This window comes from Physeter macrocephalus, chromosome 4 (assembly GCF_002837175.3).
Source record: "Physeter macrocephalus isolate SW-GA chromosome 4, ASM283717v5, whole genome shotgun sequence".
NCBI classification, from domain to species: Eukaryota; Metazoa; Chordata; class Mammalia; order Artiodactyla; family Physeteridae; genus Physeter; species Physeter macrocephalus.
Window position 1 is genome coordinate 87,108,641 of NC_041217.1, and position 71,075 is coordinate 87,179,715.

At 51.6% G+C, this 71,075-nt stretch overlaps 1 protein-coding gene across 1 annotated transcript; it reads right to left on the reverse strand.

Annotated features, from left to right (window-relative positions):
• Window positions 1-7,999: 7,999 nt before the first annotated feature.
• Window positions 8,000-55,073, reverse strand: SLC6A17 (solute carrier family 6 member 17). The gene is made up of 12 exons (XM_007106485.3): window positions 54,995-55,073; window positions 38,442-38,815; window positions 34,876-35,033; window positions 33,102-33,228; window positions 32,167-32,348; window positions 30,358-30,468; window positions 14,423-14,664; window positions 13,927-14,119; window positions 11,704-11,896; window positions 10,961-11,120; window positions 9,163-9,325; window positions 8,000-8,686 (listed from the first exon to the last, which is right to left on the reverse strand). The coding sequence occupies exons 2-12, from the start codon at window positions 38,725-38,727 to the stop codon at window positions 8,318-8,320; spliced, it is 2,184 nt and encodes a 727-aa protein (XP_007106547.1). The 5' UTR covers window positions 38,728-38,815; window positions 54,995-55,073; the 3' UTR covers window positions 8,000-8,317.
• Between the last annotated feature and the right edge of the window lie 16,002 nt (window positions 55,074-71,075).

Below are 71,075 nucleotides of genomic sequence, written 5' to 3' on the forward strand. Positions count from 1 at the left end.
CCCCAGGCAGCCTGCGGAGACTTGCAGGCTCCAAATCAAATGCTGAGAGCCTTCCCAGGAGGGGTCTGGGAAGAACCCAGACACAGAGGACAGCCCACGGGGCCTTGCAGAGGTCAGCTAGAAGGGCTCGGCACAAGCGATGAAGGCAGGGCTGAGTTGCTGTGAAAATCCTAGTGAAGGTGTATTTGGGGCTCTGGGGGAACACCAGAGATGGCCTTTGATGGCCCAGCTCAAGGGAAAAGACCAGAAGGGTACAGGCTACAAGCTCAGGCCTGGCCAGGACTCAGAGCCTCATAAACCATGGACTTGGAGTCAAAGGGCTAGAAGGGACCTGATTGTCAGCTCACAGGCACATTCTCCTTGACAGATTCCAGGCCTGTGGACCAGCAGTGAATGCTGGGAGACTGAGCTTGGCCTGGGCTTGGGCCAAGGGTCAAGAATGATATTGGGCCCCCATGGCCTCTGCATGTAGAACAGTGTTCATGGGATCACAGGATCAGGGCAGCTAAGGGGACTCCCGGAGCCCTCCTGGCTCAAGGCTGCTGAGCTAGAGACCCAGACCAGGTGCAGAGAGTGAGAGCACGCGTGCACACACGGAAGCTCAGGGCCCAGCTGGCAAGACTCCTTGGCACTCTGTGCTTCTCCATCTAGAAAAGTACAGCTTCCTCCCACCTGGGCTAAATTCCAGCAAAACTGGCTTATTCCATTAGAGTGGTTAATTAGTCCTGATGGGCCCAGTCCCCTCCAGTGGTGTCCCAGGGAAAGGAAAGCAGTTGTCTGGAGAGGGAGACCAAACTCTGGCTCCTCTTGGACACTCATGAAACCCAGGGATTCTTCCCTGCTTGGGTCAGCCCTGGGAAGAACAGACAGACCCAGAAGCCAGCCAGCTCTGACCCAGGGAGCCCCAGGGTGGAGCTTTGCTCTGCAGCTGGCACCATGGCTCGCTTGGAGTAATCTTAATAATGGTTGAGTGGTTGTTGAGTAACACACATGGTCTTCTCCCCGTCTCCCAGGGTTTCTTCCCATGTTAAGACCATGTAAGTAAATGCAGCAGTGTGCCTGGCACCGGTGAGTATGACAGTGACAGGACGTGCCAAGTCAGATTATTACTGCTTCTACAAGGCAGTAGAAGTACAAGGCAAGGGACCCCTGCCTGATCCTTCTTTGTATATTCCCAGTTTTTAGCACAATCCTAGGCACTCAGAACACTTGGTTTATACTTGATGCATGGAATTAATGAGGCAGTGGGGTGAGGGTGGGAGAAGGTGGGAGCCCTCCCTGTCAGCATCTTGTTATACTGGACGGTGCACTGGATTGGGAGAAACCCAGTCTTTGACCCCAATTTTGCCCCCACTTTGTTGACACTCAGATCGCTTCCAGCCCTTTGACTCCAACTCTGTGGTTTATGAGGCTCTGAGTTTCCCATCCCTGGGCCAGTTTCTCCAACTATTCTTCGAGGAGGCTGGGCCAGATAATCACTAAGGTTTATATTCTGGTTACTGTCGCTGTGAAACAAATTACCCAAACTTCGTGGTATAGATCCAACAAGTGCTGTATTTTGCTCATGATTTTATGGGTCAGAAGTTAGGAAGGGCTGTTAGACAGTCCTCGCTTAGAGTTCTTCACGCAGCTGCAGGCAGATGTCAGCCGGGGCTGCAGACATCTGAAGCTCAGCTGGACTGAATGTTCACTGTGGTGTGTGCATGTGGCTGGCAGTTAATGCTGGCTGTTGGCTGGGAGCTTGGCTGAAGCTGTCAACGGTACACCTGCAAACACACAGCCTCTCTGGCACAGGCTAGTCTCAGGGTAGTTGTACTTCTTAGGTGGTGTCTGGGTTTCCCCAGAACTCCCAATGGAAGTGGCATGACCAATTGTAATCTAGCCTCAGAAGTCACATAGCATTATTTCCGCCATACTCTGTTGGTCAAAGGAAGTTTTTGCTCACCCAGATTCCAGGGGAGGCGCATGGACTCCATTCTCTTGAAGTGTTAAAGAATTTGGGGCCTTTTTAAAAAAAGTCGCCATATCCCTATGGTCTGTAGAATCCTTCTCCTCTAGCCCAAGGCCCTGTGGCTGGAGCTGGCTGAAGCTGTGTAGCTGTTTATGGCTGTTTGTTGGGGGGAACATGATGGTGTGAGGGATTGGGGAGACACCCACACTTCTGATACTCCCTTTCCTTAAAACAGTGACTTCTCTCGCCTCCTTCCTTGGCTTTGAGTTTTAGGCTTTCAAAATAGCTCTGGGAGAATGACTCACTGCAAGGGTGATGGGGCCCCCAGAATGAAGCAGGCCCCATGGACTTACTCCAGTTGCAAGGAGGAAGGAAGCTAATATTTAAATGAGCACCTATTATATTCCAGTTTGGAAAGAATTCTATACTGGATTCCAGTAGGTTTACCAGAAGGAGTTCATTTTTTCCTCCCAACATCTCTGCAAGGAAGCGTTTTTATTGTCATTCTCCCTATAGAAAGTGGAGGTTCAGAGGGTTCAGGGACTTGCCGCAGGTCATAGGGTTGGTGATAGAGTCATGATTCAAACCTACTTCATGCTACCTGCCCCGGGCAAGCATGAGTCAGAAGAAGTTGTCTCCCATGCCCCCCTCACGCCCTCCTCTTCCTCCCTGTCTGCTTGCTATACCCAGGGCCCAAGCTCAGCCATTCACTTCCGCATCAGAACTTAGCTGTTTGTGCCCCACTCAGGCACCAGTGACTGAAGATCTCTGGCACCCTGGAATAGGCCTGTTTCGTGGGCAGCCACAAATTCTTTGGCCCCCTTCCCATCAACAAGCGGGATCTGTATGTCCTCCCATTAACTCTGGGCAGATGCTGTGACCCACAGAATATGGCAGAAGTGTCACTATGCCATTTTCCAGGCCCAGGCCTTAAGAAATTGACAGCTTCCATCTCCTATCTCTTGAATCGATCTCTCTGGGCACCTTGAGCCATCACATACAAGTCTGGCCACCCAGAGATGAACTGTGCTATGGAATCCAGGTGTAGATGCTCCTCTGGGGACAGTCTGAGCCCAGGCTGCCAGCTGTTCTCACTGAGGTGCCAGCCATTTGAATGAATGTGAGCGAGGCTGCCTTGGACCCTCCAGACCAGCTCATCTGCCGGTTGAATACCACTGAGTGACCTCAGTCACCACTAGAAGAGCCACTCAGACAAGCCATACCTGAATTCCTCACCCCCAAAATCATGAGATATAAGAGAACGGTTGTTTCAAGCCACTAAGCTTTGGAGTAACTTGATACACAGCAACATGCATTATCTCATTCAATCCATTCGTTATACCTATCTTACAGACTAGGAAATTTAAGTTCAGAGGGGTTAAATAACTTGCCCTAGGTCTTTCAGGAAGCAGGAAGCCTAGCTAGCATTGGAACTTGAACTTGGGAAGTCTGACTCTGTAACTCCCTCAAACCCAAGCATTTGTGATACCGCTTTTTAGTGGATCTATGTGTCCCTCCTGGCAGGAGTGTTGGCATTTCAACCCAAAACATTACCTTTAAACAAATAATTGAACTAATTTTCAAGGAGTGATATTTTTAGCACCAAGACATTCCCCTGTTTGAGAGATATATGGGGAGATTTGAAGATGGGGGGTGGGGGAGGAGGGGTTCCCTTCCCCAAACTCAGGACAGTGAGCGCTGCTGATTGACTTATCCTTGTGTATCCATAGCTGGCACAGAGCTTCTTCATGGTGGATACTTAATAAATGTTTGTTCAAGAATAAATTAGCCCACAAAAGAATAAGTGATGGAGTTGGAGAGATGGGTAAGTGGACCAAGACCTGGAGAGAAAGGTTTTCCTGCCATCTGGTGGCTATTCCTGGAACAACACTTTCTTCTCAGTGGCAGGAGAAGGAAATGGAACGTTCCTTGGGGGACTTTGGCTGTGTCAGGTATCAGGTAGCATCATTCTAGACTGGAGTAGAGTGCCGTGTGGTGGGGCCTCCCCCAGGATCCAGACTTCCTGTCTCTTCCAGTGTCTGTGCTCCTTGAGGGTAAGCAAAGAAGTAGTGCTTCCCCTACCCCCAGCTCATTCTGTTCTCCAGAGCTAAGCATTCAGTAGGTGCTCAATAAATACTTGAGACTGAAATTTGTGAAAATAGGCAATGAACAATCTCATATTTCACCTTTGCCTTCTACTGAAGTTTGCAAAACAGATAGCTACCTTGAAGAGAGGGACCGTTCTCTCAGAACATAAGTGGCCTGCTCCTGGCAAACCCTCAAGTCCCCGGCCATCCCCCACCTCAATCCCTCAATCTCAGCCCTCTGGACACTGGCATCTTCCCACCCTCAGCCCCTCCCACCTCCCCCCTTGCAGAACTGACAGGCCTAGATGGCTGTCTTCCTGGCAGCAAGGCAGGGTCGGAATTTTCCCTACGAGGTCCCGTACACGGACACAAAACACCATCCTCACATCAGACGAAGCCTCATTTGCCTCACCTGGAAAAACTTGGACAACAGCATATCTCCCTCAGAGAGCTGTTGCTCTGCGATCACATGAGCTTAGATGTGTGAAGTACTTGGAATCCGTAAGGCTTGCTACCAGTGTATGCGGTTACCTATCCTGGACAATTCCTAGGAAAATAAACACATGCCCCCCCTTCATCCTCCTCAGACTCCTCAGCCAGACAACCAGACAGCCAGGCAGCCCCCAAAGTCCCACAGTGGACCTCACCAACCCATCCCATCCAGGCTTTCAACCCAAAGCTGCCCTCGGGATCCGTGGCCTCTCCCATCCCCTCTCCCTGATCCCAGAGCAGGTCAGAAAGGCAAGAGGGGTTTGGTAAGAACAGACACTTTATTGTACACCGTGGGGGGTGTAGAGAGGAAGGAGGGGCTCCAGGGGTGACAAAGCCTCATCCCCTCCCCTGGGCTGAGTGGTCTTGACCCAGGGCTCTGAGCAGCATGGGGCACGTGGACTAGAATTTTTCTGAACTTGCGCCAGAACTGAAAGTGACACCTGGCATGCGTGCTTAGGATGAGAAGGGACGCTGGGCCCTTCTCCCCCATCCCCAGTCATTAGGCTCCAGTGAAGGGGCAGCAGGCCCCCAGTTTGGGGGCCTGATGGGCGCTCAGGGGGTCGGGTGCGTCCCAACATGTACTCCGGTGGGAGGGGGGAGGTGCAGCTGTGAAGAAGGCAGAGGGCAGCCCCCTCCCCGTACTAGTGCAGGCTTGCTCGGGCCTGGGACCACACAGCTTCTGACCCCCAGCCTCACGGCCTGTAGGCTGAGTCAGGAGGGCCTCTCCTAGCACTAGTCCCCAAAGACTTACTGCTCGAGGGCAAAAGCCAACCTGGCTGGCATCAACCTCTGTGCCCACCCGTCCACCCATCTTGGCCTCAGGCTTCACGTTGCCTCAGTGGAGAGGGCTCCCTGAGCAAGAAGCTGGTGACTGGGGCTGGAGGGCGGGCAGAGGCAGGACCAAGCCCCAGGGACTCTTTCAGGTACACCCCTGCCCTGCCCTGCTCTGCCCCGGAGTCTGCTCTGTCCCCTGTGGGCACTGCATGGACAGCACCAAAGTCAGTGGGGTGGAGACCCTGTGCTGGAACGCAGGGCCTGCCCCTCTCTGGCCACCTCCTGCTCCTCCAGGGAATCTGGGGCTGGATCTCTCTCCATCAGATGCCCTACCTGCTCTTGACCCCATCGGCCCCATCCACTCCCAGCCCCCCTGAGGAGTGAGCTGAGGCACTGTGTGTGTGTGTCAGAAGCACAGGGGAGGGGCGGCTGTTCCCTCTGAACACTGTCAGGGACGTCTCAAGGACAAACGCAGGACAGAGGCGCTGTGAGCTGACGCCCTCTTGGGGTCTCACCATCTTAAGAAACCCAGCGCTTTCCCGGGAGCTGAAGACATTGTGTCTCCAGTGGGCACAGCAAGAAAATAAAATAAATGTGGGGACTTCTCCCACTCCCCTAAGATGCCTCATTCCCTGTTTCTGGCAATCCCAGTGGGGTGAAGGCAATGAGTCACCAGTGAGAGGCATGTGCCTTTCCCAGGACGGGGGTTTCCCACGGAACCCTGCCCTGAGGCCTCGCCTGACAGAGCCGAGAGGAGGAGGAGGTGGCAGGAGGGCAGCGTGGCCTTCAGGAACTTGGTAGACACAGGGATCACAAGTCAGCACCCTATGCACACCCACACCCACATATGTGTGCGCGCACACACACGCACACGCACACGCACGCACCAAGCTCGGGGCCCTACGTCCAATGGCAGAGACGCAGCAGGACAGGGCCCGGCCTACGGCAGCCGGATACAAGCACTACCCAGCCCACGAGGACCAAGCTGACGGCCCCAGCTCAGCCGCCCTGTCACAGGCTCTGTCACAGGCTGGCGTGATGGGGCCTGGTCCAGCCACACGCTACAAAATTAAAAATATATCAAATATACAATGAAAATAGATCTTTACAGCACTGAGGATGAAAATAGTCCACCAGCCACAGTATAATATTGGGTTTGTCATTTAACAGCATTTACACCCACATGTACAGATTGAATATACAATAGAAATGGAATATATAGAAGAGTATATATAGTAGTGTCTCTCCTGGGGCCTTGCTTTTCCTGTTGCTATTTCTGCTTGGGATTAGGCACAGGGCCAGGTAGGGGGTGTTGTCAGGTGAGGGGGCCTAAGGCGTGATGTTGTGTCCCCAAAACTCATGTCTCTGGGGAGATGTGGGTCCCCCCCCTCCCCTCACACGCTCAGGAAGGATGGGTGGGGCTGAGAGGGCTGGAAATGGGAACACGTGTGGGAGGAGGATGAGGAAGGGAGATGGCAAGTGGACCCCAAGGGGGGGCGGGGAAAACCAAGGGACTAAGGGGTGGAGGAGGGACCCCTGGGCCTAGTGTGTCCCTCCCAGTGCTGAGAGCAGCCAGAGGCACAAGATGACTCAGGACCCTTTGTGAAGGAGCCAGGCCTGCCCCTGCCCTGCCCACTGCAGCTCTCAAAGATGGAGGTGTGCTGTCCCAGCCAGTCTTCCTTCCTCCCCCCACTCCTTCCTTCCATTCACCCACCCTTGCATCCTTTCATCAGTCCATTCATCTCTCTGCAGACTTCTGACCTCCAATCAGGTTCCAATCCTCTTAGCCTGCGCTCCGAGGGCAGCCCTCTTCCGGGGGAGGCGAAGGTAAGCGTGGGTGGGGTGCCGCAGGGCTGGGCCCCAGGACAGAGGCCCAGCCCTCCCCCATGGCAGCTTCCAGTGGCCACAGCACGGCCTGTGCCCCCTACACCCCGCCACGGGCCGGGAAGCTTGGGAAAGGTTTCCGAGGTGTCCACACACGACGTGCACACCGGGTGGCTGTGCTTGTACAAGGAGAGGGGCGGCGGCCCAAAGGGGCAGTGAAATTATCTCCTTCCCAGGTGTGAGCCCCTGAACTCCAGGGACTGCCATTCCAGGGCAGAAGCTGCCACTAGTGAGAAAGTCGGGCCCCGGGCGAGAGGTGGGGGGGTGTGCTTCACAGCTGTGCTCCAAACCATCTGACTTGTGCTGTGAGCCATCAGGTGTGCTCTGGAGACCTCTCCTCTCTCGAGGACAGAGGCAGAGGCCACGACTCTGGGCTCCCGGATGGGGGTGTGGGGAGAGGGCAGGCTAAGCCCTAATGGAGGTGGGAAGGGCTCTGGGGCCAGTCACTGCCCTACCAGGCAGGATGTGGGAGCACACCCACCCCCACCCCAGGCAGGGCCAAGAACACTGGAGGGTCCACCTGGAGCCCGGGGCCAAGGAGCCCCCTCATCCCACCACCCCCGCTGCCAAGGCTCATGCTCTAAACCAGAGGGCACTGTCTGCCTCACCAAACAGAACTTGGGGATTTCTGCAGGCTCCATCCCAAAGTCTGAGCCCTGAGTCCTGGCACCTCTGCCCCATCCCCAACCTTAAATTGGGCACCTCTGGAAAGGGACACCCCACCCAAGCCATCCCCGCGCCACCACCACTACCTGGCAGCACAGACCTGAGGGACTCCGAGACCTAAGAACTGCAGGAGAGAGGGAGTGTGGAGTGACCCCTGGAGTGGCCACTTGGAGTCTCCCCTGTGCTGGGAATCGGGACGTCTGTGTGGTTCCAGTTACTCAGCTGTAGTTTGGTAAGAGGATCTCTGAAGGTTAGCTGGGTTGGGGGCCTAGATTGGGGGACAGAGCTTCTCCCAGCCCCCACCCAGATCTAGGAAGCAGAAGTCGGCTGGGACTGGGGTGGAGGATGAGGCAGGGCAGACCCCCTCCCCTTGGGCAGAGGGCCTGGCCTGGAAGGAAAAGCCAGGCTGGGACACGTGGGCTGGCTGGGTGTGGGAGGCGAGGCGGGCAGGGCAGGGCGGTGGTCACAGCTCCGACTCAGGGGTGCTGGCCAGGAGGTAGCCACTCCCATAGCGTCCGTTGGGGTTGCCACTGGTCTCCAGGGGCGATGTGCTGCCGGGCCCCAGGTAGGAGCGGTGAGTGGGCATGGGGGAGGGCGCCTCGCTGGGCACCTTGCTGAGGATGAAGCGGGTCTCGTCGTTCTCCTCCAGGTTGGAGATGTCCTTCATCATGCGGCCCTTCTTGTAGGACACGGAGAGGGTGTTGGAGCCGTCGGAGAGCAGGTGGAAGTGCCGCAGAACGAACACCACAGGGATGGGCAGGACAGCCACGACGATGAGCGTGATCAGGAGAGCCATGGCCCAGTTAGGGAAATACAGGTAGCGCTCGGCAGCCTAGGGGTGGACACGGGTGAGGGCTGCTGCCCGCCCTGCCGCAGCCTCACCCTCTCAGGCTCCAGGACAACTTGCCCGCCACACCCATCCTGGCCAGGCACTGGCAGAGATGGGGTTCATCAGGGGCTGCTCCTTGGGTTAGCTGGTTCCCTTGGCTAAGGGCCTGAGCCTCCCTGGGTCTCAGTTTCTGCACTTGTAAAAAGTTGGGGTGGTTCCACTCCATGGACTCCACAGGGAGAGAAAACATGGGTTAGAAAGACTGGACAAGTGCGATCACCTTTCTGACCCTCGGTTTCCCCATTTGTGTGACAGCGATAACACCACCTCTCTCTTTGGGTTGTTGTAAAGGTTACAGATCAGCTGTGCAGGGTCTGGCACCGAGTAGTTGCCCTATAAGGGGTTATCTCTACCACCTGTGGCATTAAAGGCCTGGGAAGGTGCCAATGTCTCTGGGGTTTCAGGCCCCCGCCTCTCACCTCCTCCTTGATCCAGGCGCTGTAGCCCGGGGGCGTGACCCCCAGCTGGATGACGCTGGCCGTGGTGAGCACAGCCATGCACAGTGGAGACACGAACTTCCACATGTAGAAATAGAAGCGGTAGGGCTGGAAGCCCAGCATCTCCGTCAGCTCCTGCATGAACCTGCCAAGCACAGCGCAGGGTCCAGAAGTTGGCACCCCCACTATGCTGGCACATGGCCCCCAGCCACCTCCTCCAGGAAGCCTTCACTGACCAGTCCCTCCCTCCCAGGCTCTTACACTCTTCACATTCAATACATTATTCTGTGGCCCCGCTGGCCTCTGAAAAGGCTCTGTTGTCCTCCCCTAACTTCCTCTGACTATGTCACGTCACACCTCACCCAGGGATATGATACAGCCCACAGGACACGCCCTGGGCTGGGCACCCAGCCCACCTGGCACTGGCCTGGCTCTAGACTCCCCCTGCTGGAAGAGAGGTAGAAGTGCACATTCCTAGTGCCCAAAGGCAGAAGGCCGTCCTGACTCGGGATGCCTAACCACTGGGCATGTGGGTGACATTCCGGAAGGCTGGCAGGCTGTGTACATGAATGGCATTAAAAAAAATCATCTTTACCTCGGTTACACCTAGCTGAAATCTTGCATTTCTTTCTGTTATAAGTGCAAGCAACGACAGTAGTATTCACAGTACCCAAGACGCTGTAAGCAACTGATTAAATCACAGATATTTCCCTATCACATTACAATTGAGATACCGACAAACATCATTTAAGCTCATCACTGCTTTGAAATTACCATTGTTATCAGAGCCACAGCTAGATCTTGTAACTTAATGCAGTAAAAATAAAGTACACGTATATTACTGTATCACAGATTTTAAACATTATTTTGCTAATTTTCAATATAACTAGTTTCCTATATAATCTTATATATTTTATCTTGTGCATTAAAAAATAACAGTCTGAGAAGGGGCACCGGGCTTCACCAGACTGCAGAAGAGTGAGAGCCTTTCCAGCAGCGTGTTCTAACCCAGGCTCACAGGTTGCTCTCTGTCTTATCAGCCCATTCCCTCCTGCACTCTCCTAGGAAGTAGATGGCTGTAGCAGGGTCTGTGAGAGTCTGATTCTGAGACCAGGTCTAGACATCGGGGTGGGTCAGGCTGAGTGGGTTAGAGGAGCCCCGGGCATTGCTGAGTCAGTGAAAGGACTTCCTGGGGACACAGATTTGTCCTGAAATGAGGAATGAGGCCAGGCGCTGACAGTGTGTATAGGTTTCCCTGAGGCTCAGGCTAAGAGACCCAATCCTTTCATATTGCTGAATTCTCTTACCCCACCCAACCCCAAACTTAGGGCCCAAACCACACCTTGTTTCACACTCCTTTGTAGCTCACTCTAGAATTATGAGTCAGGCTGCTGAAGTCAATGGGTTCTTTGAGGGCAGGGGCCTCTTGTGTACCCACCAAGTGCTTAATGAGCTTGACAGAATTCTGAAGAGTTGGTACCCAGGAAAGGTGCTATGGTATTTTAAGCCCGTTCAGGATGATGCCAGCACCTGAATCCAGAAGACTTGTGTCCTCAGCCTGGCTCTCTCTCTCACCAGCCCAGTGGCCTTGGACAGTCGTGTCCTCTCTCTGAGACTCAGTTTCCCTAAGTGATCTGTAAGGGCACTTTCTGGCTGACATTCTGACTCTGTGATCTCCTGCCCCACTCATGAGCAGCCCTGGGAACACAGCACTCTCCAGGGAGTCATGATGGGACAGACCCCTCCTCCTGTCCCCAGCTCTCCCCCATGTCCCCCTTACTTCTTGGTTCCATAGATCCAGGCCACAGCGACGTTCTCAAGGATGACAATGACGGTGAGGGGCAGGGTGGCCGAGTAGTCATCAAACATGGTGACAAAGTAGTTTCCGGAGCGCTGGACGAACAACAGCCCCACGAAGAAGGCAAAGACACAGCAGCCCACTACAGAGAGCCGGGAGGCCGGTATGGGGGCAAAGGTGCAGGGTGGGTAGTGCCCCAGGGGTCTTAGGGGCACCCAGGTCCCTCCCATCTCACCCCTCCTCGCAGCAGGCCTGCAGCCCACCCTCTGGTAGGCCCAGCCCTGCATGGAGGTGGGGAGGGGGTCCAGGTGCTGAGGTTCTGAGCTCCTACTCTACTAGGCAGGGAGCACGCTGGGGCTGGGAGTGACAGGGATGGAACAGGGTGCAGGGCCTGCACGGAGGAGGCCACCCGTGCTAAGACACCTCAGCAGGCCCTTGGGGAGAAGGGCAAACGAACCAAGAAAGAGGCCTATCTCCCAGCCCAGGTTTGGCACAGATTCCCAAACAGCCTTCTCCCTTTCGGCTCTTAAGTGCTCTTCTCTGGGTGGCGTAGCCAGGCTCCAGCTGTGTGCCGGGTTGGGTGGGGGGTGGGGGGTGGAGCTTTCTAAGTATGGAGTCATGAATAACCCAGTGGGAACCCAATCTTTCTACAGTCAGAGCCACAACCTGTTCACTGTTCCCCTGGACAGCCCACAAGCCCAGTGGGGGCTGCCGGGAGGAGTTACCTGTGAACATCTCCTTGGGCACCTTGAAGGTGTCGATGATGGGTGTGGTGATGCCCGCCATGGTGCCGATCATACTGCCCAGGCCCAGGTTGATGAGCATCAGGAAGAACATGACGGACCAGAACGGGGAGGCCGGGAAGTGCGTCATGGCCTCGGTGAAGGCGATGAAGGCCAGGCCTGTGCCCTGCACGGACTGAGGGTGGGTGCGGGGGGCGGGGCTGAGCGAGGGTCCACGCCCACCTGGGAGCCCCCTGCTTCCTTATCTCCGCCCTCAGAGCCTTAGGAATATAGCTGTTCCCTCCTTCACAGAGATCCCCGCCCCCCTAAATCCTCTTGCTTTCAGCCAGTGGGTCTCAGATTTGAGTGGGCATCAGAATACCCACCAGGGAGTAAAACATTAATTCAGGACTTCACCTGTGGGGCCTGGAATCTACGAGTTGTCCAAGGACCCCAGGCGATTCAGATGAAAATGCTCACTTTTAGAGACACACCCAGCTCAAGACTCTCCTCCTCTAAGCAATGCAGCCGCCCCCAGCTCTGAACGCCAGACTTTACCCGAAGTGGTCTCAGCCTTGGCTGCCCAATGGACTCACGTTGGAGCCTTTAAAAAACACTGATGCCTGGGTCTCTCCCCAAGGACAATGATTTGTTTGGCCTGGGGGTAAAGCTGTGTATCAGGGTTTTATAAAGCCCCCAGGTGCCTCTGATGGGCAGCCAAGGTAGAGAACCACTGCTTTAATGCCCAGGTCCCTGCTCACAGGGAACTGACCACACACTGTCAGCTGACATCGCTTCTGTGCTATCTTGTAGTGTCTGCGGACTGTGACGGAACACCTCCCCAAACTGTGAGAGTGTAGTTCTTGTCATTTAGATGTTATCAAGATTGTATTATGTAAAAAAAACTGCTACGGGGACTTCCCTGGTGGTCCAGCGGTTAAGACTCTGTGCTCCCAATGCGGGGGGCCCGGGTTCTATCCCTGGTCAGGGAACTAGATCCCGCATGCCGCAACTAAAGATCCCACATGCTGCAACTAAAGATCCCGCACGTGGCAACGAAGCTCCCACACATGGCAATGAAGATCCCGCATGCCACAACTAAGACCCTGAACAGCCAAATAAATAAATAAATATTTTTTTAAAAAGCCTGCTACCATCCTACTTCTATTCAGAGGACCAGGCCACGCCTGTGAGAATGGGGCAGGGTCTCAAGGAAGGGCGCCGTCCTTTATGCTGCCAGTTACCTGGGGAAGAAACCAGGGCAGGGGTGCCCAGACATGGCCCTTTCACTCTTGATCACACGGGAAGAGCTCACAGGCGACACAGTCCCTCAGCATTAGGCTGGTGCCAGTAGAATGCAGCTGACTTTTTCACGAGCGCAGGGAAAGCGTCAGCTTCCCTGGCTCCGCGGAGAAGGGGAGGGTTGGTCGAGGCTGACTGACGAGAGCGGGCTCAGCCCCATGTGAGCCCTGGCACCAGCTGGATCCCAGGACCCCGTGGGTATGTCTCTCTCCTGTTACCCCTCCTAACAGAACAGTCACTTTGAAAGTTTCCAGCTGTGCAAACGGGGATAGAAGCAAGGTGTCCAAACTTGGGCCTGCACGTTAATGAGGGGGCAGCATTGCCCTGCCCTCCCCAGGGGCTAAGGGTCATTAGCCCTTAGTGGGAGTGGGGTAGCTGGGGCAGGGGCAGAAGCATCAAGCTTTGAACCTTGGCTCCCCTACTTCTTAGCTGTGAGACCTCAAGCAGGCTCCCAGCTTACAGGCTGCTCGCCTGTAAACCAGGAGACAACATTAATACTCGGCTCACGGCTCTGTCACGAGGGCCCAGGGGATAGACAGCAAAGGGCAGACGCTAATGTAAACACTTATTTTCTGCGTGCTGCGTCCAAGGCACTGTTCCAAACGCATTACACATGGCAGAGACGGGTGCGCAGGAAACCCATTCAAGACACGTGAAAGCCGTCCCCGTTCCCGGTGATTTCTGGGACTTGTGTGCCTGCCTCGTCTTCTCAGAGAGACTCAGCCGACCTCAGGGCAGGGGTTTTGGCCGACACCCTCCCTCTGTCCTTCTCTGGGCACATAGTAGGTCCTCACTTATCAAGTGAAAAAATGAGTCCCTGGAGGCTTTCTGCACCCAAGCTCCAGCCACCCATGGCCTGTCTCTGGGTCTTGCACTCCCACACCTGCCTTTCTGCCCATCCTGGAAGGACAGCCTGCCCCATACCTTGTCCAGCTCATCCTCCAGAAGGCAGGGATCGAGGCCCAGGGCTGAGAAATGGTCCTCCTTCACGGTCTTGATGACCTTGTACATCTCCGCATAGTCCTTAGTGGTCAGGTGAGAGAAGTTGACGTGAGGAGGGATGAGGGCCCGGCTCAGGACGTCGGTGTTGAGGTACCCCAGGATCTTCTCAGCATTCCTGCAGCACAAAGGGAAGGGTAAAGTCAAAAGGTTTAAAACAAAAAAGTCGAAAAAAAAAAGGTTAAAAAAAAAAAGTTCAGGTAAAACGGCAGGACTGGGCACCATCCTGGGGGCACCTCCTAGACACTCAGGCAGGATGCCATGGGCATCAACGGAGACATCTCTGAAGCTGTCCCTGTGGTCCAGGGCTGGGGACAGAGAGCTCCTCTGATCTCCATCGCCCAGCGCGGGTGGAGGGGGACTCTCCCAGGGGAAGGTGGACAGCGAGAAAAAAGGACAGGAGGAGAAAGGGGCCACCTACTCGACCACACACTTCTCGTTCATGATGTTGGCCTTGAAGCCCAGCACAGCGAACACCACGAGGGTGGCCAGCACCGAGGTGAAGAAGTTGATGAAGGACACCAGGGCGGCGTCGAAGTGGCAGTTGTTGTCCTGTTTGTTGTAGCTGGAGAAGGCGATGACACCCCCAAAGCCCAGCCCCAGGGCAAAGAAGACCTGTGTGGCTGCCTCCCGCCACACCTGAGGGTCCAGCATCTTGTCCAGCTGCGGTGGGGGAGGGGCGACCATAGCAGGGGAAGAAAAGAGACACAGAGATCATGGCTTAGGGAATTCCCTGGCGGTCCAGTGGTTAGGACTCGGCGTTTTCACTGCCGTGGCCCAGGCACAAACCCTGGCCGGGTAACTAAGGATCCTACAAGCAGGCGGCACAGCCAAAAAAAAAAAAAAAAAAAAAAAGATAACGGCTTTATTCTCGTGCAGTGGAATTCCCACCACACCCCCCTTCCTCAGCCTCACGGAGTCCAGAGGCAGCGTGGCACAGTGGTAAAGAGCTACGTGTGGCCTAGGCAATTCCCCTAACCCCACCCTGAGCCTCAGGTCTCCTATGTGTAAAACACAGATAGCAAGAGTATCAGGAATCTAAAAAATACAACAAGCTAGTGAATATAACAAAAAAGAAACAGACTCACAGGTATATGGAGAACAAACTAGAGGTAATCAGTGGGGAGAGGGAAGAGGGAGGGGCAAATGGGGGAGGGGATTACGAGGTACAAACTATTGTTTATCAAATAAGCTACAGGGATATATTGTACATCACAGGGAATATAGCCAAAATTTTATAATAACTATAAATGGAGTAAACCTTTAAAAATTGTGAATCACTGTATTGTACACCTGTAACATATAATATCATACATCAACTATACTTCAATTTAAAAAAAGAGTATCAGCTTCAGATGATTGTTGTGAGGCCAGGTAAGATAAAATAAACGCTACATGCTTACATAGTAAGTTCTCGGTTAATTTTAACTGCTATGTTGCTTACCACGGAGCTATCACACCAAGGAACATCTTCAAGGCCATCAGGAATGATGTGTAGGGCAAACTCTAGGGAGTGACATTCACTTAGACTATAGTGTGAATGGTGCCTCCTGGAGTTGTGCAGTATACAGCCTGCACAACTGTACGAGACAACTAAGAACACAAATGTCTCCCTCCTCCACCTCAAACCATGAAAAAAGATACCAACCTCTCCCTCCTGCCCACCCAAACTCCCTTTTCCAAAAAAGAAAAAAACCCTAAGTTCATTCATATACATACACAGGCCCCAGATCACAGAAGAATCACCCCCAACCCACCTAGCTTGAAGCACAGAACCCAGACACTTCCTGGAAAGGGGAGCCCCTACCTGACCTGTCCATCTGCCCTCAGACCCAGCAGGAGCCAGGACCTCCACAATATCTAGATGGCTTGGGGCAATTTCTAAACGCTTTTCATATCTGTTTTCCTTTTACTGTTCGTTCCTCAATGCAGGGACTAGGGCTTGGGCCCAGCATAGGGTTTTAGAGTCAGAAAGACCCAGGTCTAAGTCCGACTCCCTCTTTAATTGGCTGAGAAAGCTTAGGCAAGTGATAGTGCCTGTTTTATGAGCCTCTGTTTTCTCATCTGAGAAATGGGAATAATAATAGAGTCTCCCTCCAAAAATGATTGTGAGGACCAAATGTACAGTCTCAAGTAATGCCTGGCGCATAGGAATATTTAATCCTGACAAAACGCCTCTGACCTGGTCAGGACAGAGGTGGGTTTTGGGTTTTTTGGGGTTTTTCTGTTTGGTTTTTTTGGTGGGGGAAGGAATTGTTATTCACATTTAGAAAGAGTAAACTAAGACCCAAAGGTGAAATAACTCACTCAAAGTACCGGAGCCAGCCAGCTGGGGCAGAGGAGTTACTAAAACACAGATCCGTCTGACATCGGGCCATGGCGCCCTCCTAGCACCATCTCCTGACTCAGCTGGTCTGCCGCTATACTCCTCAGACCACTTTCCCTTTGGACCTTTGCTGCTGAGGTGGACCCAAGTGACTTCATTCCAAACAGATGAGGGAGGCAAAAGGAGCAAACTAGAGAATCTACTCCCCCTGTGGGCACAAGCCCCAAGTGGTCCTGGCCCGGTTGCCCCTTGCTGCGTGCCTATAAGAGAGTCTGTTCCTTGTGTGCTACAGTAAAGTGATGGGCTTAGGGTCCATCCAGCTCTAATATTTCAGTCCTAACATCTAGGACAGAGGCCCACCATCTCAGCAGCTTCCCAGGCGTGTCTGAGCACCAGAAGTCACTGCCCAGCTGAGAAGGAGTTGGCAAGCTTGGAGGCTGGCAGAGAGATGGGCTAGGGGAGGAGGAGGAGGGAGATGGTAGTCGAGCCCTTGGGCTTTGGACACAAATGGAGGACTGCCTGGTCGCTAGTATGTGCATTCCAGGGGAGATGACAGTTCCTCAGTCCACACAAAATAGGTAAAGCCATCTTTGGCCCAAGAAAGCCCCGAGCCCAGACCTTAAGGAGCCAAGAGCCCCTTGTCATTCATGAGGAGGTGACACCCTCCCACCCCCTCCCCCTCGCGGTACACTCAACAGCTGTAACGTGTGTGGGCTCCCTGAGGATACGACATGCAGCCATTCATCCATCAAACCCTGAGCACCCACTGTGGGCCTGGCCTGGTACTGGGTGGTGGGGAACCACGGGGAGCAAATAGCAGGCAAGGTCCCAGCTCTCGTGGAGCCGACATTCTAGTTGGAGAGAAGGACATTGGTCAAATGACCCCATAAATAGATGCTAAGTTGCAAAAGTGACAAGGGCTGGGAAAGCCAGGTACCTAATGCTGGGAGAACCTGTGATAGGGGGATTTGAGTGAGTCAAGAGGTCAGGGAAGGCTTCCAGAGGAAGGGATCTTTGAGCTGCCCTCGCTAAAGGGAGGGAAGAGCATTCAGGTAGAGGGAACAGTGTGTGCAGAGGCCCTGAGGGGGGACGGAGGAGGACTCCCTCCTCACACGGGGAGCTATGTGTGTAGGGAAGCGGTGAGGACAAGGCAGGCGTGGCACAGGCGAGTCTGGGAGAATCAAAGGAGTCACAGCAAAGGCCCGTAAGGATCCTTGTCTTGATCCTAAAAAAGCACTTAACCAGGGAAAGCACTAAGGGGTGTGTAGGAGGAGGGAAACAATCGGATGGGCATTTCTTAAAGAAACCAGTGGATGCAGCAGATCTGCGAGGAAACACATCCTGGGATTCAGGTGGGAGGTCATGGTGGCGTTGCCTAGGGTCAGGGTGGTGAAGACAGAGAGGGTATAGCAGGAAAAAACAAGTCTACCTTAGTGACGGACTGGAGATGGGGGGCGCCGGAAGGGGAGATGCCAGGGTGACGGCCACAGCTCTGGCCTGCACACCTGAGTGGGTGGATGTGGAAACAGCGGAAGAGGGGCCGGTGTCGATGGGGTTAGAACAGGGAAGATCAAAACATCCCGTCTAGAAATGCTGAGTTTAATGCGTCCTGAAGATATCTACAAGGAGATGTCAAGCCGGTAGTTCGACAAATGAGTTTGGATTTTCGAGGAGAGCGCTGAGCCGGAGGTATAATGTGTACGTAGCAGGTGTACAGGCAGTGATTGCCCTGAGGCTGTGGGTAGAGTGAGAAGAGGCAAGAGCCTGGGGCCAAGTCAACATCTGCAAGTTTAAAGCAGGGAAGAGGGTCTTACAGGGAGGGAGAGGAGCAAGCAGCAGTGGAGGCTGGAGGAAAAGCAGGAGAGGGCTGGGTCACGGAGGCCATGGGAAGAAAGCCCGCTGGGGAGGAGCGGGGACCCCTGCTATGGAGTGGAAGATGCTACAGCCACGAGGTCATGGGTGAGCTTAGTTGGAGCTGAACAGGGAGCAATGGGGCCCGAAGACAGAGAGGGATGAGGAGAGTTGAGAAGCAGAGGGGAAGAAATGGTGGACACTCTGGAGAAGCTAGGCTTGGAATGAAAGACAGGGCAATATAGGGGGGAGGCTACGAAATCTGGAGGGATGCTTTTTGATTTGTTGTCTCGTTTTTGTTTTTAATGCAGTGACTTGACGATACCTAAAGCTGATGGAGGGCAGGAGACCTAGAGGAGGGAAGAGGAGCTGTCTTCCATAGGGGACCCTTGAGCTGCTCACCTGGGAGACGAGAGAAGGACAGGATGGGGCAGCTGTGGGCAGGGCTGTATACATATTCTGTTTCTGTCTCCGCCATCTAAGGGAGTTTTCGTCTTGGTGGCTTCTGTTTTCCCCATAAAGCAGGAGGCAAAATCATCTGTTGGGGGTAAGGTGCACTGGGAGGAGAGGTCAGAAGGTTCAGACAGTGGAAGGGGTTTAAAATGTTCACCATGGAACACAGGAGAGAAAGACGGCTAGAGAAATGGCGCAGGGTCATCCCACACTGTTGAGGGCCCGCTGCTCTTGCAGTGTCATCTTCTTTACAAAAGTGGTACGGACCTGCATCTCCTCATCTAAAAGCCTTGGGACCAGACTGGTTTTGGAAACCAGGCTTTGTTTCCAATCTTATTTTAGAAAGGTAATACGGTGCATATGCCACATAATTACATAACACCCCCCATGGGGTCTGGGGCAGCACCCTGTAATCAGACACATTAGTATTTCTGCAGCAGAATATGAATATTCACGCCAAGTGAATCGATAAAGACTATAAGTAGTCTCACATCTGTTCAGGTCGTTTTGCCGCCAAATGAGTTCTGGGAGAAAGAAAAACATTTTTTCTTGTTTTTCAGGGATATTTGGATTTTGGCATTGTGCATAAAGAAATAGGGGCCTATACATGCTCCTAATAGAAATCTGGAGATTATTTTAAAAGGGAGAACAAAATAATTATAGTTCTACTGGGAAAGGACTTCTGTACCTCCCTTCTCCTGGGTGTGTTTTTGTGTTTTTTAAAATGATCCTCTCAGAAGGTTCCAGAAATGGGTGGATTACTTATGTCTGGAAGGCGTGCTGGTATTCACTGAAGTTCACGGATGTCAGTCATGACAGCCCTACCAATCCACTGGAATCTCAGGCTAGAAACCTGGACCTAGTGGGAGGGCTCTGGGTAGTTTGGAGAGTTCCAACTAGGAGGAAGCACAAGATTTTGTAAAAGAGGGCCGGTTGAAACGGACATAGCTCTGGCAACGTCGTTTGCATGTTGAAACATCTTTAATGGTTCCCCACTGCCTGCTGGAAAATCTTTTTCCATTCTGTGTTCTGAAAATCCTAACCACTCTTCAAAAGCACCGTGGTCTTATACTTCTGGCCTTTGCCCAGGCTGTTCCCTCTGCCTGGAATTCCCTTCCACCTACTCACTTTCTGGTGAACTCCTATTTAGTTCTCAAAACCCAGCACAAATATCACCTGCTCTTTGAAGCTTTTCCTGACTGCCTCTGGCAGAGCTACTCGTGGTCCCTGGACTTTCACAGTTCTTGTCAATACCCGCATTTCAGGTTTATGTGTCTGTCTTCCTTTCCACACTTGGTGCTTGTTAGGGGTGGAGCACATCTCCTGTTCACCTTTGTGTGAGCAGTGCCTGGCACATAGCAGAGAAGGAAACAGTGGGGGGCAAGACAGAGACAGACAAAGGCTGACCTGTGTCCTCGAGGTGAGCTGAGCAGGAAGGACCAGACCAGGGGCTATGAAGTTGTATAAGCCTTTTTGTGCTAAGATGCAGTCTTCTCAGACAGGAAGATCCTTAGGACTTTAAACTTCTACCTTCTAAAGCAAGTCTATTTTAATGCTGGCTTCCTTTCCATCTCCTTTCCTTCTCTTCTCTCCTCTCTCTCTCTCTCTCTTTCTCATTTTGAAGTAATTATTTCCTTTTTGATCTATGTCAGTCATTACCAAAGTTTTTACAAAAAGGTCAGGGCCGTTTATGAGACTCAAAGACATGTCATCATTAGGGTTTTCACCACTTCCTAAGCCTAAAACTAAGATGTGGATAAATTCCTAAGCCCAGGCACCATCAGGGCCAATTTCATAAATGGAGGCGGCCAATTTCATAAATGGAGGCGGCCACTTCAGGGAGGACACCATAATCCCAAACTGTGCCATCAGCATAGCTGATAGCTATAGGGTCAGCATAGCTGACCCTATAGCATGAGGGATTTCTCAGAGGACAGGGTAGGGTTGTCTTACATGCAATGATTTTGGACGGAAACAAAAACTGTTTTTTGTTTGTATGTTAAGATAGTATTTAATTGCTGTTATTTTTAAGAATTGTGGAACATTGATTACAAAATGTATAAAAGTGGAGAGGATAGTGTTATGAACCCCCATGTACCCATCCCCCAGCTTCAACAATTATCAACACATGGCTCATCTTGCTTCCTCTATATCCCCACCCTTCCCCCCCCGCCCACCTCTAGATTATTTTGAAGTAAGTTGGTGGATCCAAATCTGACATTAATAAGCCCGCAGGAAAGCAGCTGAGAGGGCCAAAGCTTGGCCTTTGTGTGAGTGGTCCCTGGGCATCCCCGCTTCCAGCCTGCAGTGTGGAGGGGCACTCTTGCTGGTGGAGAGGACCAGAAGCCCAGTGCACATCTGGGGGTAAGGAGAGTCAGGCACCTTCAGGACTGAATGCCTGTGTTCCTTGAATTTAAAGGGGCTCTTTGAGGATTTCATGGATGATAGCGCCTGATCTCAACAAGGTCCTGATCATAGTGTCAACAGAGGATGAACCCAAGACCAGACCTCAGGAAACCCAATGTCCTTTCTGGACATCAGGATGTGACCGCAAGAAGAGAGGTGGGAAACGGGCTTTCCCCACTGAAAACAAGGCTCAAACCTGCCTCAGGGTGCCCACCCTGAAACAGAGCAATGGCTTCCTGCCATTCCCTTGGCACACGGCTGAGTCACTTCCTCACGCGGGGAGCAAGGTGTTCCACGGCATTTGACTCAGCAGCATGAAGATGCTTTTTGAATCGACAAGCAGCTGCTGAGCTCTAGCCCGTACTGGTGCATGACAGGAGCGTACGCTGCCCTTGCTTCTCAGCACAGAGAGGCCCGCAGACACCAGATGGCACTGGGGCACCTGGTTCCTACTGCCCAAGAGCAGTGTCACCTTCACGACGGAGAAGAAAAATAGCTAATGCTCACCATGCACTCCCTGCACCCCGAGACAGTCCTATATGCTCTCCTGACGATGCGGTGAGGGAGCTGCCGTGGTTCACCCCATCTTGCAGCTGAGGAAACTGAGGCCCCGAGAGGCCAAGGAACTTGTCCTCCCACGACTGAGTGATGAGCTGGGATCTGAGCCAGACTGTCCAGCTCCAGAGCCCACCTCTGGGAACAAGGCTGGGCTGCCCTCACCACCCTGCTCAGAAGCCTTACGCTAGTTGCGGGGGTCACGGAGTTCTTCCACTAACCGCTACACCTGGGCCTTTGCAGGGACCCCACTTCTCCTCTCTGAGGGTGAACGCACACCCCTGACCCTGCAGCCTGTCCTCACCGGGCAGGACCACTCGCTCGTCTAGACCCCAGAGGCCGCAAAGAAGATGCCCGCAGCTCCCACGTGGCTCAGGTTGTGCCAGGCCCCGCCCCCGAAAAGCTGGTGTGGCTTCCATCTTACTGATTATAGGTAACGCGGTTACGTGGTTTAAAACTCAAAAGGCATAAAATGGTCTCCTTTTTCTTACCCCTGTATTCCAGATACTCAGTTCCTCTTCCCTAGATGTAACCACAGTACCAGTCTCTTGCCTACCCTTCCAGTGATATTTTATGTGTATACCAGCAATATAGATATATGCACGCACACACACACACACACACGTCACACACATGCATATCTACGTGTGTGTGTATTCCTCCCTGTTTCTTCCCTACTGTCCACCAGAGATGTCGCCCCCAGCCTTAACACTTCCTCATCCTGCTGAGTTGGGAACCCACAGGGTTCCGGGGCTCCTGGTAAGATGCCCACCCTGCCCCTGCCCACTCATAGCCTCGTCCCCACAGTTGGCTTAAGGGACCACCAGGCCAGGTCCTCGGTCCCAGGGCCCGGTTTAGCTCCGCTGCTGCAAGATGTCCACGACTCCAGGGTCATCCTACATCTGGCCTTCATCCCGGGAGGGCCAGGTCTGTCCCCTGCTCTGACTCAAGCCTCTGCGCCACCGCCCACAACTGCCTGCACCCTACCACTGGGCCCTGTTATCAGCACAATCCCCCATTACTACAACGCATCTCTGGATGTTCTCTTCACCTTCTTGCCGTGACTCAGCAGCTCTCCATCCTGGCTACACATTAGAATCACCTGGGGAGCTCTACTGCCATCTGGACACCACACCCAGCGATCCTGATAAACGAGTCCGATTGCTTTTTCCTGGTCGTTAGGGGAGCCTGATGTGCAGGGAAGGGCTGAGCAAGGGGCCCTGAGGCCGAGGCGGACCCTGCAGCCTCTCCGGGGGAAGGCTGTTTTCTTGCACACTTAGGAGCACTGGGCCTGGGTGGACAGGGTGCTGTCCGCTCTCCGGGCCGCTCCCCACATTCCACAGCACACTGTTACTCCTCCCAACACTACTGAGTGATTTCAATATCTCCATCAAGGTCCCCTCCAACAATCTGCCTCTGGGTCCCTTTTCCTCCTCCCTTCTGAGACAGGAGCAAAGGGGGCAGGGCACAACCTTTAGAAGAATGACAGAGCTGTTGAGGATACAACAAAAACCGGTTAGAACGGATTAGGCCCAAGATGGCGGAAGATTCGACTTCCAGTGGACTTTGAGCCTCATGATACGTTCATGTAATAGATTAGCTACATGACACACCCACAGGCGCCAGGACAGTGCCCAGGCCAAGCATAAAAGGCCAAAAGGTGGGTGATGGCCCAGTTCCTGGAAATCCCCGCCCCTTTCCCAAAATAGTTGGAATAATCCCCCCACACATTAGCCTATGAAATTACCAAGCCCATAAAAACTACCCACCCCACCCCTCAGGGCCTCCTGAGACCCATTGTGTATCTCAGTAAACCTGCTTTCACTTTTCACTTGAATTCTTTCCTGCGTGAAGTCAAGGACCCTCCCTTGGCAGCCCATCCCAGGGACTCACCCGAGACCTGGGCCATGACCTTCCTCTCAGGCCCCATTTTCCTACAACACTTCCAGTACTCTTTGTCTTCCCCCACTCCTGTGCTCATGCCATGGCCTTTGTCATGACTACTAGCTGTGCTCCAATTAAACCTCAGTTTTTAAGGGTCCCATACTCCAAATCACCCCATCTTTCCAGCTCGCCTCTAGTATCTAAACTCTAAAAATTCTTCAGCCCTGCTGGGACCTCCAATTCTTTGGCCTACCTCCATTTCACTGCCTCTCACCCTGTCTGTATCCTAACTTGCCTTCGTCACTGGCTTGGTCAATGTCCATCCTTCTCGTCACTCCTTGCTTACACTCTCATCTCCCCTGCCATCTCTCCATTGTCACCACTTGATAAGCTCCTGACCCTGGTGATGACCTACCCCCCATCTACTCTGGGCCTGCCCCCAAGCAGCAAGCATAGCTGGACACAACACACACCTTGGGCCCAGGACACATGGGACCTTGAACTAATTATTTAACTTCTCTGTGTTTCAGTTTCCCCATGTGGAAAACGGTGATAATAATACTACTTCTAGAATTGTCATGAGTTTAAATGAGTTAATATACATAAGGTGCCTCACACAGTAAGCACTGACTTCTGGAAAGCATGTGATTGTTCTAAGTGTCTCACTGATTGTGAGAACAGCCTGCCTTCAGAGGTGGTAAAATATGAAAAACTGTCCACCGTGGAACTGGAACCACGCTGGCTGCCTTCCCTGCTCCCCCCACCCCTAACCTCCAGCTCCTGCCCCCTCCACTCCCGTGTGCAGGCATCCCCATCTCGTACACAATTACGTCACACTCACCCCTCCTTAGGCCTCCAACCCCTCCCCCACCATCCCTACTCTCAGCGGATGACCTTGCTGCCTACTTCACAGAGAAAAATGACCCAGTGAGAAGAGAGCTCCCACAGTGAGAATATCCTTGCCACCGCTTCTCAGCTGCCAACATCTGTGCCACAGGCTGGCCCATCCCTCCTGCTCCTACGGGGACAGTGTGTGCTCCAAGCTAAGACCAACTCTTCCACCTGGGCACTGGGTCCCATCTCTCCTGCTTATTCAAGGACTTTGCTTCCCTCCTCTCCTATAGCATCAATTTCCCTCTCTTTTTTGGATTTTTTAAAAAAGTGTACAGTTCAATGGTTTTTAGTAATACACAGAGTTGCACAACATTCCCACAATCAATTTTGGAACATCTTTATCACCCCAAAACGAAAGCCCATACCGTTAACTGTTACTCCCCATTTCTCCCCCAACCTCCCCACAAGCGACCACTAATCTGTTTTCTGTCTCTACAGAATCACCTATTCTGGACATTTTATATAAACAGAATCACACAATATATGGTCTTTTGTGACCGGCTTCTTTCCCTCAGCATAATGTCTTCAAGGACGAATTCATCCATATTGTAGCATGTACTTCATTCCTTTGTATGGCCAGCTAATATTCCATCGTATGAACATACTACCTTTTATTTTTCCATTCATCAGTTGATGGACATTTGAGTTGTATCTACTTTTGGCTATTATGAACAATGCTGCTATGAACACTTGCGCACAAATTTTTGAACCTATGTTTTCAGTTCTCTTGGATATGCGCCTAGGAGTGGAGTCGCTGGGTCATACACTAACTTTGTGTAACCTTTTCAGCGACTGTGAGACTGTTCCAAAGCGGCTGCACCATTTTACATTCCCACCAGCAATGTACGATGGATTATTTTTATCATCATATAAAATTCTTAAATAACACCTTTGATCCCATGGTCCTCTCTGGTTACCACCCCATTTCCGGTTCCTCTGCTCCCCTTACAGCAAAACTCCTGAAAATCAGTGGTCTTTATGACTTGCCTCCAGTTCCTCCCCTCCCATTTTCCCTTGAACCCACTGTTACTAGACTTTGTCCCCAGCATGCCACCAAAACAGCTCTTGTTGAGGTGCCAGTGACCCCCGTGCTACCAAGCACATTGGCCATTTCTCAGTCCTCATCACCTGACTTCTCGGCAGCTTTAGACTTGGCTGACCATTCCCTCCTTCTTAGAGCACTTTCTCCACTTGGCCTCTGGGATGGGCCTCTCTATCTCTCTCTCTACCTCTCTCATTTCTCCTCCGCCCTCATTGACGATCTCTCCCCCAACCTCTAAACACTGGGACCCCACAACCACCTACTCAGCATCTCCACTTGGATATCTCTTAGATGTTTTAGACCCGCCATGTTCAAAACAGTACTCTTGGTGTTCCTCACCAAACCTGCTCCCCTCAACCACATCCTCCTGGTTGCTCAGGCAAAAGGCCTTGCAGTCATCCTCATCACCCCCTCTCTCACATCTCACATCCAATCCAGCAGCAAATCCTGTTGACTCTGCTTTCTGAATATAGCCTCAATCTGACCACTTCTCATCACTTCCATTGACATCACCTGGGCTCCAGCCAGTCACCTCCCACCTGGATGAATTCTAGCACCTGGATGGAGGCTTCTCCCTAGTCTACCCTTGCTCCCTCAGATTCTCAATGGCAACCAGAGCGATCCTCGGAAGACGGAAGTCAGATCATGTCAATCCTCTGCTCAGAACTGTCCAATGGCCCCCATTTCACCCCAAGGAAACACCAGAGTCCTTACCTGGCCTACAGGACCCTCCTGGTCTGGCTCCCCATTGGCCCCATGGCCACAGGTCCTATCTTTCTCCCCTCCCACTCCAGCCACAACAGCCTCTTTGAGAATGACAGACACGTACAAACTTAAGGGCTCTTCATTTATCATTCTCTCCGTTTAGGATGGGATGTGCTACTTCCAAATATCCATATGGCCTGCCCCCTCACCTCCATCGAGTCTTCACTCAAATATCACTTTCTCGGGGAGGCCTTCCTTGAGCACACTAGCGAAGCAACACTCTCCCCAGTGCCCCGAATCCTTCTTTCTCTGCTTTATTTTTCTCCTTAGCAGCACCATCCAACAACTCCTTTGTCTTACATTATCTGTCTCCTTTTACTAAAATATAAGCTCCAACAGGGCCAGGAAGCTTATCTGCTTTGTTCACTGCTGGATCCCAGAACCCACAACAGTGCCAGAACATAACAGGAATTCAATGAACCTTTATTGAATGAAGAAATAAATAAACGATGGTCATTCAGGTTGCTTTCACTCTTTTGCTACTAAAACAAATACTTCAATGACCAATATTACGCACAGATCATTTTGTTTGTGGGTGAGTACATCTGTAGGACAAATACCTAGAAGTGGAATTGCTGGGCCAAGGGACGTGAACAGTTGCAATTTTGACAAATATTCCCTGGAGGTTTTGGCGGTTACAAAATCTACCATAATCCATTTTAGATTGAGCAAATCACATGGTTAGTTGTAATGGCACCCCATAGTGACTCAGGTTTTTAACTGGATGGAAAGAATAATCCAGAAAGAAGTAGCCCAAGGAATTCAAGAAGTTTGTTAGCCATTAACATGAGCTACCGTCCCATCAGAAGTGCTAGCGGGTCATCATGGTATCCTGGCCACACTGCACTCATCACACTTAATAACTGCTTGAAGGCATGGACTGAGAGCCCAGGTCCTCTAGCTTGGATTATTTCTGATGTTGGAAGACTTTATAGCAGGGGGCATCTTCCTGGTTATTCAGCATACCCATGGAGGGCCTATGCTTCTTTCAGGTGGATTCTGAGATGCCCTGGCCAAAAATCTGCTTGGACTGTCCCATGGCTGCCAAATGGCCAGACCCCTGGTGATGTCATTTACGTTGTGGTCGATATGAATGGAGCAGTGCACAGGCTGGGCAGCTGTGTGCAGTGACCCTGGCACTCTACAGCACTATACTAGAGCCAGGACTTGAAATGGCTCCCGGGTTCCTCATATCTCACCAATCCCAGGCTGAAACAGTCCCAGCTCTGCAACAGTAGCTTGCCATGTATGGACAGTCAGACATTTGTGTCTGAAAGTGGGTCCACACTTTTTGCAGATGACTTGGAAGGATTTGTAAACAGGAACTTCACCCCAGCCATCACCACTGGGCCTCACCTGCCTAAAACAAATGGTGACACAGGCTGTGAAGGAGATCCCTGATAGAGGGGTTTGGCCCCTGAAGCCCTCAAGCCTCCCCTTCCCTGCTCAATACATCCCTCCAGGGTCAAGGGCAGGAGCTGCCCCATGGCACTGCTCAGTGGACAAGGTCTCAAGATGGGCCCCATAGGCTCTATCCATACCTGAAGGTCACAAGAGCTAGATGGACCAGGGACCAAACCTGCTGGTTCTTGGTGACCTGGCTCCTCTAGGGTCTTCTGGATTTAATCTAAGTTTCACCTCATGAAGACTCGGGGCCTCTGCAAATGCTAAAGTGGAACCACACTGTTTCCTGAACAACCAGGAAAAGCTTTGGGAAAGGAGCACCCCTGTTATTCAAAGTGTACATCAACCTTTTTGCATCCACCTGATTGGCAAAAATTGCAGTGTAATACACGTGGAGCAACTGGGACTCTCATATACAACTGGTGGGAGTGTTAATATCGATAGATGCAACCACTTTGGAGAGCAACTCGGCCAACACCTAGTAAAACTGAAGACACATACCCTTTAAGATGACAATTCCACTCCAAAACATATACGCCCGAGAGAAACGTGTGCACATGAAGACCTGTGTCATAATGTTTATTAGCATTATTAGCAATGGTGAGAACTGGACACAACTTAAATGACCATCAACTAGAGAATGAATAAATAAATTTTAGTTTAGTGCCACAGTGGAATACAATACAGCCATGAAAATGGATGCACTAGAGCTCCATATATCAATAAAGCTAAAATCTCAAAAAAGAGTGTTTAGCAAAAATAAAAACAAGTTGCAGAAGGTTGCATATAATACAAAAAAAGATTAAAAGTATGCACATAATGCTATATCTTGTTTAAGTATACACATATATGTATTACAAAATTTTAAAAATGTATTAGCAGGTTAAACCCCAAATTCAAGATAGTGGTTATTTTAGGGAAGGGAAGGGAATGGGATGAGGGCCGGCTACACAGGCACTTTTATGACACCTGTAATATTTTATTTCTTAAGAATGTTTATTATATTATTATATGTGTGTTTATATGTCTGAGATGTTTCACTTAAAAAAATGTTTTAAAGAGTGTCTGAATCAGAAGGGGAGCAGTATTATGTGTGCTGGGACTGGCAACTGATCTTATGAATCGGTTCCACTGGCTTCTGAGTTAAGTACCAGGCTCTCTTAGCACCACCCAGGGGACCATTTGGAGACCTGTGTGAATCTCCATGTTTATTAACATCTCCAGAGTATATAATTTTCTCATAAAGCTCAATAAAGTATAACAGAAAGACTCAAGTGAACACATTAGACTGATCACGGTTCTAGAAATACAGTTGAATTCATTCATAAAAACCATCGGCTTTCGTCTCACGCTGTTTTCCCCCAAAGAAACCAGGTTTGCATTTTTCTCTTCTTTGTCAGACAGCACATGTTCACAACAACCCTACCCCAGCCAAGTGGCTCGGTAGTCACACTCATGCCTCAGGAGATTCACTAAGTGCTCCATAGAGCGGACCTCTGTGCTTGTTCACGTAGAAACCTCGGATGTTACATCCAAGAACGCTGAGGGCCCATTATGCTCTGTCCAGTGGATATGGAGGGGTCTGTGCCCTGCCCATTGCTACCCACCTCCCCCACCCCCAAACATCAGGAGATGTTTGCGGCTGCAGAGCAGGGGAATTGGGAGGGAACGGGAATTTCAAACCCCACTAGATCTGGATTCTTCTCCCTGTGCCATTTGTATGAACTTTCTGTGTAAGCATTAATGTGTGTGTGTACGGGTGTGTGTGTGTGTGTGTGTGCGCGCACACATGAGTGAGATGGCACTACTGAGGGACAGTGTTGAGGGCCTTAAGCTGGCCTGGCAGGGTTCTGACCCTATGCCTGTGGACTGGAGCCTCACCAGGCCCCTGATGTTGCTTACTGATCAGCTGGCATTTGGAGGTGAACTTCCCAGCCTGCCTGCTGGGGCGACTAATGTACTTTGCTTAGGGTTACATGGAAGGGCATGCCGTTTCTGCATCTGAAATTCTCTTATTCCTCAGTGGACTGGCTCATGCCGGCTGTGCCCAGTGGTCTGGAGGGCAACAGAGAGGCAGGGCCACCTGGTGGGCAGAGACCATGCTTAGGAAACTGGCTGTTTCCATCTTCCTAAGGAGTATAGGTGTCCACCTTTAGGACACCATGCACCATGGTCCTGCTCATCCCTCACTGGGCTACTGGGAAGATCTAATGAGAGACGTCGATAGCTTTGGTAAGGGTAAAATCTCTATCCACGTGGTCTTTTATCTTTAATAAGATAGTAACCTCATTCCCCTGATTGGGATACAAGTTGGGATTCCCAGGGAGCTTTCTTCTCTTAGGCATCTCCTTGGTTCCTGCTGTCACAGATCCATTCAATGAAACCTTGCCCTGCCCCCCACACCCGAGCTAAAACTGACTTCACACCATGGCCCCAAGCGCGCCCAGTGCTTTTCCACACTCTTGCTCCTACAGTTCCTTAGAGTGCAACGTCCTACTGCCGCCCACTGAAATCCTATCTGCTCCCTGAGGCTCGTTTCAGATATCATCTCCTCCCTGAAGCTTCTTCTGATTTCACCCATACTGATGTGGTGTCCCTGCCCTGTCCCTCTCCTTGGAACCACGCGGGCAGGGCCCACGCCCGCTTCCCTGGTGCCTCCCTCCAGCGCCCACCACAGTGCACGCCACACAGCACGTCCTCAGGCAGTGTTAAACTGCGTGAAGCAGACGAGGCCCAGAAGAGCTGTCCATGTTCCTGGGGAGCCCGAGACCCTTACCTTGGGAGTGAACATGTGTAGGATGCCGTCGACGGCCCCCCGCAGCAGCAGCCCCCGGACCAGGAAGCAGGCCAGCACCACGTAGGGAAAGAGGGAGCTGAAATACATCACCTGCAGAGAGGACAGGGACCCACTGTGGGCCAGAGCCCCTACTGCAGCTGGCATCCGCCTCCCTGCTCGCAGCTGGGGTACACGCGCCTCCTCTGATGGCAGCAGAAAACAGAGCCCCGGGACCCCTGGGCACGGGGCCAAACCCACTGCACGTCTGGCATGGAGCCAAGGCAGAAGCAGCCACACAGACAAGCTGGAGTCAGCACGGCTGTGCCTGAGGCTTGTTTTCTCCTTTCAAGGGCTGGTGGGGCTGGGCTCGCAGCCTCCGCGCCCCCAAGGGCCGCCAAGGGGGCGAGGAACCCTTTGCTCTCCCCTCTGCATTTTTTCATATCTCATGCCTGCTTTTCTGTCCCTGACTCCAGTGGACCCCCTAAGGATCTCCCCTGTCCTTAGAGCTCCTTTGACAGAAGGCATCCAGGAGGTTATAGGCACGGCTCCCAAGCAAAAGCATCAGAAGAAGGTCCTGCCTCTTGCGATTATAAATTAAATGCTACTTTCTAGCACATGCATTTCTTGAACATTTCTATATCTCCATGGGCCTGGCACAGAGCGTCCCACAAAGGAGATGCTTACAAAACGTTTGCTGCACTGAAACAAACCAAGAAGGCTGCTCAGGGAGGATGGTGTAAAGGTTAAAAGCACGCATGTCCAGAGCTAGACCACCTGAGTTCTGATCCTGACTACCATTTTCCAACCACATGACCTTGAGCTATTTATTTAACCTCGGGGTGCCTCCATTTCCTCATCTATAAAGTGGGTAAAATAACTCCTAATTCCTAAGATTGTTGTGGCCCAAATGCACTCATACATGTGGCAATGCCTGATCAGTGCCACGAAGTGCCAGCTATGATTTTGGCCTTTGGAGATGGAAGAGGTGGTGGCTGAGACCACGCTACCTTTCCAGGGCTTAGCTTCCCTGCTCATCAAATCCACCAAAGAGCCTGGAGCCTCAGACAGACAGCCAGCCAGGATTCTAGTTCCAGCCCTGGGGCTGACTGGCTGCCTGATCTCAGGTGAGATATTTCCCCCCACCTCTGGAACCTCAGTTTCTTCGTCTGTAAAATGGGTGGATTGGGCTATAGGATCTCTAACATCTTTTCCAGCCCTGGCAGTCCACGAATACTGACACACGACAAAGAAGAAAGTGCCCTTATTTGAAGGGAATCTGACCTACTGGGAGAAGGTGTGGGGGGGGCTTGGCTGGTCTGCACCCTCAGAGGCCCCCAAAGCCCCCTTCACTCACAGCACCCACTCGTTCACAGAGCCCATTAGTTGTAGATACATTGAGCTGTTGGTTTTCACCAAAAATTGCTGAGCAGGCTCTTCTAGGGCTCTTGCTAGGGAAGCTGAAGGGCTAGGGTCTAAGCGAATGTCCTAGCTCAGTACTCCCGGTTTTCCTTCTCTTTGAAGTCTGTGGGAGCAACCCGGAGTTTTGTGAGCATGGAGGCAGCTGGGGTCAAGGCAGTGATTTTCCACAAGCCCATCCCTGGCGGGCTGTCCACAGGGAACAATACTGTGGCTATGATGCTCCCATCACCTCCTCAGAGGCCTGGGTCCTCATCCTGAGCCATCCAGAGGCCAAGCCCACCCAAAGAGCCCTGCAGGGGCGACCCAGAGTTCTCCACCCCTGCCTTCCATACTTTTCTGCGGCACCCCCTCCCCCATGTAGGTGTGGGTGCCCCCCCCCCCACCGCTCACCTTCCCCGAGGACTGGATGCCCTTGACGACGGCCATGCCCACGATGCTCCAGGCCACGAGGAGGCACAGGGTCATCTTCCAGTTGAGGCCCCCACTCTCTGAGATGGAGTTGGAGATGTCCAATGCCTCTCGGTACCAGAAGTAGGTAGTGGCCGAGCTCTTCTCACACTCTGGCTCCACCACTGAAACGGCAGCAAAGGCCACAGGGCCTCGGTGGAGGGGCCCGTGGGACCACCTCCTCCACTTGACCCCCACCCAGGGCAGCTGAGCAGCAGGGAAGAATGCTATTGTTCTGGGTTAGCCAGGATCTGGCAGACCCTGAGGACTCCTGGGCTCCCAAGGGGCCTGGGAGGCTTCAGGATACGCTGATCTGACTGAATTCCCACCCATGTCACCCCCCTGCCCACATCCATCCATAGAGGACAGGAAGGATTAGGCAGAACTGGCCTCAAGTTCCCTGGGAATGGTTCTGAGCAAGGAGCTGGAGACCTGCATTCTCATCCTTGATCCTTGGTTAAATCAGTGGTGTGACCATGGGAAAGTTGTTTCTGGGCCTCAGTTTACCCATCTGTGGGTGGGGATAAGTCAGCCAGCCCTTTAGGGGACTGGCATGCAAATTAAGGTTGTTTCCAGATAGGATGGTATTAGAGTAACATAGGGTAGTTAATAATAACTAAACAAAAGTCACAATCTCCAGAGTTATACCTACACTCACTATTTCATTCAATCCCTGTAAGAACTCTGTGGGACAGGCTGCCAAGAGATCATCAGAAGGGGTAATGAGGATCAGAGAGGGTAGGTGGCTTATCCAAGGTGACACAGCAAGTCAATGAAATCCCAAATCTGTGCCTTAGCCTCTTAGGCTCCTTCAACTCCTTCCTGGGACAGAGCTGGCTGGAATCCCCAGGTGGGTTCCTCAGAAGAACCATACTTGCCTGCCATGGTCCCATTCCTGGCGACAGGGCACTCACTCCAGGGCAGCGGGTACTGGAAAGACTTGAAGAAATAGAAGATGCTCCACCCGATGATCACATTATAGTACAGCCCAACAAAGAGGCAGACCTGCAGACGGGGGTCCATGGGGGTCACAGAGGCTACAGGCAACTCCACCGCCACCCCCCTCCCCACACACAGCCTTGGATGGGATAATGGGACAGTGGCAGCTGAGGGCCTGCTCCTAATCCTCCACTCATCTGCTATTTGGGGAATCCACAGAGGAATGCTTCAGATATTAAAGTTCTCTCCTTTAAGCAGTAAACTCTTAAAATGTTAATCCTCTCCAGTTTGAAATTCTTCTAAGATGCTTGAAGCACTTCCCCATCATTTCCTGATGACTCAGGATTACAATTCCAGAGCTGCCCTCCAGGGCTATGGAGGCATGTACAGCTACTGCCGCTACAGTAAATGGCCCCAGACTGCTGCGCTTTTTGAGGTTTTGTAAATGCTTCTTATTGGCTTCCCATGTCTTTCCTTCGCTCGAGATGCTACTTTCTCTTTGGTACTGTCAGCAGTCTGCCTCTAGAAAGACATCACTTCTCGCTCTTGGAAACATGATAACCAACCTTGGTAGAATTGTATTTAAAATAAGAGCACATGGATTCTGACTGAGGGTTCAAGGGGTTTCTTTGCAAGCAATGCTTTTACATGCAGAGATCTGCTGCATCCACTTTGGATGTCAAGAGATCCCTTCTATCTCCAGGGGCCCGGCTATATGATGCATCAGTGACACTGCTGGGCAGTGTGAGAGCTGAGAGCCCCTTGCTTTATTAATTTCACCTAAGCCCGGGTATGCACAAGCAGACACTCCTACAGCACACCTTATGTGGAATACAGAAGGAGAGACACCCACTACCTTTACTTGGATGCTTTAAGTCCAAGGGGCAGACCACTCACACTCATGCATGTACACCCGGCCAGCCCCAGCAGAGGGTGCTGTATTCAGCCATGTCAACCTGTGTAGAGGTGATCTCTCCCAGTCGCTGAGTGAGGCAGGTTTGGGCTGGCCCTGCTGCCGGGGCTGACAGATCCTCAGTCCCTTCCAGAAGCAGATTCCAGTTTTTATCCCAGGTGTGAGCGTGGGCAGCTGCGGGCTTTGCCCTTAAGGGAGGCTCGGTTTCCTCACCTAGAGAGCTAAGCAGGGCCTCGTCTGCTGCCCCGTGGATCAGCCTGGAGCTCTCATGGAGTTCCCCATCCAGGCCAGTGGGGTCTCCCTGTCTCCCGTTGTTCCAAAGCCTCACCCCTCCTGGGTCAGCCCCAGGCTCCTGAGTCCTTCCCCCTGTCTGCTCATGCGCACAGCAAACTGGCAAGGAGACGCCATACCCCAGGGCTGCCTTTTCTCGTGCCACCCACTTACCCAAATAAAATACTCTTTAACCCAGGAAAAAGGACGGGCCTCCCTCACAGAGAGCTGATGGGCTGGTAGGCAGAGAGGGGAATCTAGGATGGTCCACATGTCCCCGGAGAACTCTGGCGGAGATATCCCAGGCCTTTCCTCCTTCATAATAATCCCAAATATTAGACCATCACAGAGTGGTGCCAACTTTCGGTTTAGGAAATATGTGGCCCTGAGACACCAGCTAGATGCAATTCTCATGATGAGCGTCTCCCTCCCTGCCCTCACCCCCGCCCAGGACTCTGGACTGTAAACCCTGTGCCCAAGAGCAGCCCCTCTGCCTCCTGGCTAGTGCCCGCCACCAGCCCCCGACTCACTATGCAGCTGGAGAAGCCGATGCCGCCCAGGCGGGGGCACACGTAGTGCCACACGCCGATGCTGCCGCGGCGGATCCTCTGGCCCACAGCCAGCTCCAGGAAGAAGAGCGGGATCCCAATGATGATCAGCAGCACCAGGTAGGGCACCAGGTAGGCACCTGGGGAGGAGGGAGGGATGTCGGAGGGTGTCTGAAGCACAGCAGCAGGGTAAGGGAGGGGTGGCAGCCAGGTCCTACAGCATCGGCCACATCTCCAATCATCCTCAAACCGTCACCAGTCCCTGTGTTCCTCCAGGAATGGTCTGGCTCACACGTGCGACCTGCCCCACACTGGCCGCCCAGACCTCCTTCTAGCCCTTGGCTCCCCTGAACCGAAACACTAGAGGAGGATCCGGATGTATGTCAATGCCTCCCACTCACAAGGCTAGACTCAGAGACAGCCACAGCCACCTCCTGACATACTCTGTGGACACCTGTCCCCCCAACATGTGCCCAAACTGCCAACGAGTCCAGGGGGTCGGGCATCTCTGGGGCGCACGACACGGCACTTGGCAACAGTCAGCTGTTATCTACTCTGTACCAGGTGTGTGCATTGGGGATATCAGGGCAACAGAAGGCACAGACGCTATCCCAAGAGAGCTGCGGGACCCTCAGGTTCACACGAGCAATGTCAGTGCATGCACACACATCACACATGGCCAACTGAGCACATGTGTCCTGAGGGAGGGGTGTGAGTCCCATGGAGCTAATCAGGAGAGGTTTCCAGGTGAGCAACCTCCCACACCTCATATAACAGCATCTAATACGTTAAACACACAGGTGCACAGGGTCACATGCACGCATAAATTCCACTTGTTACTAACAACCTGCTGTATCACGATCCTAAAAGGAGGAGGGCCTGAAGGACCCCTGGCTCTGTCTTTTAACCTAGTTCTGTCTCTTGGTCTCCGGCTCAGGGACGCAGAAGAGGAGAGAAGTGATCTGCAGGAAAGGACAGGGACACATCTCCCTGCACATCTTGCCCGACCTGAGGACTTGCGGGTGAAATAAAAAACCCGGGAGGCTGTGTGACATGTCTATACATGTCTCGCTTCTCGCAAACCCCAAGGTTATTCCTGGGCCTTGAAAGACCATCTCGATCTCAGCCTGTTGAGATGCACACTGAGTGGGGGTTAAGATCCAGACCATGGAGCCAGACCTCCTGGGCCTGAATCCTGGCTCTGCCACTTACTAGCTGTGTGACTTTGGGCAAATTGCTTGATCTCTCTGTGCCACTGTTCTGCCATCTATGTAAAGAGGATGAAAATATTAAGTAGAACCATATGAAGTTGCTGATATTTGATCATTTTTGACTTATGAAAATGGCCATTTCATATGCTTCAACTGTATACCTACTGCACAGGGCTGTTGTGAGGATTAAATGAGTGACTTACCCATAGTAAGCACCTGATGACCATTTGCCTCCTTCTCATAAAAATAAAGAGAAAAAAAAAGCAAACTGAGAGGATGCAGAATAAACTGTCAACATCTGGCAGAGGTAAGCAGAGTTCCAGAGTTGCCATCCAAAATTAAGTAATTTTGACTGGATCACCCAGGGCTCAAAACCAGAGTTTTGACTCTCAGACCAACCATCTCCTTCCTGTGATAATTTGCCTCCTTCCAAAAAACATTTAAGATGACTTACTATAAAAACGGTAAAATATTGGAGAGTTAAAGGTGGAGATAAAGAGGGATTCCAGGAGTCAGAAAGGATGGGAAAATGAAGGTAGGAACATGGGATGGGGAGCTCAGAGTCCTGAGACCCAACAACGCTTTTCTTCCGGGGGTTGTTCGTGATGTCTGGTGCCGTGGCAACTGTCTGGTTACACTGGAAACTAACAGACTTTGGCAAGAACACTGCCTGGGGGAGCGGGGGCGCGGGCAGCATGTCTGGTGGCTCCGGAGAAGGACTCCGTGATTCAGCATCAGTGCTCAGGCAGATTGATTATCTCGGCCACAAAGGACAAGGCTGGAGGTTGCCAGCCGGAGTCCCCAAATGCAATGTGTCCTCCAAAGTTGTTTCGGTTACTCTGAGCTCTTAACATCTCACAGCACTTAAGGGAACCACACACTTCCATTTGTATCTTTGCTTTGGGCTGGTCTTATATCAACTCAGCGACCTGGGCCTGGCCATGCCATACAGACTGAAAGCTCTGATTGGCAGTTATTCATTGGGGGAGAAAAAAAAGATCCTTCAAAGCAAAGGGAGCATGGGGGGGAATAGACTGTGCCCTGGTGGCAAGATGGAAGTTTCTGGCCTAAGTCAGGTGGGCATTCTCACTCCCTGCCCTTCACTAGAAACTGCAAAGGAGGGGAAGCCTCCAGCCAGACTCTGCCTTCTGGACCAGGGAGAGTGTCCCAGAGAGGAGGGAGGGTCCCTGAATAGGGTTCCATCACTGGGAGGAGAGTCCCATGGGGCAGCGAGGGAGGCAGCAGGGTTAAAATGCCTGCAAAGCTGCAGCCACACCTTCAGGCTGGAGTGTGGCAGTCCCAGAGCACAGGGACTCAGGGGCATGAAAGCTCTCTTCTGACTCAAATCACTTTCCCAGGACCAGAGGTCTGAGCTTGGAAGCGTCATTGTTTTCAGTCCATTGGGTTTTGCCTTGCTTATTTTTGGTTAGTTTCCCCCTGGTTTCAAAGCAAGTTGCCTTTGGAACTTTCTAGCCTGCATTCAGGTGCTGGGGGATAAGGCCTGGGGGCTTCTACCCTCCCTGGGAGCTAGAAGTAGTGAGTAGAAGGGGTTTGATACCACGGGCAGGATCCTCTGGGGGGACTGAAACTCAGGGGGCAGCGTTGAGGACCCTTCCTACCTGCGAGGCTGCGGGTATAGTGCTTGAGTGCTCAGGCTCTGGGGCCAAGCTGTCCAGGTTTGAATCCTGACTTCATCACTAGCTGTGTGACTTGAGCAAGTGATCTAACCTCTCTGTGCCTGTTTTGCAGTTTCTAAAGCGAGGATGAGAATAGTTCTTCCTCACAGAGGTTTTTTGGGAGGACATGATGGTTGAACCATATGAAATTGGTGCTTCGGCTGTTCCAAGACACTCACATATCAGCAGTTTCATGTATTTCAGCCTAATATCCAGGAAGTGCTGACAACAGTGCCCAGCAGTTGTACGCATTTAGTAACAATGGCCAATAGTTACTATGTCACATACAGTGGTAAGCATTCTACATGTAAAGCTCATTGAATTCTCCCAACTCTCTTGTGAGGCAGGAACTACTATTATTCCCATTTTACAAATGCAGAACAGCAAGGCACAGAGAAATTAAGCAACTTGCACAGGGTCCCAGTGGCTGCACTGGGATTTGAACCCAGGCTGTCTAGGGCCAGAGCCCACATTCTTATCATCATGCCTGCAGCCTCTTGAGAGCTGTTAGCCGTTAGCTATTCCTGGGGAGTCTCACTCTGGGGTTCTGAGCTCCAACCTACGAGGGCTCTGGTTCTGCCTCACAAAGGGGTGTTTCTTTTCTCCCCTCAGCCCAGCCCATTTGCAGGGCACCCCCAGGGCAAGCAGGGCTGCCTCTTACCTCCTCCATTTTTCTGGCACAGGTAGGGGAACCTCCAGATGTTGCCAAGGCCCACAGAGAAGCCGATCTGGGCCAAGATGTACTGCAGCTTGCTGTTCCAGGCCGGCCGGTCCTCCACATCCAGCTCCTCCTCTGCCACCTTCTGCTTGCCACCTGCTTCTCCGGCCACATTCAGGATGCTCTGCTTATAGTCCACAGGCTCCTCAAGGGCCAGCAGGTCAGCCACCGACTCTGTGACATGCTCACTACTGTGCTCGCGCTGGGTCACCTTGCTGTTCTTCGGCATTGGGCCACCTGGGCGATGCAGCCCTGCTCCCCAGCACGCAGAGAAGGTGGGACTCGGCTGCTGTCAGCTCCTTCTCATCCAGGGACCTCTGAAACCAGATGAGCAGGAGAGGATGAGCTGACCACGCCAGAGAGGTGGGGAGCCCAAGTGGACACGACCCAATCAATTCATCAACTCCCCGTCATTCACTCAGAGGCTGGTCAGTGGCCTTGAACATCCAGCTCGCTTTCCTCCCCACTGAGGTGCCCGCTGAGGAGCTCGAGGTCTGCACACTCAGTTTCCCCACTGGCCTCCTTACCTAAGCATCATCAGAAAGGCAAGTCTAATGGGACGGAAGAAGCAACACCATACACCAAACCCAAATAAAGGGTCGTCCACGACACCATTGACCCCTTTCATAACCACAGATCCTAGAATGTTCAAGAACATCTGGAGGGCTCCACGGCCTTCCCCGCCCAGGGCAGCAAAGGGTATAGCCAAGTCCTAGCCCTCTTGTGCTCTATTTAGTCAAACCACCTGGTGGGACCCAGGAAGCCAGCACCTGCATTCAAAATGCAGTTTGGGGGCCAGTATCATGGGAACTTGTCAGAAACACAGACTCTCAGGCCCACCCCAGACCTACTGAATCATTCTCTGTATTTCTACAAAACCTTTGGTGATTCAGAGGGACATTAATGCTTGGGGGAAAAAAGGCTAGAGCTCTTACCATGGAGTCCCTGGACACCAGCATCCCAGGCAGGAGCACCGGCCAGGCTCAGCTAAGGATGCTGGCAGCAGAGCCCTAGAGATGTTTACTCAGTGCCAACAAATCCTGGGTCATCACTCAGCAGTGACATTATCTGAAGGCCACCACAGCCAAAAGCCAGCTCTCCATCCTTCAGTGACAGTTTTACAGCAGATAATGTCTGCACAACGTGGGCGGGGGAGGCAAAACCCTCCCTACTCCTGCAATTCCCCATCGTGTATCATGCTTTCCCTTAAACAAATAAAGCACCAAGGAAATGAGTCCTTTGAAGGATCCCAACATTCTGCTTGTTTTGAAGTACCTCCTCATTAAGGGAAGGTTGGAGGATTTAAAATTAAACCACGTACACCCTGGCCTGCAGTTGCCCTGCATCTTTCTAGGGATGTAAATTATCCAGCTCTGCCCTTACTAAGGGAAGGAGCTGCCTCTGTTCTCCTCGCACGTGCCACCTGAATTCTTGGGCGAGGTCCCTGTGTAGCGGAAGCGTGCAGGGATGCCCCTCCTGCTGGGCTTGACCCAGACCTCCTGGCTGACTCCAGCCACGAGGACCTTCAAGGAGACCTGGCTGGCCAGATCCCGTGACACATGTAATGAAGCTAGGAGGCCTGGCAGATGGGGACAACGGTCCACCCTGGTCTGGGGGTTAGCCAGCCCTCCCCAGGCCAGGCCTTGGACCACAGAAGTAGGTGACACTTCCCTGCCCTCCTCATCTAAGGGGGACAGTGATTCTTTAGGGACTGTCCCCTTCCACCTCAGGCACAGCCAGGGTCTTGGGCTTTGGAGTGACTGGGACAGAGCCAGCCTGCCTGAAAGACCTCAGAATTCCCTACAAGAAATGTAGCTCTCTGCTGGGACTCAACTTTACAGTGGGTCAGCTGAACACTCCATCATGTCCTGGAGGGTGCTCCAAGGTGGGACTCTGTGTCTGTGGCCCCTCCAGCCCTCAGCCTCCCCCCGGGCTGCTACGGTGCCTGTGCTACAGAAGCCAATGGTGTCCCCAGGAGCTGTGCAAGGGGGAGGTCTGTGTTCTTGCCTGGGCTGCCAGGACAAGCCCCTCCCCCTCCCCAGTCAGTAGGTCCCTGTCCCCAGGCTCTCAGATGGAGAACAAAACCTAAGGCACATGCAGCGGTTGCTTGTCCAGCTACCCCATCTCTCCCCAGCTTATGTCAAGAGTTTTATTAAAAACCAGAGCTGAGGGCTTCCCTGGTGGCGCAGTGGTTGAGAGTCCGCCTGCCGATGCAGGGGACACGGGTTCGTGCCCCGGTCCGGGAAGATCCCACATGCCGCGGAGCGGCTGGGCCCGTGAGCCATGGCCGCTGGGCCTGCGCGTCCGGAGCCTGTGCTCCGCGACGGGAGAGGCCACAACAGTGAGAGGCCCGCGTACCGCAAGAAAAAAAAACAAAAAAAAAAACAGAGCTGGGGAGAAGGGTGAGGGTGGGTCCCTCCTGCCACCACAATCACCAGGTACCTTAGCCTGGAGCCTCTCTGCAGGTACTCAGCCTGCAGCAGGATTTGATCAGAACGATCTGCTGTGCGTTAGATATGACGTACTGTTTATCTTGCCACAACTGGAGAAAACCGAGGGGGATTCCTGCAAGTCTGCAGAATTTATCTTGAGGCTGACCAGTTAGAGAACATGCTTCCCCGTAAACAGATTAGTGAGTGGCAGCTCTGGTCACCAGTATGAGAAGCAGGGGGGAGGGGAGGAAGGCATCATTTTAAACTAAGTGGGCTCAAGGACAAAATGAACACCTTCTGGTAAATCCAGAGAAGGATATGCACAGCAGCATCACGGAAACCATAGGCATCAGCTCAATATGAGCTTCTTCCTCCTTCCCAAGCCATCACTGATGTGCACGAACATCCTGCACTGCAAGATGGGGGCCCGGGGTCCTCCTAGGCCACTGGGTTTGCAGGAAGCAAAGTACTGGTGCAAACTTGCAAGCTGAGACACTGGGCTGGGTTTCAATCATGACTAGAACCGTCTGTGCCCAGTGAATATGCTCATGTGACAGCAGAGTCCAACATTTGGAATATTAAAGTTTGAGGGATCCTAGCAAGATTCTCATTTTATATATGAGGAAACTGAGGCCCAGAGAGAGGAAGTGAATTGCCCAAAGCCACTGGGTCAGACTCAGCAAGGGGGGTGGGTCACCGGAAGATGACAGTCATCTCTCATGGTAAAGGGCAGGGGCTTTGAAGTCAGCGAGGCCCGGGTTTGAGAGCCCATTTCATTCATTCATTCATTCACTCACTCATTCATTGACTTGACATACATTAACTGAGTGCCTTCTCTGTAGCAGGCTCTGTTCCAGGTGAGAGGGATACAGCAGCAAACAAAATAAGCCAAGGGTTTCCTCTTGCGGAGGTTATATTTCTAGTGGAAAGGCCAGATACTAGAGAAAGAAATAAACAGATAAAATAGCCAGTGGTGATTTTTGCTATGAAGACAATAACATAGGGTAGAGAGTGGGGTGGCTTGCGAGCTGGAGGGCTGCTATTTTATGGTCTGGAAAGGCGTCTCTGAGGAGGGGACATCTGAGCAGAGGCGTATACATCAGGAGATGTATGTTAAGTGTGTGAGTGAATGAGTGAAGTGCCTGTCTGACTTCAAAGCCCCTGCCCTCCACCCCGGACGCCTCCACCCCATCAACTGTAAAGACGTCAGCTGGTGCCGAGTGAGGAGGCAGCAACCTCACTTGAATTATGCGAGCATCAGGCTCCCTCTCGGGTGAAAATGTTCTATCTGATGACAGTTCCTGCCACCCAGGCAGGGCTGTGTGAGGATTCCATGGGCAGATGCACACAAAGTGCCTAGGGCAGGGCCTGGCACCAGGAAGGACCCAAATGACAGAGGCTGCTACCTGGAAGCCTGATGCTGTTTGCCTTTACTCATTTAAGAATATGTAAGTCCCCCTATTTATATTTTGTTATATAAATGCCCTGTTTCTCCTCAGGAAAAGCCAAAATGAGTTTGCGGCGGCGGGGAGTGGGGTGGAGGGTGGAGAGCATTTTGCAACACCAGAGATGTCTCTTTCGGTTAGCGAGAAGTGACAGCACCCTGAGGCTGGTGGCGCGGCACCCTGCGAAGCCCAGGCCCACTCACCTGCCCCAGGGTCAAAGGGAAACAGGTAAAGGCCATGCGGCGCCAAATCCTGGGCCCAAAGAGCAGTAAGGTTATTACTGATGAAAACATGGCCTCATAGTAAAGTCTAGCAGTATTATTACTCAAACTATAGCTCGTATTTGGAATAGTTTGAAACCATTTAAAAACATGTTTTACACAGTCTATGGGCACAGTATGGGGTGATTCTGCTCCAAAGCCGAACTGCCTGGGTTTGACTCTCAGCTTCGCTCCTTACCAACTGCCGGCCTGGGAAGCCTCTTCACCTTACTGAGCTCGTTTCCTCAGCGTCAGTGAGCAGAGCAGTGCTCACTCTGCAATGTCACGAGGAGGACAGGCTGTACAGGTCTCAGAAGGGGACCGGCCCCCACCAAGCGCTCACAAATGTCACCTCTTCTTATCATCTCGGATTCACAGCGGGGCCCGGGAAGTAAGCTGGACAGCTATGCCCCAGGGTGGGACAGGGCATGGCTCACATCACACAGCTGTCAGCACCTAGGTCTCCTCACTCCTGTGCTCTCTCCGTGCCTTTAAAGGGAAGGTGGCAGCAGCGACTCAGAACCACCCTCCCTCCCTGCACGCACTAGTTCCCTGAAGCCTGGAGGCCGTCTGTGGGGAAAGGTGAACTTTCAGACCAGGGCCCAGGAATCCAACGTGTACCAGCCGGGGACCCCGAAGCACTGCTGGGGACAAGCACCAGGGTCAGAGAAAACCCAGGGGGGGCAGATTCCTCTCTGCCCCTGTCTTTGCGGACCGTGGAGCCAGCCGAGATCCAAGCAGCGGGAGGCTGGCTCGGTGCTGGTCTTGAGCAACCACCAGCCAACCGTGCAAATCGGCACCATCACCCTGACCTCTCTGGACCTCAGCTTCCCTGTGTGTGAAATGAGTTGCTCTGGATGATCTCTGAGGCTCTTTCAGCTCTGCATCTATCCAGGGAGTGCCCCTCCTGCACGTGCGTGTGAGCGAGGTGTGACCAGCCCCAGGCACTAGACACTGCAGGTCCTTGGGCTGGTCTGTCAGGCCATCCTCTGCCAGCTGAGAGCTCACTGGTGCACTGTGGGGATGCTTTGACAGCCAACCCAGTCGTACTCAGATCATCGCCCTGTAGTAGTTGGGGGTGGGTTGTAAAGTTGCTTTCCGAGGCAGTGCATCAGTCCATGGTACTCTCCGAAAGGAATGCCTCAATTACTTAAAGCACAATGCAGAGGGGCTCGAATGCCAAGAAAGCCCTTGGTGCCAGATCTATCACTTAGCAACAGATGCAGCTTATGGCTCAGAATAGCACATGTGAGAGAAGCAGGACCAGTGAGTGAACTGTGAATCTTCTTAAAATGAGAAAAAAATAGTGCCACTAGGAGGCAGACAGGTAAAAATATCTCCGGCCAGAGGGCTGATGGCTCCACAACTTTTCAAGCACAGTGCTCAGCAATTACCCCAAGGGGGTGGCTGCTCACCCTGAAACCAAAGCCAAGCCAGAGGCCCCTCCGCTCGACAGCAGCCAGAGAGGGGGCGGGGGACCCTCTGAGCACCTGCCTCCTGGGGTCGGTAAGTTTGTATCAGACACCTCAAGCGACGAACTCAAGGGAGTCACTTATTTTCCAAGGGAGACCCCCGGGGAGCTGAGCGGACAAGCTGCCATCTTGGGGAAAAAGGAGCCAAGGGGACCACAGACCTTGAGTGCTGGCTTCACTGAGCCCCAGGGGGCATGCCCAGTTTTGCTGCTCTTGGGTCGGGGGGCTCTGGAGAGAGTGCTGCACATTCGTAAATGCAAACCTCCACCACAGGGAAGCCGTGAGAGCCCCCAGCAGAGGAAAGCCGTGGAGAACACCCAGCTCTCCGCACCATATTGCCAAGGTCCAACTCAGGACTAAGCGGTGGTGAGAAGGAAGCAAGGTCGGGCCCCTTTCTCTCAGGGAACTTGACAGCTTCCTGATCTCCAGGTGACAAGCGGTGGTGGCCCACACAGTTGTCCTAATTACCTCAGAGCCTCTGGGCTTCCACTGAGCCCGAAACAGGTCAGATTGTTATCAGGGACCCAAATTATCCTCCAAATTATTTTTAATTGTCTTATTGGAACCTCTGGCAGTCACCTGGGGCAAACTGCTCCTGATGGACGTGGTGGCCACCCGCCTTGAGTTTTCTCGCCCAGGACGCACAGGCAGGGACCCAGCACCATTCCTGGCCTCTCCCTCCTTCACCCTGCATGCCCACGTCGCAGGTTCCTGTCAGTGGGTTCAGATCTGTCCTTTCCCACCCCTCATGCTCTAGCTCAGAACTTCTCTCCACTAGAGGCCGGCGACAGGCTCCTAGCTCACTTCTCCTCCAGGCCTTCGGAGGCGGCTTCTTGGGTACCACGTCCTCTGCACCCACTGCCAACGCACTGCCCTGGCCAAGACATGTGCAGCTCCTCCTCTGGGCCCCCTTCCACCTCCCCAGCCCTGGCTCCCCCTTTCCTCCCCTCTCCACCCACCGCTCCCCATCCTCTGCCTCCTGGACCTTCTAGTCTTTGAAGGCCCAGCTCGAGGCCCACCGTCTCACCTGTCACACCTTCCGCAGTTCTCTAAGTAAGAATGAGTATCCCTTTCTCTCTCCTCAGCATGCTCTTTATAAGACTATTTTACACTTTTACCATTTGGCTTTCTAGTATAGCTAGTTGTTTACAGGCCTGATTCCTTTTCTAACCACAAGGCTCCCTGAGGGCAGGACCCAAGATGTATTCAGCTTTGTGTCCCTCCTGCCTGCCCCGGGCCCGGCAGGGCCTGGCACACCAGACAGAATGTGGTATTTACAGATGCTCCAGGGTCTCTGCCTGCCTACCCTCCAAGAACAACCCGCTTCCTATGTTGAAATCTGAACCACTGCCTTTGCCTTTGAAATAAAGAGGCCGGGGCGAAGAGCTAATAGCTCTGACTAGAGGAGAGGCGGTAAACCTCCCAGAAGTCGCCTGCCCGGCCGGGGGCTCTAATCCGGCACAGCCCTGCAGCACATGGCAGGGGGACCCCAGGCCTTGGAAGACAGCTTTCTGTTCCTTATTCATCTGGAAAATAGGGAACAGCGCTTACCTACCAACTGCATCTGGTTACCACATGGATAGAGACAGAAAGAGAAAGAAAAGCTTACTGAGAAGTCAAATCAATAGGGTGGTTACTTCTGACTCCATTTCACAGATTTGCTGGGTTTGTGCTGTGGTCTCCTGTCCTTATCCAGATTGACAGCATCTTTGCTTCTGCAAGGCCAAACCCTGGTGACTTACTACCACACGTGCTCAACAAATATGATATGAATGAAGTGAGTGCGTGAATCAATGAATTAAAGTATTTTGAACTCCCCAAATTTTCTAGGGTCTGATGTAATTTTCCAGCTTCAAATTTTCCCCATTTTCTGACAGGACATCCTCATCCCAAGAGCATCTGATGCCCCAAGCGGCAGTTTAAAGCTAAGGTAAACTAAGAAGCCTGACCGTCGCTCATTGACTTTTTGCCTTTTATAAAGGAGCCATGATTTGTGCCTCCTTTTCTCCACTTTGCGGACAGGATCCACCCTCACCAGAGAGAAATAAACACTGGACGGGCACAGTCTTGGCATGGAGCGTTTCTGAGGCTGGTGGACCATTCCAAACAACAAACAGGCAAAGGAGCCAGTGGAATCTTCTGCAGCCCGTCTCACCTTCCTGTTGCATTTGCTGAGCGTGTTCTCTGCAGCTGGTATTTTGTTTTCTTAGTCAAGGAGGAAAGAAAGCAGGAAAAGGAGCAGATGGTCCACAGGGGGAGGGACTGGCACTGGAAAATGTGGGCAGGGCCAGTGCCAACAAAATCTTTTGGTTCAGTTCTACCATATCATGTGAGGGGGAAATGCACGCCCAGTGGCGGTACAAGCAAGAGCAGTACCACGGCTGCCCCACAGATGCCTGAGCCTTGTACTAGAATTTAGGTTGCTGAGGGCAGAGTGGGGTGGTAATAATGACAATGACAACAGCAGCACATAGGTGATGATACTTCTTGAGGGTCAACTCCATAGCAGCCACTGTGTAGAGCAGACATCATCTCCTTTAACCCCACCAATAACTGTATGAGGCTGGTGCCACTCTTATCCCCATTTTACAGATGAAGAAGTAGAGGCTCAGAGGGATTAATCACCTATATTTCATTGAACTTAAGATCCTTTGGTGCTGGTACTTTCTTGAACTTACCAGAAAGTGTCCATGGAAGGTTTTCACCCAACTAGGTCACCACTGCACCTGACCAACAGCCGATCTGAGACGTTGTTGATTGCACATCCTGATTTTAAGATGTGACACTGTGCAAGATTACACACCTTGGAATGGATGAAATACGACACACAGTCCAACAATGGAGGCCCGGAGTCTCAACCAACACAGGATGACTCCAGAATCTCTCAACCACCACACTGTCCCAGAAAGATCATGGGTTTTGGAGCCAGGGAAACTTGGGTCTGAGTTCTGCTGCCACTTACAAGCTGTGAGTCTTTGGGGAAGTACACCTCCTCTTTTGGTTGCAGTTTCTGGACCTGAAAAGATGGGGATGAGGCTCTGACTTCGCAGGGTTGTCATGAGGATAAAATGATATAACGCAGGGGCCACACCATAAACCCACACCAGCTGCCCCTCCTCGTGAGAACATGGGGGAAATGGGTCCAACCAGGAACAGAGGTCCATCCACCCACAGTCCCGAAATGGCCAGGAACTGGTGTGGAACAAGCACGCAGGTACCTGAGGACATGTGAGGCTGGTGGGGGATGCAGGTGCTTGGAGCTCCGACTGATTTCCCACGCCCCTCTTGGCTGAAGGAGAACGGAGAAACGCCCAGAAACTCCCACGAACTAGGGATACTGCTGAAGTATGGGACTTTAAAAATTCCTCTCTATATTTTCCCTCCCTCTCTCTCTCCCTCCTGTCCTTTACTTCCTTCAACAGATATTTACTGAACACTAACTATGCACCACGTCCTGTCCTAGTACAGCAGAGAACAGAGCAAATAATGTCCCTGCCCTGGGGGACGTACATTCCAGTGCAGAGGACAAATAAAAACCAGACAAATGTGTAATTAATGTTGTATGTATAGGCATAGACTGTATCCATAGTGATAACAAATAAATATATAATACAGCAGGGATGGAGTGAAGTAGGGATGCTACAATATGTAGGGGAGTTAGGAGAGCAACTCTGATAAAGACCTGATAGTGTGAGAGAATAAGCCATGTGGATATCCTGGGAAAGCATTCAGGGCAGGGCGAACAGAAGGTGCAAAGGCCCGAGGCAGGAGCAGCACTTGGTGAGTTCAAGGACTAGAAGGAAGGGCCCTGCGTCTAGTGCATCCTGAGCCAGGGAAGAGTGCGAGGTGCTGAGACAGGAGGATAACTGGCATCCTGAGCAGGTAGGACCCGTGGGCCATAGAAAGGAGTTTGGGTTTCCTCTCAAGGATAACAGAAAGCTGTTGGCAGTTTTCGAGCAGGGGAGTGATGTCACCTGACTGTTTTTAAATAGATCAGTATAGTACAAATTAAAAAGCACACGGAGTTTGAGATTAGCAGGTGCAAACTATTATATATAGAACGAATAAACAACAAGGTCCTACTGTATAGCACAGAAACTATATTCAATATCCTGTGATAAACCAAAATAGAAAAGAATATGAAAAAGAATGCATATATATATGTATAATCGAAGCACTTTGCTGTACAGCAGAAATTAACACAATGTTGTAAATCAGCTATACGTCAATAAAATAAATTTAAAAAAAAAAGAAAAAAGGGGTACGGTAGGTTAGAGATGGTGGTGACCTGGGTTGGCTGTTGGATAAGGTTTAGGTTTTAAAGAGAGAGGGAAACAGAGGACCCCAGGGTGCTGAAGTGCACACAGGCCCCAAACAGAAGATCCATGAGACTGTCCTGATTTGGAAAAAAAAATTTTTTTAAATCAGTTGTGAAAATAAAAAGTCCAGGAGCAACGAGTGAAGGCCTCACTCCCTTTTTTCTTATTCATGAGAGGCCCATGGTGGTGACAGATGGGTCCTCACAGCTACTGCCCAAATCCTCTGACCTGGATTTTCTTAAAGCCACTATTTTCTCTTGTCTCAGAGAGAGACAGAAGGAATCAAGGGTGTCCAATTACCTGAGTTACCCACCAGACTGTGAAGAGCACTTGAAGGAATAGTGATCAGAAACCCTTAATTACAGTCCCAACATGAAGTCTCTTTCCTGAGAACCAGAAACGTTTGTGTCTCTTTCCTCACCAGGCTTCAGTGCGGCTTTGTGGAGGGGTGGGCAGAAAAGCACTCCCAGCAGCACACCTGAGATCACAGCGGAGGGAGCACACATGTTTGAAGACCTACTGTGCTTACATATGTTATTTACCCACCCCCAGAAAAACTTGGGATAAAATGGAATTCTCATTTTACAGATGAAGAAGCCTAAGCTAAGGGACGCTAACTACCACGTGCAAGATTACCCAGCCAAAGGGGCTTCCCTGGTGGCGCAGTGGTTGAGAATCCGCCTGTCGATGCAGGGGACACGGGTTCGTGCCCCGGTCCGGGAGGATCCCACATGCCGCGGAGCGGCTGGGCCCGTGAGTCATGGCCACTGGGCCTGCGCGTCCGGAGCCTGTGCTCCGCAACGGGAGAGGCCACAACAGTGAGAGGCCCGTGTACCACAAAAAAAAAAAAAAAAAAAAAAAAAGATTACCCAGCCATGAAGCAGAGGAGAGGGAATCCAAACTGTGGTCTACCTCACTCGATAGCCCATACTCTTTCCAATACAGTAGTGCTTTACATCCTTCCACATGTGATGACACACAGAGAAGAGAATACGGCTATGGCACACTGGGGTAAATGGAGGAGGCTTCACCACCCTAGGCCACTCAAGGCTATTCCAAGGAATGAAGGCGTCATTATTTCTGGGCATCATGCCACCCCTCTGGGGCCCTGGTTAGGAAGTTCTCCAATGCACCATGCCACACTGCAAAGTGACATATGTGAATCTCATTCAGCAAGTCAATAATGGAACAAGTCCATCTACCATCATTCCTCCCTGAGGTCAGGAGGTTCCTCACTTGGCTGGGCCCTTTCCCAAAGCTAAAGGCATAATACAATTTGGGGACTGGTCAAGGAGATTCCTTCCAGCGGTTCTAAAGGAGTCCCTGAATTACTAGCAGGCAGGTTGTCTCAGAGGTGTGCCAGGACCGTGGACAGCACCCACCAGGCCATTCTGGGAGCCAGTGCCAGGTTGCCCAGCACAGGAGCACGCTTGCTCTCCGCCCTGTAGACCCCCAGGGAGAAGAGGTCCACATCCTCCCTGAATACTCACCTGGCAGCACCTGCTGGAGCCATTCCACCAGGTGACTGTTCACATCTCCTGAAGGGTAGCTTTCTCAAACAGCACTCCTGACCTGGAGTTGCATTTAAAACCACAGAGCCCAGAAGTCTTATAATTAAAGAGAAAATGCAACCAGCAGGCATTTGGGTGGGGACCAACAGATTCTATTTGCAAGTGAAATAATAGGTGGCAAAGCAGTGGTGCAAAGAATCCAATGGAAGTTCTAATTAAACCAGTAATTAAATTAGAAATGATGGAACACCTCGAGAGGCAACTTGTTATCTTCAAATGAACTGTAAGCGGGCCCCAGAAGACAGAGTGGCAGCTCAGTGGGTCAAATGCAGCTGATGAGATAACCCCAGGGCCTGGGAGCTGGGGTGTTAAATTCCTCTGGCCCTGCTCGACCCACCCTCACTCCACAGGAGGCCTCAGAGCAAAAGTGCTTTCGGTCTCAACTCCCAAGTTGGGGACTCAGGCTGCCCAGGCCTCACCTGACCCAAAATTATTCTCTAACTATATATACCTGGTTTTAAATGTGAGAATAATTTGGTACAGTAATCCATCTTGCATCTGAGTTTATGTTCTCACATGTGAGTTTTCTGTACACAGTGAATATCTAATTATATTTTTCTTAAATAACTGGATTTATCCAGAGATGAACCATGTTTTAATTTTTAAAATTACTCACGGGGGATGGGAGATGGGGGGAGAGAATTACCCAAAGGCTGTATCTCCTCAAAATGGCTGCCTGTGGAGCAAGGGTTCCTGGGAAGACCTCTTTGTCGGCTGGGGGTGGAGGAGATGCTTACATTGTAACTATCCACCCTCACTTTCAGAAACTTCCCCACGGTGATCAAAGGTGGTTTGATGATGCCAGGCAAGCCAGGACATTATGGGCCTACTCCTCCAGGTGATTTCTCAGAGAGAGAGAAGAGATGGAGAGCCAGGAGGATGCCAAGTTTCCCAGAACAGCCAAGGATGCAAGTGGTGGAGCCCCAAGGATAAAGAGAGTGGGCTCCACAGGACAGGAGCAGGAAACAAGCAACATCCCTCTGGGCAGCCCATGCCGCAGCTGCTGTAAATAACCTTGGAGTGTTAGCAGTTTTGCTCTGGGGTCTGGGACCTCACCAGAAACTGCTGCAGGTCCCTAGCACACCCTGTCCAGCAGAGAAACCTGACACATCAGAGCTCCCACCAGAGACTGGCTGTCCTTGATTCTGCAGACACAGAAATCCTCAGGGCAACCTCCAATCTGCTCTGACTCTTCCCTCACTGCTCCCAGAACCAACCCCAGACTTGGAAAAACTTTAAGGGAATGAGGTCAGGGTGGTAGAGGTCAGGAAGAGAAAGATGGACAGGACAGTGAAGCACCAAGATGGAGCCTGGGATGTTCTTCTGGATTCCAATCGACCTGGAACCACATACTGTATTCCCCAAAACTTAGAAACTGAGATATGTTCATTCTCTACCAATTTCCCATTAGTAGAGGCTCATACCCCCTTCTCAGGGCACCAGCTTAAAGAACCAAACTCACAGGTTTAGACAAGCTCATTTGGGTAAAGGCCTAGGTTGTCAGCAATATTTATTAAGAACTTATTACAGAGACACATCACATAGACATCAAGAGCATCAAGTCTGGAATCTGACAGACCTGAGTTCAAATTCTCAGGTTGCCATTCACTACTGTGTGACCTTGAGGAAATTATTTAACCTCTCTGAACCTCAAGTCCCACATCTGTAAACTGCTGAGAGCAATAATATGCCTCCTGGGACTGTAACCAAGGTTAAACGAGATAGTGTATGAATAAAGCACTTAGCACAAGCCTCAATAAAAACCTGGATATTATTACTGTGTGCCAAGCACCAAGTGAGCTGCTGGAACCCAGCACCTGCCCCTCCTAAAAGCAGGCCAAGTAGGCATTTCCCCACAGATCACCATCCCACCTGCATTCAGGGCAGTGCACTAACACAGATCTACCTGTGGTACTGTGCTTCTGACCTCTGGAAGCCTGGGATATCAGTCAGGAGAGGGCTGCTATAAAAGGACTTTGTACGGGCTAACAGAGTTTTTCCATGCTGGTGCTCCAGATATTTTGTTGTGAGGAATTCTTGCAGCCCGGCCTGAGAGCAAGCAATAACTCAGACCTGGTTTTCAGAAAAAAAAAACAAACAAAAAACAAAAACGAAATCCATCTTCCTTTTACACTGTTCTGCTGCTTATCTTAGCAGCTTTGAAGGGATTAATGATGAATTGTCCTGCTGCAGCAAACCTGGACAGGAAGGAGCACAGGGAAGGGATGCTGCACAGGCAGAAGGAACTTGCTTCTTAGGAATCCTCCCATCTCTGTATTTATCATGCTTGGAATTTGCTCCCAGATCCAACTGGGAGGGCAGTGATGCCAGGGTTCATGTATCACCCCCCCCACACACACACACGCACATTTCCAGAAGCAGACTGGAGTCCCCTGGGTCAGCATGGCTGCTTTCTTGCTGCCCTGGGGATCCTCATATTTCCTTTGCTCTTAAGGTGCACACATCTTAGCTCAGCACCAGGTCTAGACATGTTACAGGAGGGAGCCAGTGGGCTCCAGGGAGCCCAGGATCTTTCAGGAAAGGCAGGAGATATACTCCTTTCCTCTCCAGGAAGGCCAGCCTAGCCTCTCCTGGACTGTTCTTCTGCAGCTCCCAACTCCATTATGGACAGGACAGGTGGGGAGGGGGATGGTAAGACCTGATCAAAGAGCAGGGACCCCTGAAGTTTAGCGAGTGCTGCAACTTGGGTGTAGGCCACAGCCATGAGCAATCCTCAGGAGTCAAAGTCTGTGCCAGAGTCTCACCCTGAAGCAACTGCAGGCAACCAAGGGCACCGAGCAGACCCAGCACGGCCCCTCTCACCCCCCACCTTCCACTCCACCCACCACAGCACTGCTCTTATTCAGGCTTCCCCATTCAGGGTCTCCCAGGGGAGACCTGAGGGTTGGAAATAGGTCAGTTTGAAGCTGAGTTATGCGTCCTTCTTAACCACATGGAAAGCCCTGCCACTTTCATTTGTCTCCACTCCCCCTCTCACACCAAGCAACAAGGACAGGAAGAGAAAGAATCACTTCTGATTAAGGCCCATAAGGAAAGGGCTGGGGAACTAACATTTAATGAGCATCTGCTACATGTCTAGCACTGGTCTCAAAAATAAGCCTGCAGAAAAGGTACCACTGGCATCCCTGCTTCACAGCTGAGGAAACCAAGGCTTGGGAGGTAAAGGGACTTGCCCAAGGTCACTCCATGCTGGCACATGGCAGAGCACTGGGCCAAGTTCTCACTGAAATCACAGGGCACCACCCCGCCAAGCCTCTCCTCCAACACCCCCCCAACCCGGCCCTGCTCACTTTCCCCTTGGGGTCAGAGCTCCAGGACCCTTGCCCAGCAGCCAGGCAGCCTGAGCTCTGCTTGGCTCATTCTGGAGACTTGCTCACCTTTGGTCAGTGACTCCAAAACACTGAGAGCTTGGGTCATTGCCACTCACAAGTCCTGGTAAACTCCATTCAACTCACAAACAGCTAACACATGACTCTGTGCGTGACTCAGGCCAAACACACTCACTCCAATCAGAGCTGGTGGGCACAATTTGGCTTCTACACTGAGTCACCCTCCAGGCTGAGATGCAGGGATTTGCTGAAATTCACCACCTACTTAGCCACAGCTGCTCTATTAGACAAAAAGCCAGCAGAGGAGCTGAGCTTCTCATGGTCCCATGGATGGGCCATGGCCAAGGACAAGCAGGTGTGACCTCAAAGCTCTTCCTGCCCGGGTGATGGGTCCACCTCACCAGACCATGGGATAATGCAAGCACAGCATGAGACGGAAGAAGCCCTCTGTTAACCTCCACACACTCTGGCCTTGTTCTTCAGACATCAGTCGGTAGGTCCAGCACAGCATAACTAAAGTCTTGGTTGAATTTTGGGGTGAGCCATTACAGGATTTTCTTAGTTCCTGCAAGTTCCTGTTAACAGGCAGGGGCAGTGCCCTCAGAAGTATCTTCCTTCTCTACACCTCTGACTTCTCTCCCCAACCCAACCTCACCTGCCTCATACTCACAGAGGAATTGCCCCAAAGGTAGCTCTGGTTAGAAATTTCCTAATCCAAAGGGTCCGTTAAATTTTTTCTCAAAGAACGAAAGAGGGGTGGGAACAATTTCTTTTTTAACTCCGCGTCACAGCGACTGGGTCCTGTAAGGTGAGTGGCCTCGGGATTTCTTAACACTTGCAGCCCTGACAGGGCTGTTTGAGCTTTGAAAGGATAGAGCAGGAGACCGCGCCCCTGCGGGAGCGGCCCTCCCCAGAGCGCTGTGCGCCAGACACACTAGCATCGCTAGAGAGCACGGTGCGCACAGGTATAAACGTGGCAGAGGCCTATCTCCCGAGGCGGTGCCCCCTCCAGACCTGCACCCCGCGCACGCCCCCCATCTCCGCCATTCGGTTCCCAGATGCGCTTTCCTCGAGGGAGGATGGGCTCCCCGCTAGCTCCGAATTCAGCGAGGACTAACCCCAAGACTGGGAATTAAATATTCATCTCGCGCGTGAGCGCTCTGCTTCTCTTGGCAATGTTACTGTCAAGGTCACGGGCCTGAAGCCGAGCGGCTGGGGCTGGGGTCTCCTGCCGCGCAGGAGCCTCCCCGAGGGAACTGCGCCCTGGGCGCGCAGCTCCAGGCGGCGATTCTGGCCGGGCCTCCTCCCCGGTCCTCCGCGGGCGCTTGCCTCTGCAGCTCTGCCCGATTACCTCCGGAGTTCTTGGGCCCTCTTAGCCCCGGAAGCTGGAGTCCGGTGTCCAACCGTGAGCGCAGCGCAGGGCACCCCCGGAGCGCCCGAGAAGCGCGGGCCCCGGGGCTCCGTCGCCAGGCAACTGCGGCTGGAGCGGCGGGAGGAGCCCGGGGCCCTCGCAAGGCTGGGTCGATACCCCGGCAGCGCCGCCTCGCACCTCGGTCCTTAGGCCTCCCTGGCTGGGGCGGGGCCGGAATAGCTGAAGTTGCGGTGGCTGGTTCCATAAAGCCAGACGGGGCGCGGCCGGCGACTCACCTGTCCCGCGTGGCCGTCGCGCGGTCTCGGCCGCTGCACTCCGACCGAGCAGCTGCGGTCCCCGACGGGTCGCGGGCGCACAGCCCCTCCCACGGGCAGTCCGAGTGTGGCGGCGACGGGCCCCGGCCAGGGCTGGGAGGGGACCCGGGGCCGCGCGCCGGCGCACGAGATTCTGCTCGCTCCTCTCTCCCTCTCCTCGCCGCTTGTCCCTGCCCGTCTCCCGCTCGCGGCGCGCTCGGGCCTCGGGGGAGCGGTCCGGGAACCCAGGTCCCGCGGCGGAGGTAGCGCGTGAGGATACAGGCACCGGGGCCGAGGGCCACCCTCCCTGCGCCCTGGCCGCGCCGGCTCTGCGGAGCGGAACGGAGCGGGGCGGAGCGCAGCGCTCACTGTTCCCTCGCTTTGCGAAAGGCCACCCTGGCGGCGGGGCGCCGTGACGCAGGCTTGACTCACGCACGGGCCCGCGTCAATGCGAGGCTCTGGGGCCGTGAGCGAGGCTCTGATGGACGACGCAGACAGAGGGGGGTGGGCAGGGGGCTGCCCCGGGAGCAGCCTCTGGAAGCCCCTGGCAAAGGGACCCAGATTCTGGAGCATTACCAGGTTCTGCCCTCAAAGAGGAATGGGGGCCCCATGGCCGAAGCCCTCCTGAGCCCTGGGCCTCACTTCCTTCATCTTTCCAGGCGCATCTCTTTCGGCCTCCTGGTATGAACTCAACCCCCGCCAAAGTGGTTATTCCCCTGCCCTAGCCACTTCCACCTCCATGCCTTTGTTCACTCTCTTCTCCACACTTTTCCACTCCACTGTCTTTCCCTCCTACCATTCTGCAAGACCCTTCCCTGTGCCGTTCAACTCCTCAATACGTCGCTCATCTATTGAGCTCCTACTGTATGCCGGGGGCTGCAGGAGTTGCAAAGATCACCGCTCTGGGAGATGAAGGCATGGAACCTCGGGGAGAGGCAGAGTGGGGTTTACCTGGGAGGCCACAATTCAAGACAGAAGGATGGAAGGACCCTACAAGATGAGTGAAGTGAGTGAAGCTCGGAGAGTGACTGAGCTCTGGGCAGGCATTATGGAGGAGGTGAGACAGGATCCTGGCCGCAAAGGGTGGAAAGGATTTCAATGGAAAGGGTGAAGGATGACCCTGTGGAGGGAACAGCATGATAAGGGCCAAGGTGGAAGAGAGTGGAGAAGGCGTGCAGTTGGGATGACTGCCTGAGCTGGAGCAGGGGTGGGCTGAGTGGAGGTGCAGTTAAGGAGGTAGGAGCCATCCCTCAGGGCCTGGGAGGGCTGTGTGGGGAGTCTGGATGAATTATCTCGGCTCTAGAGGACACTCAGGAGACCTTGGCATTAGAGGTAGGTGTCTGGGAGGGATGGGAGGCGGAGGCTGTATCAGTTGCTCCACTGAAAGGCAGTAGGACCATTGTCATGAATTCTGAAGGCTCTGAGATTTTACCCTTGCATCTAACTCCTGGGCCAGAGACAAAGGACTTTCGTACTCATAGCACAGCAGGTAGCATGAGCTTAGCATTCAAATCAGTTTCTCTAACCCCCAAGTCCCATGGGAGGGATGTGCGGCTGGGCCCAGGTGATACCGCACATGCTGAGGAGCTCCAAGCTTAGGAAACCCCAGTCTTTTTATAATGTAAGCAAACCTGCCAACCTTTGCTCCTGAGGGAGACATTATCTTTATTATACTGGACGGCAAATATACCTGGCCTCCAATGGGGGAGACACTATCTCTGTCTTTCAAGGCTGTTTGCCATGCAAACCTCCTCAAACAGATAGTCTGGAACAAAAAGCCATCAATGCCTCTACCCATGAGACTTGTGGAAACTTGAGTCACCCGTGGAGAATTATCTTCTGTTAGACATTTATCTCTTGACTCAGCCACTACTTAGTGTTAGCCTAGTGTTTGCCTACACTGTTTTAGGCCCTGAGGATACAGCAGAAAACAAGACAGATAATGATCCCTGCCCTTGTGGAGCTTCTGCTCTGGTGGATCCAGCCAGCGACGCAGAGCAGGGTGGAGGGGCATGGCAGGCAGTAGCAAGTGATACAGGAGGCTTGACAGACGTAAACCAAACGGAACATGATGACTGACCCTATGTAGGAGGCAGAAAAAGGAAAGAATCCAAGATAGGTGGTTATAAGGCGGGGAACTTGAAGGTGGTGCAGTGAGGAGAAAGGGGAAGGACTTTGGACTCATATAGACCTAACTTTTCATCCTGACTGCCATTTACTAGAAACCTTGAGGAAGTTATGTAACCTCTCTGAGCCTCAGTTACCACATCTGTAAAATGGGTAACACATACTCCATAAAGTTATTATGGTGATCAGAGGAGATGATTCTTTTAAAACATCTGGTATCACATCTGAGATCACCTGCTTAATAAATTACTGTTATTACTGATATTATTGGGTAATTTTATTGTTGTTAACCAAAGTAAGGAATCTACAAAGAGGAGCAGATTTGGGGAGCATTGGGGAAGAAAGTAATGAGATAATGGATTTGAGGCATATTGAGAATGAAGCATCCGGGGATATCAAGACATAAGCAGGTGTCCTTGCCTCTCTGCCTTTGTATCACGTCTACCCAGTAAAACCTCAACCTTGAGTGAACTAAATACTTGGTTTCTCTAGACCAAGTTCTCTAGAGAAAAACACACTATGGGGGTACATGGGTCTCCCTCTGACTTCATGGTTTCCAACCTCAGGTGGGCTGCTTCTGCTGCCTGATGACCTTCCTATGACTCCCTGGTCGACTTACTTCCCTACTCTGATGGAGTTCACTCCAACCCTCTCCACGGTCCTCGAACACCCACCCTGCTCTTTCTAACCCTAACCCTTTGTTACTCCCTCACAAAATCTATCACTAAATCCTGGAGATTTTATCTCCTAAGTAGCTCTAGAATCTGGCCAGTTCTGTTTAATTCTGCTGCCACAACCCTAGTCCAGGCAATAATCACCACCCGCGTGAACTGTCACAATCGCCTCCTGACTCAGACTTCAGTCCCGTCACCTTTTCTCCACATAGCAGCGAGCGTGATCTTTCAGAAGCACAGATATGCTCGCACCCTTCTCCACCTTGCAGACTTTTGCCCACATCTTTAACATGTCCTTCAAGGCCCCTCGTCATCTCCAGCCTCATGTCACACCCGTCTCCCCTCAGCCTTCCCTGCAGCCCGCTACCTACACGACCTTCTCAGCTCTCCTGCTCATGCACTCCTTCCTGACTCAGCCTTCAGTCCCTGTGTCCTCTCTGCCCCAAGCTGCTACCTCCCACTCCTCTTCCCCCGTTCCCCATCCGCTCCCCCACAGAGTTCACCTCAAATCCTACTTCTTCATGCCTCCCCTGACCTGGAGAAGAATTCAGTCCACTTCCCAGGTAGACATGGCTTCTCCTTTGTGGCCCTCATCATGATTGTAACTGAGGACTTAGTGGTGTGACTGGGGGCTGAGTGATGGTCTCCTTGGCTGGGGTGTAAGCTTCATGGAGCAGAGACCATCTTCAACACAGAGCAGACACTCCATAAAAATTTGCTGAAAAAATAAAGTGTGGTTAGAAATATGGGCATAAAGTCCAGGAAAGAGGGTAGAGATGCAGACTGGGGAGTCTTAAGCATAAAAGGGGTCGATAAGCGGAGGAAAAGATGGTAGAGGAAGTACCTAGAAGACGGTCAAGAAGATAGAATTTTGGGGATGCAGGGCAGTGCTCACTTCTAAGGGGCAGGAGAAGCAAGAAGAGTCAAGAAAGAAGACAGAGAGGAGGAGTCAAGAGGTGAGAGGACAACGTCTGTCACGGAAGAAAGACATCTGAGCCTAAAAACTTGGTCCCTGCAGTCGAGGTGCCAGCATTCATAGTTCGCCCCATTATGACTAGCTTGGGAACTCTCAGGGCCGAGCCTCCTCATCTGTGAAATGGGGAGAATAATAGTACCCCTTCATAGGATATTGAGTGTTAAATGAGATTTTTTTCCTAGTAACACGTTTCTAAGAGCAGCCTGGACCATAGGAGGACTCAGTACATGTACCTGCTGCTGTGTTGATGATGGTGATGATGGTGATGATGGTGATGATGGTGATGATGGTGTGAAGATACACAGTGAGGAGCTGGGCCAGGGGCTTGGAAGGGGGGCTTCAGGCCAGATCTCTTTGTCCTGGGCTCCCATGCAGATGCAACAGCACCTGGAGCTCTGCCTTGCAAACCAGGCCATCCAGGAGGTCACCTGTCCAAACGAGTCATGTGTTGAGGGAGCAGCGAGAACCTGAATGGGGAAGGGATTTCCCTGGGCAAAGTCAGGACACGCAGGCAGCTGTCCCTCCTCTCCTGCCTCACCTGGTGCCAACCTTGGAGGACGTCAGCCCTTCATATAGCTCTGAGCACACCTGCTCCTGTCTACAGGCAGTGATGTGGTCTTCAAATCCAGCGACATCATATGTGGGGAGAGCTAGTCCTTGTTGGGCGCTGTACTAAACTCAGTAGCTCGTGGCTGAATTCAGAGGCAGGTTTTATACAGCCAGTCAAGGACAACCTGGAAGGTGTTAGGAGCTAAACAACTTTCCTCTGCCTAGGCCAGAGCCTAACGAAAGCCCCAAAGCAGCCCCAGATGGGAGAAGACAACTATGAAATTCATCTTATGTCCGTGAGAGGAAGCAAATGTTTCCTGAAGCAGTGAAAAAGGGACTTTGTTAGCACCTAGGGGTTTGTGTTGAGTTCAGTTTTTGCTCTGAGTATTATGTTGTTTGGAAAAGGGAACAGGACTCCATCTCTTCTCCCCCAACCCTCTCTGTCTCTGCTTGGGCATGTGCAATATATATATGATTCATGTAAGAATCTTTGTAGAAACAGCACAGATGATTTTATTCCCTTTTACATTTCTGTTTCATGTTTCTTCTCAAAATCCATCCTTCTCAGTTCCATCAGAGTTTATACGAAAAATAACTGGAGTTTTATTTTATTTTAAGCTATAAATATGAAGCAGCCATGTGAAATGCTGCTGAAGCAGCTAATGTTAAGTTTGAGCTGCACTAGTAGAATTATCATTTTCAGATGAAAGGATGGATATAACCAGTCTATCTAGCTTCCTCTCTGGAGCTAGAGGACAACTCTAAAGAAATAGAGAGCAACCATTCCTCCTCAGCTTGTGAAGGAATTTACCATGTCCCCAGCCTCACAGACCTAGGTCTGGATCCAGCCAGGCCATTTAGAAGCTGTGGGCTTAGGGGACAAGAGAGATATAAAGCCAGAAGGCAAGCTGGATTTGCTAATGTGGAGGCCTGACATGCAAGGATAAAAAAAACCTCTACCAAGGGGCTTCCCTGGTGGCGCAGTGGTTGCGCGTCCGCCTGCAGATGCAGGGGAACCGGGTTCGCGCCCTGGTCTGGGAGGATCCCGCGTGCCGCGGAGAGGCTGGGCCCGTGGGCCATGGCCGCTGGGCCTGCGCGTCCGGAGCCTGTGCTCCGCAACGGGAGAGGCCACGGCGGTGAGAGGCCCGCGTACCGCAAAAAAAAAAAAAAAGCCTCCACTTATTTCAGAGGTAATAGGGAGACACTGAAAGTTTTACAGCATGATAGTGACATTATAGGGATGGCTTCCTATCTAGACTTAAATGGGAGGTGGCAACCCCAGAGCCCTTCAGAAGCATCACTACTCCCTGAAAGGAGACTGCAATTTCTATTCCCACGTCCCACCTCACAGCAGCTCTGAGAGTCTCTTCGTTCTTGACCTTAACTCCCCAGGCTGTAAAGTGGAAGCCTCATTTCCGGGCCTGAGAGAACCCCAGAGGTGAGCAGTGTTGGGGAAATATGAGGAGAGAGAGAGGCAGTGAGAGGTCAGAGGCCCAGGAGGACCGAGGGAACCTCCAGATTTTTTCCTGCACCTCCACCTCATTTTCCCCACGTGTGACTCAGGTGAGCCTGTGAACCACTTGGTTCCTCACGTCCGCCCCACCCCCGCCCTGCCCCTGGCATCAGCATCGCGAGGTGGTCATGTGCAGTGCTGGAGGAGAGGAATGGACAGCTCTTCACAGGAACAAGAGGCGCCATGCAAAGGCAGACCAGGCCCCACTGCCCAACTCCAAAGGCAGCCCGACCTTCTGCTTATTGGGACTCGGTGGCCTAGAATGCTGGCCCTGGGGCATCTGACTCCATAGGGCCCTTATCAAGCACGGTGGGTGCCCCGACTAAACACACCCCTGCGTAAACATCCAAAACACAAATCAAAACCCACCTGTGGGATGAGCGATTCTAAAGGACCCTTCACGTGACAAAAGCCTTGTTCTCTTTCTCTGAGACAGTGTTATGTATACAGTCAGATAAACTCAGGTTCCAATCCAACACTGCCTTGCCAGGTGACCTTTGACAAATCGTTTAATATCTCTGACCTTCAGATTCTTTATCTGGAAAATAGAAATAATGTGTTCTCTAACCTCATGGGGTCGTTGTAAGGATTAAATGAGATAAAACCCTGTGTAAACTCAAGGCATATTCCCACTGTTGCTATTAGCTCTTAAGATGTGCCCAGTGCTACTCTAAGCATCTTACACCTATTAACTCATTCGATGATTAAATAGCCATTTACCCTGGAAGTTTTAAAATATAAGGTGCTTTCTTTCCTTAAAAGCTGAAAACTCCATTTAAAAAATAACTCAGAACTAAAAAACTTAATATAATTCAGTAAATGATTGTTTGCAAAATTAACATGTAAGATATCTATAGCCTTCAGATCTACAACAACCAGTAAGAAAACGTAAGAAGTGCTTCATTTGCAATAGCAACAAAAAAAAAAGAAAAATACTTAGAAATAAACTTTAAAAGATGTGTAGAAAGCTCCTGAATGCCACTGAGAGCTCCAAAAGGACATTTGACCATAAGAAAAGAAACAACATGTTCTTAGATTGGAAGACAAAACATAATGAACATGTTAATTCTCTCTAAATTAATCTATGTTTTAAAATGACCTCCATGAAAATAACAAAGGGGTTTTATTATTCTTTTTAAGTAAGCAAGCTGATACTAAGCTTCATCTGAAAAAATAAACCAGCAAAAATATCCAGGGAAATTAAGGAAGAGAATGGGTGTGGTGTGGGAATTTACCAGGTGGTAAAACATAGTATAAAGCTACGTGTTTAAATTAATGTAGTCCTAGTTATGAGAAATACATGAAGCAGAACATAGTCCAGAAATAAACCCAGATTCAGTCATTTAAAATATAATAAAGATTACATTTCAAATGAGTAGGGGGAAGATGGATTTTTAATAGACAGTATTGGTTTGGCCATCTGAAAAAAAGTAAATTTGAATCCCTGCCTTACACCTTATACCCACATACATTGTAGATGTATTGAGATAATAAATGAAAGAAAAAAATAATCCATAGACGGCATCAAAAGCAGTACTTAGAGGGGTATTTACAGCCTTAAATAGATATATTAGAAAAGAAGAAAGAGTGAAAATCAATGAATCAACCAACCATCTCAAGAACTTACGAAAATAGACCCGAAGAAAGTAAATGATAAAGACAAGGTAGAAACTGATGAACTAGGAAAGTAAACATACAATAGGATCATCAAAGTCAGAAGTTTGTCCTTTGAAAAGTCTAATTTTTTTTTTTTTAATGAAACCTAAAAGTACTAAAAGAAAGCATGGGGAAAAGAATTGTCACAGTGTGGAGTGGGGAAGACCTTTCTAAGTCTGATATAATGGCTGGTACTCCCTTTACCTCCTTCTGCTTTATTGTTCTCCATATCACTTCTCACGTCTGGCACTCAATTCACATTCATGTTTATTTACTTGTTGTGTGCTCCCAACTAGACAGATGAACTCTGTATTCCCTAGAACAGAGCCTAGAACAGTCCTGCCATATAGTGGGTGTTGAGGGATATCTATGGAGTGACTGTTTAAAAAGTGGAGGAGGTATTTTTTTAATATATAAAGAGTGCCTAAAAATCAGGAAGAAAAAGAGAAAATGATGTGGATAGAAAGTTCATGGAAAATAAAAGTGGCTCCTACATATATAAAAAGATGTTTAGTTTCATTCATGATAGAAGAAATGCACAGTGAAAAATGAGATGCTGTATTTTACCTAGTATGTTGGCAATTTTTTTTTTTTTTTTAGTAAAAGAAGGTTGATAACACACATGTTGCTAGTGGGAGAAGAGTTAAATTGTACAATCTCTGTGGAAGATAATTAGACTATATTTATCAAAATTACAAGGGTGCATCCCATTGCCCATTAGGCCACATCTGTCAAAATTATGGAAGTACACACTCATTTTGCATATGTGGTTTTTTTTTGTTTTGTTTTGTTTTGTTTTTGCGGTACACGGGCCTCTCACTGTTGTGGCCTCTCCCATTGCGAAGCACAGGCTCCGGACGCGCAGCCTCAGTGGCCGTGGCTCACGGGCCCAGCTGCTCCGCGGCATGTGGGATCTTCCCAGACTGGGGCACGAACCCGTGTCCCCTGCATCGGCAGGCGGACTCTCAACCACTGCGCCACCAGGGAAGCCCTTGCATATGTGTTTGTTTAAAGACATTCATCTAAAGATTCTCCTTCAGCAGTATTTGTAATTTAAAAAATGGGAACTATTTAGCTGTCTATCAACAAGAAACTGTTTACATAATTTATGGTACCATCAGACAATCAGACTTTTTGCAGCCATTAAATTAAAATGAACAAGTCTGCTCCATGTTCTGATTTGGAAACATCTGCAAAATGTGTTGTTAAATGATAAAAAGATGCAGGATAGCGTGGAGAGGGTGTGACCATTTGTGTATGCTGTACATACTTGTAGAGGCATAAAATATTTCTGGAATGATACATAAGATACTGATAATAGTGCAATGCCTCTAGGGTGAGCATGGCTGTGGGCAGGCATGGGAGAAAGATTTATTTTTCATCTTTTGAATTTTATACCTTATGTCCGTACCATGTTGATTCAGTATATCCATATCTGCTTCTATAGTGCATATGAGATCTCTAGAAAGGGACATCTGAAGCTGGCCATGGTGACTTCCTCTGCAGAAGGAAACTGGGGGATGGAGGGTCCTGGGAACAGAAATTTGGCATTGAACTTACTGAGTTTTGTTTTAATTTTTCTTGACCGTGGGCATGTATTACCTGCTCATTAAAATAGCAAAATGCATTTCTCCTTGCTCCCCCAGACTGCAACTGTCTGCCACACTCTCCTTGGCCCCTTCCTCCCCTCCTATCCCTTCCGCTCAGGCTTGTTCTGCCTTCTCCACAGCGGGGCACGGTGGGAAGGGCGGGGACTGTGGAATCAGATAGGTTGGGGTTCTCATCCTGACTTGGAGCTTCCTCGTCCGCATCTGTGAAATGGGGATAACGGCAGTATCTATGTTCTAGAGCGTGTGAGGCGGGCGTATATGAGATAACATGTATAAGGTGAGTGCTTAATAAATAATGGCTCCCGCTAGCATGAACTTGCTTTTCTGGAACACGGCTGTTACACCCACGAAGGGCTGGGTGGCTGAAGCCCTCCTCCCTTTGGCAGCTGTCTCCAAACTTTGAAGGAAGAAAGAAGTGGCAAAGGCTTTGAGCAATGACAGTATCTTCTAACATTTATGAAGAGCAGCAAGGACATTCTTCTGGTTTGTACTTGGGGTGGGGGGGTAGTGAAAGAGGGTGTCCCAATCTGCCCACATGCCCGGCATCCTGGAGCCCCAAACTCCCAGCCTGGGAAGAAGCCTTGTTCAATGTAAACAGAAGGGAGCGGGGGCTCTGTTCTAGTAGGAGCAGCATCAGCTGGGCATGAGGTGGGGAGGGGAATGTGCCAGGAGACAATAGGAAGGCAGGGGGCTATCTGCCTCACCAGACCTGGGGAGGGAGAATCTGGTGCAAAACCTGCCTCGCCCCAGAGCCAGCATGAAGCTTTCAGTATCGGAGTCAAATATAGACCCATTTCCGTAAAAGCACCAGCCTGCTTCTATAAATACCTCAGCCAGTTTTCTGGGGTTCTCATGTGACTTTGATGCCTACCTAGTCTGTGGGGATCCGTCTCCATGGTGACCAAGCCATGTGATCAGCCACTCTTCATTCAAGGCAGGTTGCCGCATCCTGGGTTGGGGGTGGGGTGATGAAGGGGGCTGGAAGGAGGGCTAAGGAGAGGGAGAAAAGGGATGAACAATGAATAAAGATAAAGTGTCTAGTCTTGGGGAAAACTGCAGAGTTCCAGCCTTACTGCAAGGATGCTCTGACAGAATTATTGATCTCCCAAGCTGGCTGTCAGGAGAGGAATATTTTTATTTGAGAAGCAATAGACATCTTTGCCTCTGAGTCAGAGAAGCAAAAGTTCAGAGCCATAAAGCACCTTAACAACCCTCGAGGACTGTTACAATCCCCTTGTTGTCAGATGAAGGTAAGCAGGCCCGGAAAGGTCAAGGGACTTGTCCAAGGTCACGCGGCGAGTCAGTTGAAAACTGGGGCAAGAATCAGCATGCGTGTCCTTAGCAGGCTCCCCACCACCTCACTGGGGCTCCACTCTGGACTGGGGACTGCGAGGGGCCACTGAGACATAAGTGTGACTCTGGTGAGTGGGGATTTCCGTACCTTGGCTCCCAGGTTATCCCACCTGGCTGGAGTCAAAGGTCCTCCAAGGAAGGAGGAGAACAGAGCTTAATTATTCTGTGCCGAGACTCGACCCTGGCCCCTTGGCTGATACATGTGGAGACAGTGGCTAATATATCATGAGAAGTGCTGCAGTGTCGAGCAAAGCCAGATGTCATCCATGGTAATCTCTGGAAATCTTTTTTTGATCAGAATGTCCTAGATCTGCCCCCATCCAGCTGAATCCCTTAAATATCACCAAGTCCTTTGCCCTTCTTTGATTGGTGCTGAGGATGAGATGAAAAGGCAGGAAAGGACTCTTCCTGCCCTTACAGAGCTGCCCTGCTTTAGGTACATATGGATAAGTGAATAGAAGAGAATCTTGTTAACCATTAGCTGCGCTCTGGGGACATTTGGGTCTGGAAGTAGGGTTGGGCCACAGAAGTCAGGGAAGGCTTCCTGGAGGATGAGAAGGGAGAGCACAGCCAGGCAGGCAGATGGGGAGGAGCATTCTCAGGGGATACTGGGTGCTGGGATAGGACCTGGGGAAGGGGACAGTGCTCTGACTGAGGTGGGCTGAGGAGGAAACACTAGCCAAGTCTTGGGATAGGACACTATCCCGACCACAGACCTGATTCACGTGGTTCAATCCCGTGGGCTCAAGCTGCCAGCAGTGGAGGGTCCAGGGGGAGGTGGATTCAGAGAAGACAAAGAAACTCGTGCATTGACGTATTCTTGAAGGAGACAGAAGAGAAAAACAAACGTCATCACAGGGCTGCCTCTGTCAGCATCAGCCATGGGCTCTGTCACCACCTGGCCTTGGACGGGTGTCCAGCAGGCTCCACAGAGGTTAAAATCCACCGGGCTGGAGGCCAGTACCAGCCAAAGTGGCCCAGGGCGAGCCTCTGTCTCCCTAACTCTCTTCACCTGTGCAGTCTCTGTGGAGCTGAGGACAGAGCGCCCCACCTGTCCCCGCCCCACCGGCTCTTAGCCGGCCTAACAGTGGACTGACCATACCAGCCCGTGCCCAAGCTCACGGCAGGGGGTGTGGAGAGCAGTTACTCTGATCCGGGAGGCCGCGCCATGCAGGCCACACTTCCTCTGTGCTTCACCGCCAGCCGAGCACCCAAGCTGTGTGTGTTTCCCTTACCAAGGCCGCCAGCTGCTGGAGTGCAGAACCAGTGCCCAACGTGTTTCTAGAAAATCCGCCCCTGGCTCCTAGCAGGGGGTGTGGGATGGAGGCACACATTCATTCAGCGCTGGTTGGTAGTTAGCATGGCAGGGTGTCACAGCACCCTGGGGAGACAGACCTGAATCTAAGTCCTGGCTCTGTCACTCACTTGTGACTCCCTTGGGGAGCTTACTTAGACTCTCTGGGCCTCAGCTGCTTACTTGGGAAAGGGATAATGTTATCTACTTTGAAGAAAGCTGTGAAAGTTAGAGCGATTACAAAGTGTCCGGCACATAGAAAGCGATTTTAAAAGGCAGTCGCCTCTACTACAGTGGGCAGATGAATGGAAGCATCTCCTCATGAGTTCCAGCTTCCATGCTCAGGGGCCCCAGCATTCTCCTGGGCTTTCCCCAGCATCATCTCTTCTGCCTAGAAGGTCCTCCCCCTTGGCTCCCCTCATCAGAAGCCTTTCTGTCCTTCAAAGCCCCTTCTCAGTGTCACTCCTCCCTGCTGTCAAACCTGATCACCCACAGGATGTTCCTCGGGTAGACTCTGCCCACACTGAGGACTGGCCACACTGCTTCCCTGCGAAGTAGGTGATGGATGATTCTTCTTCCATTACTGCTGTAAGATAGTTAAACAGGAATCACAAATTCCATTTTACAGATAGAGCAGTAAAAGCCTGAGGTATCAAGTGACTTGCCCAAGGTCACAGCCAGCTGCTAAGAGAGTCAGTTCTAGAACTCGGGGCTCCTAAACCCAGGGCTCCACTTTCTCCCTCATCCCTGCTGCCTGTGGCTGAGATTCTTGAGATGAAGACACCAGGACTCTGGGACCTTGGCCAGGAAGTCGGCCACAGGTCTCAGCCTGGGCCAAGGACGACTCCAACCTGGGAGAAATCTGCTTTGAAGACAAAGGATGATTCCTGGCAAGGAGAGTCGCTCCTACTTCTGCTGCAGACAAATGGGAAGCTGTCGCAGATTCCATGATAAATCTTTTTGCTAAAGATGATGATTCACTTTGAGCCTGTTATATGCACGGAGTCTCTGGACATCATACAAGTCAATTACTGAGACCAAGTTCTCAGCACTGAGCACAGATATTTGCATTGAGTGGCTAAAACAGAGCCAGAGCCTCCCAGGCTGGGAAGCTGGTGGACTTCAAGTTTGATGCCGAGGGTCACTGCAGAGTGCTGAGAACTACCCCAGGAGCCCGGTTGGAAAGGTCCCCCATTCCCATTCTAATGGCCTCCACTCTGTTTGCCCTGAGGCCACCACAAGTCTTCTGGGCAGGATTATTCACAGCCAGGATTATTCTGCCTATTTTATAATCCCCAGCCTCACTCTCAGCTGCCTGGACTTGGGGAAACCCCAAGTACAGAGCTGCAAACTGGGCCTTGCTTCCCTAGCCCTAAGTCTCAGAAGCACTTCCCTATACCCTGAGGAGCTCCTTACCTGAGCCTGGAACACCTCCAGGTCAGCTCTCTGCCCCCCAGAACTCCCCAGAACCTCTCACGCATCACAGCTTGTGGAGGCTGGCCCCTGGGAACTGCTCCAGGCCAGCAGATCCAGCTTTCCCTCACTCTCAGACTCTAAGAGAAGCACACGGCTGGTCCTCTGAGGCCAGGAATTTTAAACCTAGTATGTTTGTTGTTCCAAGAGGATCTTTCTCTGGTCTGAGCCTGGCTTTCAGTGTTGCAGAACCAAGGTTTGAGGTCCTATCAAGAACATAGGGGATGTGAGTTTCACTTAACCGCTGTGTGGCTTTGGGCAGGACTTTAACCTCTCTGGACCATAATTTCCTCATCTAAAAATGTGACAAATGGTCCATCCTAGCTCCAAAATGCTAAGAGTCATTCTCTGGGATTCCAAGAAGGCAGATGGAGATGGCTGGAGCATAAGAGGAGGGGGCTGGGGATGGTAAGACATAAGGAGGTGAGAGAGTAAATGGAGAGGGCAGAGGTCTGAATCACACTTGAATGTCATGCTAAAAAGCTTAGATTTTATTTTAAAGGTAATGGAGAACCAGGGGGAAATTTTAAGCACGGGAGAAGAGTTGCCAGATTTAGCAAATACCAAACATCTATTTAAATTTAAACTGGGCATCTTGTATTTTATCTGGCAACCCTGCCTGGAGTGACAGAGAAAGCTCTCTGGCCACTGAGTGCATAATGTATTGTAGGGGATAAAACTGGAAGCACAGACCATTGAGAAGGTGATTATATTCCAGGCAATAATTACAAAAGTTAATATTTGTTGAATGCTTGTTTTTGCCAGGCACTGTTCTAAGTAGTTTGTGTATATAAATTCATTTAATTCTCATAACAAGGTGTAGTATCTAGTATCATTTCCATTTTACAAGTGAGGAGATGGCAGCACAGAGAGGTTAGGTCACTTGTCTAGGTCACACAGCTAGTTAGCGGCAGACTTGAGGTTAGAGTCCAAGGCCCACATGCTTAACCACCGTGACACACTGCCACCCCTGGGGGCCATGAGAGCCCAAACCCAGGCCCTGTAGTGGGAATTGGGTGAGAGTCAGAAGCTGTCTTGAAGCCTCAGCCCCTCGGGTAGGGGTTGGGACACTGTGACTGGCAGAGAAGTGAGAAGGGAGGCTCAGGAATCAAGCTGTACCACAGTGACACATTTTCAGATCACTTGGTATTTTCAAAGCAGGAAGAGGGGCCCAGAAGAAAAAGAACTAGCATCTCTTCAGCATCTACCAAACACCAGGCAGGGAGCACAGCAATCCTCGAGGTATTTAGGAGGCACAGTCAGCGGGGCGCAGTGGTCGACTGCACATGGAGTGAAGGAGGACTCGACGGTTCTGGTTTGGGGTGGCTGAGGGCCACATTAACCACAGATCACTGGGGACATCAAGCTGCAGGGCATCTGGGCCCCAGGTGTGAGGGACTGGAGAGAAGAGGCACCTAGTCCAGGACATGCTCAACTTATCAGGTACAAGACCATGAGGCAATTGAGGCCCAGAGAGGTTAAGTAACTATGCTGGAGTCACACAGAAGGTAGGTGTCAGGGCAAGAACTGGAACGGAAGTCTCTTGACTGTGTCTGGGGTGCCTGGCACAGAGAGAGCCCTGGTCTAGGTTCAAAGATGGGGTGGGGATGGAGACACCCCAGAACACAAGTCGTGACCAGTATTTGGGGGCCACCGTTTGATGCAGGTTCAGGCGGTGCCTACGCACTCAGCTCTCAGAGCAGACTGTGCCCCTTCAACTCCGAAACGAAAACTGAGGGCAGAGCTGGGCTGAGTTTTAGGCACTGTGAGCCAAAACAGTCTCTGCAACGGTTTTCTCCATCTGTAAAAAGAGAACAATATCCACAGCAAAGTTTGGAAGATTAAATGAAGTTAAATAAATGGGAAAGCCATGAGCCATGCAATGTAATCTGTGATTGTGCTATTATTCCATTCTTCTGCCTCTGCCACCACTCCCTCACCCTTTCCCTCCTCCTCCATCTTCCTCTCTCTCTCCCCCACTCCGCCCTCCCATTTTCTCATCTTTTCTCCCCTCTTTTTAGGCCTTGGGACAGAGCCTGTTCCAGGGAGTGTCTGCAGATAAGCAGCCTAGAAACAAACGTGCAGCCTCACGTCTCCACCAGCCTAGCTCCCTCCTCCTGCCTCTGGCTCTCCACCCACAACACACACACTCACACGCCACACAGGACAGCCCACCACATCGGAGACCAGTCCACCTGGCCTTCTCTCCAGCTGACCATCAACTCCCCTCCCTGCTTCCACATCCATGGGCCTCCCCGGGGGCCCAGGGAGCCCCACCTGCTGTTGCCCAGGGAGCGCGGCCAAAGATGGCAGTAGGGACTGCAGGGACAGCACGAGAGGCCCAGGAGGATGGGGAGGCTCCGGCCCGGACAGCCTGGAAATGCACAAAGCCGATCCCTAGGGACTGAGCGAGAGACTGACGTCAAACCGAGGCTGAAAATATAGTTTGGAAAGTCACGCAGCACAGGGAAAAAATGAGCCACTCTCCCCAGCCAGAGACATGGGCGGGGGGGAAGGGACATAAATCCCAGCTCTTTAGAGGCTCCAAACAGCAGGGGTTGCTAGCCTCTAGACTGCCTGTCGAGAGGTCTCAGGGATTCCCAGTGTCCCATTCAGGGGCCAGGGCACCTGCAACCGCCCGCATTCCTGAGAGTAGCCAATGCCCTGAGAACCGAGGGCCACCAAGGGAATCTAGGGGTGGTCCTGCCGCCTCCCCCACACCCACCCCTGCCCAGGGCATCTCTGGCTAAGCTGTTGTGTGGTGGGTGACACAACCTCCCGAACCACACCCAGAGGGTCCAGAGAGCCAGGGCCAGTGCCTTGGTGTGGAGGTCAAGG

Coding starts and splice junctions, on each gene's coding strand:
- SLC6A17 (XM_007106485.3), bottom strand. CDS start 38,727: ATGCCGAAGAACAGCAAGGTGACCCAGCGCGAGCACAGTAGTGAGCAT. Junction 11,121..11,703: donor GCCCAAGGAGATGTTCACAG/GTAACTCCTCCC, acceptor GGCTCTCTGTAG/TGGGCTGCTGTGTCTTTGCC. Junction 8,687..9,162: donor GCGCCTGGATCAAGGAGGAG/GTGAGAGGCGGG, acceptor GTCCACCCCTAG/GCTGCCGAGCGCTACCTGTA.